Source organism: Pistacia vera, unplaced genomic scaffold (assembly GCF_008641045.1).
Source record: "Pistacia vera cultivar Batoury unplaced genomic scaffold, PisVer_v2 Contig447, whole genome shotgun sequence".
Classification (NCBI taxonomy): domain Eukaryota; kingdom Viridiplantae; phylum Streptophyta; class Magnoliopsida; order Sapindales; family Anacardiaceae; genus Pistacia; species Pistacia vera.
In genome coordinates, this window is record NW_022196276.1 from 275930 (window position 1) to 348018 (window position 72089).

A 72089-nucleotide genomic window follows, 5' to 3' on the forward strand; every position below is an offset into this window, starting at 1 on the left:
CCCATATTAGATTAAGCTCAATCTTAAATTCATCACAAATTTACAACGTAGCCAAGATATTTATGGCTTGACCCGTTTGATATCTATAAATCAAGAAAGCCAAGAACTGATCAAGAAAAACCAGTTTCAGCTGAACACCAACATACACTACATAAACCGGACGTCCCTCAACACGCGTGAATCCATAAAAACAATATACTCTAATCACAAGGCACCCACCTTGCTATGTCCAAGCAACTACTCAATCATTAAATTTAAATACAAGAAACCCACGAAAAAAGGGCTTCTGGGTATCAAAATTAACAAGAAAAATCAATCATTAACCACAAAATAACTCAAAATACATAAACTAAACCTTGAAAAATTGGTGGGTATCTCATGTAAATAACAAAACAAACAAACAAAGAATCCATTTGAATCAAGAGTCTGCTCACGGTGGGTTTGCTCACGATGGAGTCTGCTCATGGTGGAGTCTGCTCACGGTGGCGTGACTGGAGAGTGATCTGTGGACTATGAAGATCTCCAGATCGGAGCTTGGAGAGTGGAGTTTGCTCACGGTGGGACAATGGCATGACTGCCTGACTGGAGAGTGGAGTCTGCTGGAGTGCTGGGTGCTGGCAAACGACGAACATAGCTCACGGCGTGGATGGAGTAGCTCACGGTGACTGGATAGTGGAGTAACTGATGTCTGATGAAGATTGAAGAATGGAGTGGAGTATTGGAGTCAGCTCTGGTCAGTAGCTCACGGTGTGGAACTATGGATGAAGTAGCTCACAGTGTGGAAGACTGGAACTGGAACTCTGGAAGTGACGAAGTGTGGAGATTTCAGATTTGAAGGCGGAGAAAGACGAACTGTGAAGAGAAATAGAGAAGAGTGAATTTTTTTTTTTTTTTTTTTTTTTTTGCTTTTATATTTAGGGTAAAACTGGTTTAAAAACCAGTTTGAAATATTTTTCAAATCGAAAACCAAACCAATTTTTTGGTTTTTTGAATTTTGCAAACCGAAGCGGTTTTCGGTTCTTTTTCGGATCGGTTACCGGTTCGGTTTTCAGATTATTTATCCCACCCCTAGAGGAAATCACCTTCTTCGAAAAAGACGCAGTCCGATTGCATCATCCCTATGACGATGCTCTCGTCATCACGCCCCATATAGGGCGTTGCGACGTCCATAGAACGTTGGTGGATAACAGAAGCATTGTAAATGACGTGCAGGGGAAAAGGCACTCCACATGGCATTCCCAAACAGGCAATGACGATCAGCCAGATCGAACCATAACCTAATCTAGCAGATGATAACTTGGATCCTCGTATCCAAGAATGCCCTTTTAGTGGGCCAGTTGAGGATTTATCTGAAGTGTCAGTCGACCAGAGCGAGCCGAGCCGAGTCGAGTCGAGTGTTGAGGATTGGAAGCAATCTCAACCTCAGCTCGCCAGCTACTTGACCAACTTCCTCAGAGAAAACATCGATGTGTTCACATGGACACATGCTGACATGGTCGAGATAAGCCTGAATATCATTTGCCATGCTCTAAACATCGATAGTGAAGCCAGACCGATCCACCAAAAGAGAAGAGTAATGGATCTGGAGTGATATACTGTCTTGAAAATTGAGGTAGATAACCTCCTTTAAAATGGATCCATTCGGGAGGCGCTCTACCCGAGCTGGGTTATCAACCCGGTTCTGGTAAAGAAACACAATGGTAAATGGCGGACATGCATCGACTTCACTGACCACAACAAAGCATGTCCTAAAGACAGCTTCCCCCTACCAAGGATTAGTCAGCTCGTTGATGTCACCTCTGGGCACGAGCTGTTGAGTTTTATGGTCACCTACTCGGAATACAATCAAATTTTGATGTATGCACTAAACGAAGAGCATACCTCATTTATTACAGATCGGGGGCTGTATTGCTACAGGGTTATGCCCTTCGACCTAAAATATGCTAGAGCTACCTACCAGCGACTGATTAACTGGATGTTTTTCGAGCAGATCAGAAAGTTGATGGAAGTCTATGTTGATGACATGTTGGTCAAATCGCATGTCGCTTTAGATCACATAGCACATCTTGTTGAGATGTTCGGCATTCTCCGAAAGTACAGAATGAAGCTCAATCCTCTCAAATGCTAATTCGGAGTATCCTCAAGAAAGTTTCTAGAATACATGGTTAACCAGAAGGGAATAGAGATCAACCCCGAGAAAATCCAAGCTCTCCTTGACATGAAAAGCCCGACCAACCAAAAACAAGTTCAGAGTCTCAATGGGTGAATAGCGGCACTTAGTCGCTTCATATCGAGGGCAACAGATCACTGCTGTCCATTCTTCAATATACTTTGGGCCAATAAGAAGTTTGAGTGGACTCCCGACTGCGAACATGCATTCCAGAGCATTAAAGAGTACCTTGAAAAAGCCACCTCTTCTGTCCAAGCCTCTCCCGCAAGAAATTCTCCTTCTGTATCTGTCCGTCTCTCAGTATGCGGTCAGTGCAACTCTAATCTGATAGGAGGATAGGGTCCAATTGCCGGTATATTACGCAAGCAAGCGTCTGTTGGATGTCAAGATGCGGTATCCAGAGATGGAGTGATTGGCTTACGCCTTGCTGATCGCCTCCAAAAAGTTGCGACCTTACTTCCACGCCTACACAATCTACGTAATGACCAATTACCCACTTAAGCAAGTCCTCCAGAAGCATCGGGTAAATTGCTCAAGTGGGTCATGGAATTAAGTCAGTTCGATCTGAAATACAGACCGAAAGCAACCATCAAAGGGTAGGCTGTTGCATATTTCATCTCAGAATTCTCATATCATCCGATGAAGAAATCCGATCAGCAAGCCAGCAAAGTCACCCAGGAAACTATTCAGAACCTATCGACCTGGAGCCTCTATGTCGATGGGTCATCAAACAAGAAAATGGCTGGGGCATGCCTTCTCCTTCTAAGTCCCGAAGGGATTCACATTCATGACATTCTTCGTTTCAGGTTCAAAGCGACCAACAATGAGGCTGAGTATGAAGCTTTGCTCGCTGGATTGCAGTTGGCAAGAGAAATGGGGTCAATCGCGATCAACATCCACAATGACTCTATGTTGGTTGTCAACCGGATTTTGGGGGAGTATCAGGCTAAGGAAGAAAACATGATCGATTATCTGAAGAAAACTAAGGCCGTACTCAAGCCATTTAAGCACTTCACAATCACGCAGATCCCTAGAGACAACAATTCTGTCGCGGATGTCTTGGTAAAGATAGCCTCATCGCTGGACTCGGACGCACTAGAGAGCATTCCTGTTCTGTTCATAGAGGCCCCCAGTATCAGTTCGCCCGAACAGGCCGTGAACGTGACTGAGTCAGTCTCCTAGATGAACCTGATCATTCAGTATCTCTGAGATAGGACCTTGCCCAACGACAAGGTCGAGGCAAGAACCCTGTGAACTAGAGCTGCTCGTTATACACTTATCAGAGATCAGCTGTACAAGCGAGGGTTTAGCGCCCCTCTTCTCCGATGTGTAACTGATGAAGAAGCGAACTACATCATGAGGGAGATACATGAAGGAATCTGTGGTAATCACACGGCCGCACGATCCCTCGCCTATAAGGTTGTTCTTCAAGGGTATTATTGGCCCCTGATTTAAGAAGACACCTACAACTTTGTTAAGACGTGTGACAAGTACCAACGGTTTGCGAACATATCGTGAGCTCTTTCCCACCAGCTGATAACTATGTCTAGCCTCTGGCCATTCTCCATGTGGGGAATTATTTTCCATGTGGGGAATTGATCTCATCGGACCTATGCCAGTTGGTAAAGGGGGAGTCAAGTATGCGGTGGTCGCGATAGTCTATTTCACCAAGTAGGTCGAAGCAGAGTCATTGGCCGCGATCACCACCAAAAAGCTCAAGGACTTCGTCTTTAAAAACATTGTGTGCCACTATAGGATTCCTCATACCCTTATCTCTGACAATGGGAAGCAGTTTGATAACGAGGAATTCAAGCAGTTTTGCGATGAGCTGGGTATCCATAAGAAATTTGCCTTAGTCACAAGACCGCAAACAAATGGTCAGGTTGAAGCTGTCAACAAAACCATCAAACACACTCTGAAGGCCAAACTTGGCGCAGCCAAGGGGAATTGAGCCAACGACCTCCCTAAAGTCCTATAGGCATACAGGATAACTTCGAGAACCTCTACCTCAGAAACGCCCTTCTCATTAGCATATGGCTGCGAAGCAATGATCCCTGTGGAGGTAGGAACTAGTTCACTTCGAAGAGACCTGTTCAACGAAGCAGACAATGAAGCGCTCATACACGTAGGTCTGGATTTAGTCGAAGAGCATTGTAGCAAGGCTCAGCTAAGAATAGTAGCCTATTAGTAGTGCGCGAAAAGATTCTTCGACTCTAAGGTTAGAAGAAGAGACTTCCAGGCCGGTGACCTCGTTTTGAAGGAAGTCCTTTTTGGTATGCGAGAACCGAGTGCAAGAGTATTGGGACCGAATTAGGAAGGCCCATACCGCATCGTTAAAGTGATAAAATCGGGGACTTATCACATCAAAAGGCTAAATGGTTTCGAAGTACCACGAGCTTGGAATGCTGAGCATCTCCGACCATATTATCAGTAATTCCAAACCCATTTTTCCTTGTAAAGATTTTTGCTTTTCTCAAGCTTTGTAAATAATATAAGTTCTTTTGTAATCGCTTTTTCTACATGTATACAATTCTGTTCGCATAGATATTATTTGTACAAATGCTATTGTAAGCAGTTAGAATGCGACCTCATGTGTAACGTTTGTGGGGTATGAAAAATTATAAGTACTCACAAAAAATTTAGAAAGTGATGTATTTATTTATTATAAAAAAATAAAAAGTACAAAAAAAGGAGCATGGGAAGGGTAGTACAAAAGCAAAGGCAATCATTGGCCTTCATCCCAAAAGTCCTGGAGGCGCGACCTCAGTGTCCCTAGGCTGGTCGCCAACCACTTGGTCGACCGCGAGCTCCTCTGGGACATACTTCGGATGCTCTCTTGGGTCAGCTCCTCGGGCTGCCTCCTCTGCCTCCGTATCCTCAATCCGCACCATGGAGACAAGGATGTCCTAGTATTCATCTGGGAGGTCAGTCAGATTGATGGCAGGATTCTTCGGCCGTAAGGCATAGATGGACTGAATTGCCTATTCAGGAGCCCTCTTCTCGATCTCCAACTCTTGTCGCTGCATCTCTTCGCTCAGCGAAGCAACGCGACCCTGGTTGGATTGCAGTTCTGCCTCAAGCGTCCACCTCTGCTTTTCGATGGTTTCCCATAGTTTCATCTTTTTCTGTTCTGCTCGTAAGGCTCGCTCGGAGTTTGTTTGTAGCTCATTTTCTTTCTCGCCAGCCTCCTTGGTGAGCCTGGCTACCGTCCTTTGGAGCTCCTTTATTTCCTCTCCTCCTTTCTCCAACTCGGCCTTCAGATATTCCACCGTACGAAGAGCAGTATTCCTTTCATTCATGTACTAGTTCGCCGAAATGGTGGATAAGTCTTTCTCTGCTTTAGCGGCTTCTAAGTCCCGTTTAAGCCATGCATTCTCTTCTCTCAGCTCAACCAGCCCCTCAGCAGCTCCCAACTGAACCTTCTGCAGGGACAAGTGCATGGAGAGCAAGGCCTGTGAACTAAAAGAGTAAAAAGTTAGCTTCCTTTCTACTGAAAAGAGTAAGTGTAAAGTCCTCGTCAAGGACAGCTCGTTTTACTTGGCTCAGGTGCTGAAAGGACGTGGACATCAGGTCCACGAGGCTGGAGGCCACGAATTTCTTGAACGCCTCCACGAGCCCGCACTCTAGTAGGGTAAAAACCACTGGCTGCAGATGATCCAGAATTTGCCCCATCGAGTCCAGCACGGGTGTGCTTGTGTCCATGCCTGCAGCAAGTAGCGTCACGCCCACTGGTTCCTTGCCCGGTCTCCTCCCAGGATCCGTAGCCTTGCTCTGCATTGTTCGCGGCCCCCTCGGAGTAATGAAAATGCCAGTCGCGCCCTTGGAAGGCCCTCCTGAGCAGAACGCATAGTAAGGCTGCGACCTCTCGGGCTAAACGCCTAGGCCCTCCAGCTCAGACTCACTCTAACTCTTCGGCCTGAAGTTGTTTTCGCTTCTTGGACTTTTTGGCCATGGTCTTATGCTTCGGGTGAATAGTCGAAGGTTGGGGAACGCTTGCAGGTCAAGTCAGAGCACCCGCTGGTGTCCCTCCGACAGGGGGACCGCTGGGAGCCACTCTAGTCGGTCCGGTGACATTTACTTTGGGGAAGGTGAACTGCCTTGGTCGCGGTGACTTGGGCACTTTGGGAGGCATGGTCGCTGCATGCGAACATTGTTAGTAAAATAGTTTGCTGCATGCAAAGTTAAAAAAGGACAAGCTAAGGTTATCGTACTCACTCGGCATGGTGTCCAAGGTCGCCTCGGGATTGAAGAAACCGTATCTCCGCAAGTTCGCAGTTGTCACGAGCAGTCTTGCATCGCGACTCTCTTTGGGCAAAAAGTCAAAAGTAGTGATTCTGTCAGAATCCTCGAGAGCCGATAACCTGGTCGTCTTGTTAACTATGAAGAAACAAAAGCTCATTAGCGAAGACTAAAAGGACATTCACAAAATCAAAGAAAAGAGAACCTACTCGGCTCTTGAAATTGGCAAATGCCATCATATTGGAAGAAGAAAAACTTCGTCTCGTGTCCATGCCTATTGCAAGTAGTGTCACGCCCGCTGGTTCCTTGCCAGGTCTCCTCCCAGGATCCGCAGCCTTGCTCTGCCTTGTTCGCGGCCCCTTTGGGGTAATGGAAATGTCGGTCGCACCCTTGGAAGGCCCTCCCGAGCGGAACGCTTAGTAAGGCTGCGACCTCTCGGGCTGAATGCCCAGGCCCTCCAGCTCGGACTCTGACTCTGACTCTGACTCTAACTCTGACTCTGACTCTGACTCTAACTCTGACTCTTACTCTTCAGCCTGAAGTTGCTTTCGCTTCTTGGACTTTTTGGCCATGGTCTTATGCTTTGGGTGAATAATCGAAGGCTGGGGAACGCTTGCAAGTCAAGTCGGAGCACCCGCTGGTGTCCCTCCGAAGGGAGGATCGTTGGAAACCACTCCAACCGGTCCAATGACATTTACTCTGGGGAAGGTGAACTGCCTTGGTCGCGGTGACTTGGGCACTTTGGGAGGCATGGTCGCTGCATGCGAACATTGTTAGTAAAACAGTTCGCTGCATGCAAAGTTAAAAAAGGACAAGCTAAGGTTATGGTACTCACTCGGTATGCTCTCTAAGGTCACCTCGGGATTGAAGAAACCGTATCTCCGCAAGTTCTCGATTGTCACGAGCAGTCTTGCGTCGCGACTCTCTTTGGGCAAAAAGTCAAAAGTAGTGATTCTGTCAGGATCCTCGAGAGCTGATAACCTGGTCGTCTTGTTAACTGTGAAGAAACAAAAGCTCGTTAGCGAAGACTAAAAGGAAATTCGCAAAATCAAAGAAAAGAGAACCTACTCGGCTCCTGAAATTGGCAAATGCCATCATATCGAAAGAAGAAAAACTTCGTCTCGTATGCCCCAACATTGCTAGGGTAGCTATGTATTCCCATTTCGATTGTAGGTCGCTTTGAGAGATAGAAGGAACTCTTGTCCTTACTCTTCTTCAGGATGTACGAGCAACCGAGCTCTAGCGCAGTTAGCTCGCCCAAACCATTTTCGTCGCATGCGATATATATAGCCACGGCTATCATATACTCATTCGGCGTAAACTGTAGCGGTGCGATCCCGAAGTGTTTTAGGACCGACCTAACGAAAGGGTAGAAAGAGATCAACCCCCCGCTCTTAAAGATATTCTCGGAGATTGTAACCATTCTTTCTAGCGGATTCCGAGCTGTGTATGTTCTATGCTAGAAGACCTTTACGTTGAGGGCATATTGGTCTACCACTTTCTGAATCTCCTCGGCAGTGATTGCTGACAGAATCTCCTGAGAGGGGCCCATTGGAGCAACTTGCACCGGCGAACTGGTTCCCTCATCTGTCCTGGTCGTTAAAGGGTCCATTCTTCTGCGGTTTGAAAAAAGCGCCACGCATGAATCACTCAGTCATCGTATATTGTTTCGTACGATGACGTGGAGGAAAAAATAAATGCTTCCTCCCAAAAACCCTAAAAGAATCCTTGAGCCACCCCCAATGGCTCAAACCCTAGGAGAAAGCTTATTCTCCAGCCAACCACCAACAAACGATCATCGTTATTGCATGGCTATCATCAGAAAACAAAAAAGAAATAAAGTGGCAGAAAAAACATTCTTACCTCTTAAGTATGAAGATTGAACCTCCTACTCCGAGTGTCAAGCGCGTACCAGTTTGAAATACGGAAAACCAAGGCTCACAAAAGTTTCTTGCATTCTCTGAAGAAGTGAATATTGTGCAATTACCTGAGGTGAGCCTGAGGTTTTGTAGTGAAGGAAGTGGCGTTTGGTTTTCCCGAAGTCAAACGACATTTGAGCAGAAATCACTTCTCACCATTGATTGCGACCACGTGTCGCTAATCAGCGAAGAAGAGTGACTGTCAAGTTTCGAGAAAACCAAATCGTCATTCTTTTCCATTGAAACACTCAAGCGACGGCTCGTTTCCCTCCTCCACATTAAATGCGCTCACATCCACATTTAATGCTCTGATAGGGAATGTCGTTTCAGCATGACTCGCATTTAATGTGTATGGTTGAAACTTATTGCGCATATGACACGTTTGTCAGAGCAAAAGGTGCTTCATTTAATGTATCAACTGCAAAAGTGCAATGGATAACATCTGAAGAGGTCGTTACATTAAACACTCTTCTTTTTGTCAGTCGCGAAGTGAAGTGACTCTTTGCCCTCGTCGCATGTCAGTTGCGAAGCGACGTGACTTTGCTTTCAACAAGAAATTCACAAAGTATAATCAGGTTGTGGACTTCGGTCGAAGACCAGAATTCAGCAAGAAATTCGCAAAGTATAATCAGGTTGTGGACTTCAGTCGAAGACCAGAATCATCGTTATGGTACTGAGTAAGATCTAGAATAGGTCGCGGACCTTAAAGAAGATCATTTCAGGTCGCCTGCATAGGAATGTTTCTGTGGCTTCTTTGCAATAAGGTCAAATCAACCAGTGTCCATTCAATGCATCAAATCAAGGCATAATTGTGTAGTTCTCAAGGTTCGATCCTCAAACCTTAAAAACTAGGGGACTTCTGTTATGCCTGAAAAAGTAGGGCTAACGCCAAACCTTGTCAACATGGGTAGTCAGAGCTTAGGTAGGTTCTGCAACCGTTCAGACGCAGCCACGTCACATGATGACATGAGCGGCATGCTCCTGCCAGTGCAATGGGTATGCGCCAGAATGGCGAAAGGCTAGAATCGTTCCACGTGTCCAATCTTTACACAAGTTGAGGAAATCACTCAAGCAGATGAGCAACGGGACATAAAGAAGGATTTGCATGACAATCTAACCCACTCACAGATTCAGTAATCATTACCTCAATTCATCCCACTATAAGTAGAGGACTCCTCTTCCGTTTGTGGGATTAGCTAATTTGTCTCTGAAATAGCATACATTCTCTCTCTCTCTCTCTCTCTCTCTTGTATTCACTTGTATTCTCTAAGCTATAAATCAGCTCGCTGAACGTGACCTGATCTCATATATTAATACAATACCAGTGGACGTAGGATTCGCTTATTTAAGCATCCGAACCACTTTAAACATTGTTCTTTACTCTTTAATCAAATACCCCCCATATACACGTGTGTCTTCTGAGTCAGCTCAGCATTTCTCACGTGCGATTGGTTGGTGTCAAAATCACACATCAATACTCCTAAAAAAGGATTGAAAGCCCGCTTCTAGAGGTTATATTTCACAAAGAAATCAAATAATAAGCCAAACTTCAATTTTACTAAAAATAGCATGGGTAGGTAAATATGCATATTATTGTATATACATAGTTACATTATATATTACTCTCTCCGTTTCATAATAATAGTCGTTTTAAGGTTATGCACATTTTTTAATAAGAAAAATTTCTCTCTCCTCTTACTGACTGCTCCTTCTGAAATTGCAGGTGAAAAATTTTGGGTTTTCCTACTATATACAAATATGAAAGTATTATTAAATTTAATATCTATATATTATATCATTGTCTCTCTCCCACTCCATCTCTTATTGACTTCCATCTCTTTTTGGTCAAATGTCATTTATTTTGGAAAAAGATAATAGCCTTAAAATGTCTTTTATTGTGAAACAGAGGGAGTAATATTTAGCATTACAATTTAGTAATGTTAATTTAATTAATAATTAAATAAAAAAATAGCTTTTATGATTCACGCACATGACATGCCACAAATTTTTATAATGCCATAGTCATGGCTAGTATTATTTTTATAATTGTTATAAACTTATATTTCAATTACACATTTTTTGAATGAATTATGTGGAAATTAGAAGTAAGTTGAAATATTCATAAGGTAGTTGGGGAGATTTTTCCTTAATTATACATATCGTAAAAACGTTTAAAACAGAGAGACATTGTGTAAGATGAGCTTCCCATGAATTGCAAAAATTATATTTAATTCGATTTGGGCTTTAATTTATGAGAACTTCCAACCTCCCTTATCTTGGGCTTGGTTTGGCCCGTTTGATCAACTTGATCCAACTCTTTTTTCTTGGGCTTTTACCATTGGACCTCGTGGTTTTTTTAATTAAAACGTGAATAAATTTCAACGTAAACCCCGTCTAATTATTTGAAATTAGCTTTAAAACCTACCATTCTAATGCACCATATACGTCAACAAAAAGACAGAAAACAACGCCTACCAGTCTCCTCATGACGTGGAGCTAAAGGATTTTCATTATACCACGTGCACATACTGACGTGGAAAACTTTCTTTTCTCTGTTATTAAACAAACACACAGCTCCGTCACAAACTTCGTTACCACAGCCCTTCACCTAAGCCAAAATCACACAACAGTCACACGCTCATCAGGTACGACACAAAGCGTAAGTAAAGTTAACGGTCAGATCTCGTCTGTGACAAAACGAATCTCACAATTCCCGTGACAGCAGTCTATCAATTTTATAAGGAGACAAAACCTATTGAAATTACTAATTTGTATATTCCAATTTGCCAACCGCCCAAGCAAAAAACAGTTTACTTTCCGTTCGTCTTCGTCCAAACGAAGAAATTTTCCTTCCTCATTTACCCGGAAAATCTCGCACCTACTTTCCTGGGAAAATTTCAATCACAGGTACGAGCCTAAACGATATTGTTTTCGTTTCAGTTAATTAATGTCTCTGAAGTGATCGATTTATTTTGTTGTGTTTGATTTTGTTTTAATGTTTTGTGGTTTGATTGATTTGTTAGGGTTTTGGGTGCTTGATTTTGTTTGTTTTAGGTGCTGATTATTAATGTTTTGTGTGTTTGCGATTACTATGGATTTTAGTTTTGTTTTTGTATGTTTGATTGCGGAGGAAATCGAACATTCTGTGTTATTGTTAATTATTAGTGAAGTGCACCTCAATTAAGCCCAGTGCCTTTCACAAGTTCAGTTTAGTAAAGTTTCTTGTTTCTCAGTGTTTAAACTGAGCTGTGCTTCAACTTTCACTTGGTTTAATTTTTGTTTATACCAATTTTATGCTTTAAGTTAAAGATCGCATAAGTTTTAATTGAAACAATATTATTGTAGATTTATCTGGCAGAACTAGTGATTAAGCTAATCAATAAATATGATTTTCAGGATTATATTCTTTATATTCATTCCAGGATAAGGGTAAGATAACTACATTGTTCCAATTTTGTGCTAAACTTTTAAGAACAAAATCTTAAAATGCTTTTGAAATTAATAAATCTGCGCTCCTATATTTAACTGCATTGTTATAATTATGGCCTAATCTTCAAGTACAAAGTCATTAAATGCTTTCAAAATTGATAAGTCTGCATCCTATATGTATGAGTAATCTTTCTCTGGTAAAGCCTTTTTCTTTTTCCTTTGCACATTTTGGAGTTAGTTTTTTTTTTTTTTTTAAATTCTAAAGGTTAGATTGTTGAAAAGAAGTTTCCATTTAACGCCACATAGTTGGGATTTTGGTCCCAGTTTCTATCTAGGACACATACTAGGGTTTTCGCCAATTCACTATTGTTCTTGCTATAATTCTTCTGTGTTCACTTTGTCTATTCTCATCACAGGCCTCTGTCTCTGGGAGCAACCTATCACTCTTTTCTTCAAAGAACTTTCATGGGCATATGCAGTTCACAATAGTTTGACGATATTATTGTAATAGAAAAGAAGGCCAAGATATATATAATTTTATCCTTTGAAGTATTGTAATTTGAGGGGAGTTTTCTTCTTGACATTGATTTGAAGGAAGAAACAAAATTGAACAACAGAGAAAACATTAATTGTGTGAGCATTTTGGGAGGAAAATCCCCCATTTTTTCGCAATATGAAGTCTTAAATGAAGTAGTATCTAGCCTTGATCAAGCATATTGAAATATTGACAAATTTTTGGATCTGCTCAATGGGATGGATAGGTGTTTTATATTCTTTATTCTTTCTTCTTACTGTGGCCGAGTCATCAAGTAGATCATGGAAAATGTGGTTGCCAACTGTGGGTGCTGAGACAGAGTCAGCTGTAGCCATCAAATGGCCAATTTTCAGTGCAAGCATATTTGTTCTTGTTGCTCTTGTACTCTCCATGTATCTTATCTTCGAACATTTAGCTGCTTACAATCAGCCCGAGGTTCATGCTCATATTCCTTATCTTGAATTTTGAATTTCATTTTGTATAATATGATTACTGCTATGCTCTATATATGCTTTTTTTTTTTTTCCCTTGTAGTACTCTCCTGTTTCTTCTGTTGACAAAAATGTCCTAGTGTAATATCATATAACTTTAGTAGTTAATATTAATAGCATCTATGCTTTTCAATTAATTTATTGCTCATGATGATGTTTAATTTCAGGAGCAGAAGTTCTTGATTGGACTCATTCTGATGGTTCCAGTGTATGCTCTTGAATCGGTATGAAAAATAACTGTAATGTTCTGCATTGTGCCTGCATCTTTTTGCTAATTTATATTCTACTGATTTCTATGGAATTGCCTTCTTACTACAATGATTTTATAGCTTGCAATATTCAATCAAGTCATGTTTACCTAATCGTATGTTGAAATTGTAAACATTCTTTTGTTATTTGTTGCTGTTTATGCAGATAATCAATATGAAGTAAATGGTCAACCATTTATGTGCCGATATATGTTATTTTTAGATAAAAATAGATAATCATCAATGTTGCTATATTCCAACTTATGATCTTTATAGGTACACTTTGGGTGTTCAAGTGAATATGATGGGACCCCAGCAGACTCAATCAAAAAACACACACAGCACACCCAACAATCAAAGAACACACACGATAAACAGAAAAATGATCTACCTATTCCTGATTCTAACTGCCTTAATATACTAGTGACCTGTTCCCATATTCCCTCCACGCACAATCCTGCCACGTGCATTTCCTCTAACTGTATCCCACTGGCATAACAAACTTTTAGTAACAACCTTTAGTGTTTATTCACACTCGTCACACCCTCCTGCCCTTTGTGCCCCTTGTATTGATAAACCTTAGTAATAGGGGGCCTATCAGAATACTACATTGCTTTGGTGATCACAGGTTCTATACAAAAAATATTAGTCTGCAAATACTTTAATTTTGTTGTGTTAGTGCGGGATCGTTTTCTGTACTTTTATCAATTGTGTAAATAAATAACTCATTGCTTTGTTGACATCATGTCCCTACTAAAATATTGCTGTGCAAATGCTTCCATTTGTTGAGTCAATTAGGAATTGTTTTGTCTTTAATCAATAATGTGTATATCTTTATGGAATGTGATATGATGAAGGTGTCAACTTTTAGGGGAAATTATTGGATTATGGTAGAATTGTCATGCAATTTATTATCAATATACATTAATTCTGGTGGACTAATGGTTAAATTTTTTTTCTTTCTTGGGCAGTTTTTGTCACTATTGGATTCAAATGCTGCATTCAACTACGAAGTAATTCGAGACTGTTATGAAGCATTTGCATTGTACTGTTTTGAGAGATATTTGATTGCCTGCTTAGGTATAATGGGAGTAGCATGAAAATGTTGCATTGCTTGGTTTATATAACCTTTCTGAATTATAAATGTGTGATGTACTAACCAGTTTATAGAACTAAAATAAATAATACAAAATGGTAACTACCTCTGCTGGCAAACAAGACACAGAAACTTTGCACAGCAGATGGTTTAATTTATTTTTTATTCTTTATTTTATTTTATTTTTGTTTTTGTAAAAATTTTCTTGCATTATTTCCTACTTAAGTATGTCTCTCTTTCGATGTTATTCTATTTATCTATTTTCTGATGAATTTGTGATAGTCTTCTGCATGTTATAAAATTCTGCCTCTGATTTGACAAAAATAATGTTGCTTAAAGGTGGGGAGGAAAGTACAATTGAGTTCATGGAAAGTCAGACTATAATCACTTCCAGCACACCTCTTTTGGAAGATTCATATGCCTATGGAGTTGTAGAACATCCTTTCCCATTAAATTGCTTTCTAAAGAACTGGTCTCTTGGTCCTGAGTTCTATCATGCTGTAAAAATTGGCATCGTTCAATATGTATGTGTTGAACTATTTAATAGAAACTATTGGACCTGTCTTTTTAAACTTTTAAACTTTCATGGTCATTAAGCACTTACTTGAACATTTGTTTTCCAGATGATACTGAAGATGATCTGTGCAGTGCTAGCCATGATTCTTCAAACTTTTGGGGTTTATGGAGAAGGGAAATTTGAGTGGAGATATGGGTGAGTTGTCCTTGTTTACTCTTTCAGCATCTTAAATGCAACATTGTTTGACTATAATATTTTCTTACCATGCCTATGTTTAATTCTTTCATAGCATGGCTGTTCGTATTTAAATTGGTGTGTTTCTATTTGATATCTTTTATGTTGCTGGCCGATATGCTAATTCAGAAATTTGATATATAACAGAATAGCACTGCCACATCATTCACTATTAGCACTAGATACTATTGTTAATTATCATCATTGTTATCATGTGTTTATGACCTGAAAATCTGATTTACTTGCAGTTATCCATACTTGGCGGTTGTTCTTAATTTCAGTCAGACTTGGGCCTTGTATTGTCTTGTACAATTCTATTCTGTCATTAAAGACAAGTTGGAACCAATTAAACCATTGGCCAAGTTTCTGACATTCAAATCTATTGTATTCCTGACTTGGTGGCAAGGTGTTGCTGTTGCATTTCTTTTCTCAATAGGAGCTTTCAGAGGGTCTTTGGCTCAGGAATTGAAAACACGAATACAAGACTATATCATCTGCATTGAGGTAAGTAATTGTATCGGCATTTTTCATTATGTGCTTAGTAATTTAAAATTCGTTTAATTTAGGAAACTTCAACGGGCAATATGTTGGAGGTTCTTATATCAATTTGTTGAACAGATGGGTGTTGCAGCTATAGCGCATCTTTATGTCTTTCCAGCAGTACCTTACAAGCGTGGAGAAAGATGTGTCCGTAAGGTAGCTGTTATGTCTGACTATGCATCTTTAGGAACACCTCCAGATCCAGAGGAAGTTCAAGATTGTGAAAGATTTACAAGAATGCGCACTGCCCGACATGATGAGAAAGAAAAGCGCTTGAATTTTCCACAGAGTGTCCGTGATGTGGTCCTTGGTAGTGGTGAAATTGTAAGATAGTTAATATGCCACAAATTTAGTTACTGCAGTTGATTTTTTTTTTGCCAAATATGGACTCTTAACCTTCCCCCCTCCCCTTTTAGTTGTAGGCATTGTTTTTCTACTACTTTTCTGACTTACTTTCTCTATTTGTTCTTCTAGATAGTTGATGACATGAAGTTCACTGTTTCACACGTTGTTGAACCAGTTGAAAGGGGAATGGCAAAAATTAATAAAACCTTCCATCAGATATCTGAAAATGTGAAACTCCGTGAAGAACGAATGAGAAGCTCCAAGGATGACAGTTATCTTATCCCCTTAAATTCATGGACGAGAGAATTTTCTGAAGTTCATGATAAAGCTCTTGAAGGCAGTGTTAGTGACAGCGGTATGTCCAGTGGAAAGAGACCACATTACCAATCGAAAGCATCAAGAACTAAAACAGGCAGCTGATGTATATACTTTTTCTTCCTTTTTTTTTTTCTGCAAGTTAAATTCAGAAGGTGCTGCTAATCTTAATGCGATTTTTGGACAAGGCCTTACATTTGTAAGTATACGCAGAAAATCTGAATTCTTAATAATTCTTTCCTCACCTCTTCTTTTGCGATGTCTCTCCTCCCCGTTTTTAAGATGGAAGCTGTGGAGTTTTGATCATGTCTTGTTTCTAGGGTAAAGAACCTGGGGAAACAAAAATTGCTGCTTTCTAACCATGAAAATGTACAGAGAAGACTCAATTATACGGCCATTTATGGAATTTTATATGGTTTGCTGCAAAAAAGGGTACTTTACAGAAGTTTAAATTTTGAAAACAGATTATGACATTGGACTTATTTGCAATCATAACATTGTCATTGTAAAACCAAACATTTGTGCATGATGATAATTATTCGTTAGTTTTAACATTGAAAATGTGCAATTTTCAATTATATTCATTGGATATGCCCTTTAAAATTTGTTCGGGGAGGTGGGATTATATTTGTTGGCTGGAATGAATAGAATTAAGATATTTTTAATATGTTGCAGTTGGAAGGCATGAGCCGCCATGGGTTTTCATATTCTGCTTCCTATGCATTTTATTTCTCGATTGAGCTTGAAGTTTGACCTCTCAGGTTAGCTGTGAATGCTCATATCTTGGTCCGGTCTTGTTGGTCTTTGGTTGACAGAGCTTTCTTATTTAGTTTTTGTCTTAATATGTCTTGTTCTTTTCCCCTCTTTTGGAGATTAATTAGATTGTTTACATATACATGCATTTTATTCTTCTTTTCTTTGTAAAATAACTATAGTGAACAGTATGGTGTTATGGGTACACCTAACTATTGCAGTTTTTGCATGAATTTCACTTTGCTTGTGAGTTTTATTATTTTCCTGATTCTCATCTACAGTATCTGAAAAACACAGTTATGAAATGTTCTGTTGAAGTGTATAGATTGCTTCTTTCTAGCAATATAATTGTTGCCATTATGTTGTAGAGAATGGTATTGTTATCTGAAAGCACTTCTCAAATGCGAGCCTTATTGGAGTGCTGGAAGACGGTATAAATTATTGTTCTGTTTTTATTTTTTTATTTGTTTTCGTTGGAGCTGGAATTATGCTCTCCCTTTCTCCTTGTGACGTGTTGTGGATGGTTCAAAAGAATTCGATTTACTTTCCTCAATGGATTGAAGAAAGGAGATGTATTACCACAGTTAAATACTTTTGTCATTCCAATATCTACGTAATGTTTCATTAAGTTATATGCAACTGGTTTGCAAAACAACGTGATAAAGCTCTGAAGAGCAGAACGAGAATTTTGTGAATTTTCTTGAAAATTTGAGCCAAGCGATCAACTTTTAAGGAAGTTAAAGGGCCCTTTGGTTCACTTTTTTTCCTTATCCTATCCAATCCTATCTAATTACACCTTTGTTTTAATATTCAAAATTCTCTTCAAAATACAATAATAATATTAAAATACTATTCTAATATTTAGATTATTTTTAACCCTCTAGATTTGTTAATTTAACTAAACATTTCTAATAATAAAAGTTAAGAAATTGATAAAAACACCTTCACCCATCTACATTTGCCAGATTCTGGCCACCACTGCTAGAAGGTGGTCGGAATCTACCATAATGACGCACTACTGATTGGATATGGTCGGTAGTGTGTCGATCTGGCTTTTTTCGGCTATATCCACAATGGACCTGGCCAGAAAAAGTCAGATCTACGGCCACTAGATCTTGGCCGTTGACGATGATCATATCTTGGCCGTTAACGATGACCAAAAGATCTGGTCAGATTTGGTCTTTTCCGGTCATATCCATAGTGAATCTGATTGAAAAAGGCTAGATAGGTGCACTATTAGCCGGATCCAGTCAATAGTGCTCTATTACGCCAGATTTCAACTACCTTTCGGTGGTGGTGGCCAGAATCTGGCAAATGTAGGTGGGTGGGGTGTTTTTATCAATTTTTAAACTTTTTTTTGTTAAGGGTGTTTAGTTAAATTAACAAACCTAGGGGGTTAAAAAAACCAAGTGTGTTTTTTTAGTATTTTGGATAGTTATTTTAATATTTTTAGAGTTGGGTGGGAATAACGAGGTAAGATTTAAAAATTAATAGAAACACCCCTTAGGTTTGTTAAATAACTGAACACTCCTATAATAAAAACATTAAAAATTACCAAAACACTCCCACTCACCCATCAAATTCTGGCAGCCGGCCACCACCGCCAGAGGGTGGCCGGAGTCGTTGTATCTGCGCACGACTGGCTGGATCTGGTTGGTCATGCATTGAAATGACATTTTCCAGCCAAATCCACCAGAAAATGCCAAATATACGGCCAGATCTAGTCATCAATGATGGCCAAAGATATCGTCGTTGTTGATGACCAGCTACGGCAGCTATGGATTTGGCCTTTTCCAGCCAGATCCACGGTGGATCTGGCCGGAAAATGATAGATCGGCGCACTACCGGTCATATCCAGTAGGTAATGCACCATTATACCAGATTCTGGCCACCTTCTGACAGTGGTGGCCAAAATTTGGCAAATGTGGGTGGATGGGGGTGTTTTTGTCAATTTTTAAACTTTTTTTTAGTGATGTTTAGTTAAATTAATAAACTTAAGGGGTTTAAAAATAGTTGAAGAAAATATAATAGTATTTTTAGAATAGGGAAACAAACTAGTATTTTGGAAATAGTATAAATATAATAATTAAAAATATGAAAACAAACAGACCCTAAATATTTTCAAAAAATGCTCTTATAAAATATATAAAAAAACTTCTTATAATACTACTCAACTCAATTTTTTTTCAAAAGACTATTATAAAAACTCTCAAAATAGTGAACTAAATAGAGGCTATGTATATGAAATGGGGATGCATCCTTAATGATACATTTTTTTTGGAGTAATAGGTGTATAACATAAATTTTTATGGTAAAGATAATGGATGAGTTAAAATGAAAATAAGTGAAATAATTTAAAACAAATGATATAAACTTATGAAGCCAATTGGTTTTAGTTTGATAAATGTATTATTATCTGAAACAATAATTAAAGATATTATTGGTTTAATTTTTATTCTAATGGGATAAGTTAACAAAAATAATTTAAAATAAAAAAGATCATAATCATTCTATATTGTGAAATTTGTAAAATGAAATATGAGAAAAAAAAAAATCATAGGTTAGAATGGGAATACGAGATTAACAATTGAGGGCAGAAATGTCACCACAATGAGGAAAGTGTATTAGGGTTTTGCGGTTTGGCATGTCTCTTTAAGCCTTCATCCAATGGCGCCCCTATCTATAAATATGTAAACAGAGACATACTTTCCTCTACTTCTTATTTTGAATCTCATCAGTTCGTCTCCTCTCTTTTTAACGCTTTAGGTTTTTAATTGTTTTTATTAATGTATAAAAATGTGGGCAGTGATGAATTATTTGAGACAGTCATGCACCACTCTGAGTGACTAAGTGCTGATAACTATCTCACACCCATTTCACATCTGAGCCCTTCGATTTTCCCTCTTTATTTTTGATTTTTTTGATTTTTCCGAATGGTTTTGTTGTTAGTTTCAAACTAATTGAAAGAAAGAAGGAAGCCAAGTGATGGGATCTTCTTTATGAAGATCAAACCATGATGCGGACCGTACAGCTATTTTTGCTTCTGGGGATACTTTTTGGTTTCTGATGGTTCCTTCTTTTTTAACTTCAAAGTTCTCTAATTTCTTGCAGAATAATCGTACCCAAACTTTGAATCGAATCAATATTTACACATTTTTGAGTGATTATGCCACCATAAACCAGTGTGCTTCTCTGGTAACCTTGCGAAATGTGAACCCATTAATTGGGAATTCTATTGGAGCCTTTGCAGCTTAACAAATTAAAAAGTTTTTAGAATTATATTATATGTTCCTAAAGAAATTGAATAATTTCGTTTGGTTTAACTAATGTCGTCTGCTTTAATTTTTCCAGTACCAAAAGTGTGTTCGTATTTTGGTTCTGTGGACTTCAGAGTACTGTATTAAACAAGTTGTCTATGTTATATAAACTGTGATTAAAATTGATATGAAATTGATGGTGTTGAAGGCGTTGTGGGTTAAAATGGCTGCGACCTTTCCAAGATACCTTACCATCAATCTGCAGAAACCCTTACCCCAAATAATAGAGAGCACTAGAGAGTAACAAAACCCAATTTTAGAGGGGCAATCATATTGTTTACCGGTCCCAATGAATGGCCAACTAAAAAGAAACAAAATGCATATCATTTTCCTTTTCCTTCGGTGAAGCTGAATGAAACTCAACATTATATATTTATATTGGCTGGCGGCCGCCACCAGGCACTTAGCCACGCTCACACCTACTCAATTTTTGGGAAAAAAAAAAAAAAAGCCTTTATATATTATAGAATTTATAATTTTTACCCCACTTAAATTCATATTAATCTCATCAAAATTTGTATTAATTAAATCTTTTTTTCATTTTTTCTCTTGATTACTAAAAAATGTTTATTTATTTATTTTTGCTTAAATTTTTTTTCTTTTAGTTTTCTTAATTTATGAAAGATTATGAATTATGAGTTTTTATTGAGTTTATTAAACGGGTTTGAAATTGAAAGATTAAATTCCTAGATTTTGAGGTAGTTTTGATTTAATTTTATTTATGTTGAAGTATGTGTTAATTAATTGTTGTTTTAAGTTAGGTTCGATAAATTTTGGTTAGTTGTTGAGTTAATTTTGAATGGGTTTAAAGAATTAATGAAACCCTAAGTTGTAGAGATTTGAGGGTTTGATTTAATTTTAATATATTGGTTAACTGCTTGATATTTAGAGTTGAATTTGATGAGTTTTTATGGATTTATAAGTTGAATTTTATTGAGTTAGTAGAAGTTGTTTGAAAAGCACTCGTTATAAGATTTAAGTCTTATTTTTTTAGATTTTTTAATTGACAAGGATCATAAACTATAGAATTTTGTTGATTTTAATAAATTAGTTTGAAATTAGAAGGTTAAATTCTTAAATTTTGAATCCCCTCACACAAAGCCTTAGCTGCGTCCATGGCCGCCACCCTGGACTTATGCTAATTCAAACCTCGATAAATAAGTAATTGGACTACAATCGTATTGCTTGTGAAGTGCCATCATTAAAATATTATTTCCGTGTCAGATATTTTTGCATATATATCTATGTAACTGACCTCTCCTTTGCGAAACAAATTAAACTCAGACTCAACAATAATTGATCTTGCATACTCAGAATATGGCATCTTCTTCAAGTGTTGAGGGAGACAAGTATCGCTCTTACTTGTATGCAGAAGCAGTGAAAAATACCAAATGGAGGTTTGGTGCTCCTCCTAACTACGATGTTGTCAACAAGCTCTTCGAAGAAGGCAGAACCAAGGTTCTTCCTATGTCAATATACACAATTTAATACACTAGTTTTTTATTATTATTATTTTTTTCTGATTCTGCAAATTTGTTGGTGGAAGATATGGCCTCCTGGATCACTTGAGGAGAAGGTTCAAAACATTGTAAAGACATGGGAAATGGAGATGTTCCATAAATCAAATTTTGAAGACTACAAAACAGTTAATCCAAATAATTACACTTTCAGCCTCAATGGTAAGTATTTCCAAACTGTTTTAATCTACCTTCTCAACATCAAAGAGTAACCATTCGGTTTTTGTATTGTGCAGGAAGAAAAGCAATAACATTGGAAGAAAAAAGGAAGCTTGGAGGAGGGTACAACTCCTTTATGCAAACCTCCTTACCAGAGGAGTTCAGGTGCTACAATCCAGCTGAGGAAACTGCTGATTCATCTCATGTCGCCTTCACAACAGCATTTCCAAGAGGTTTTGCTCTGGAGATTGTCCAAGTCTATTCAGGTCCACCACAAATTATATACAAGTTCAGGCACTGGGGTTACAAGGAGGGTCCTTTCAAAGGCCATGCCCCCACTGGGGAATTGGTAGAACTCTTTGGAATTGCCATTTTCCAGGTACATTAATTATACTATCTTTACAATACATATTCTTTGGTTGTAAAATTTCCTAACACAATTTCCCTAATTTGTGCGTTGGAATAGATGGATGAAGAAATGAAGATTGTGAAGGTAGAGTTCTTTTTAGACCGCGGAGATTTGCTTGGAGGTCTTATGAAAGGTGCTCGATTGGATAGTGGCAATGAGGAAGTGGCTTTGAGCTGCCCTTTCTTGAAGAACACTGGCTGAGAAATTACTCCAACTAATTTTCTTTGTATGAATGAAATGAAACAAGAAAAAGGATCTTTCAGAATTTGTACTCCACCAAGCTGTATCAGTTGTCATATTGTTGAAAATAAAATTTGATCTTGCTGTTATTATAATTATTTTTCCTTTTGGGTAATGTTTTTGTTAAAAACACAAATAACTATAAAATGATCTCAATAAAAATATAATAATAATAAATTTGGCTTTCAAGGTTTCATGTCTGCCACAATCCTTTAATTTTTTTTTTATTTTAAATAATAATTTCTCGGTTCACAGGAAAGTTACTAACTCGCTTCCTAGTCATTAGGTGGCTACCATCAAATCGGGCGTATCTGGCCCGTACTATAATATAAGATAAAATATTCAACAGCAGACAAATATTTCAACTTCACTTATAGTAATTGGATTCAACGCCAAAATGAAATTAAAAAAAAAAAAAAAATCTACAAAATTAAAAAAAAAATTAAAAACATGCATGAACAATTAATGCTATGTATATATTCATATAGGTGTTTCCCATAAAAAAGATATAGCTGATTTATTAGGAAAAAAAAAACAGTAATTGTCAAGATGAAGATAATGTTTAATTTCTTTGTAAACTGTAATTGTAAATAAAAAAAAAAAAAAATTGATATCCATAAAGGAATATGATGAAAATGATTGAACGAGTGAAATTAGAAGCCAAAACTCATTAGTTGAAGAGGAATAATATAACAATTAAAACATATCACCCAACACTTCGTATGTACATCTAATAATCACTCTTTTTAAGATTATTGAATCTTATTTTTCTAATTATTTCTCTTTGTTTCAGCCAAATATCAATTATAAAAATATTCTTGAATTCTTCTAAGCACTCACAATTCCTTTACCAACAAGTTACATATAACCTTTCACAAAACCATAGAGCCAACTATGCTAATTAATTCAATATAAAAAATAAAGAGTAAACGACATATTGCCACCCAAGGTTTGACGAAATCTTAAGTGAGTACCACAGGTTCCATTTATTCCAGATTCCCACCCTTAAAGTGACGGAAGAACGTTTGATATAACGGTAAAGAGGTAAATTGGTCATTTTACATGGGCGGCGCACGTTAGCAGACCACCGCCTGTAACAGTCCTCCGGCGCACGTTAGCAGACCACCGTCGGTAAACTTTTTCGCTCTTTTTCCGGCGATTTTTCCACCCAAAATCACCCTTGTCACCACCATTTGACTCCTCCAATCCTCCCCTACAAAACCCCTAACGTTTCCAGCCACGGCAGCCAAGACATATCCACAATGACGCCATGCTTTATGTTTTTCTAAAATGGTCAACCCCATTTTGGTGGTGCTAGCCATAGTCTTGTGTTGGCATTGCGTAATTGCTAGCTTCTATTTCAACTGAACTTCCCTTCCAACTTCACTAAATTTCTATGACATGAATAACAATAATAAATACAATAAATGAATAAATATAATTAAGCCTCTCATGTTAGAGACAATTCTTTACAATTAAGAAATTAAATCGAAACTGATTGCTTTGGTTTTGGAGTTAAATGTATATATGTTTATTTTGAATTTTTAATATTATAATATAAAGCATGGCGTCATCGTGGATAAGTCTTTATCAACCATTTTTTATTAGTCCCAATTTGCAGGTTATTTAAATGTGACTTTAACCAAAAGTTATTAACATATGTCACAACCACACAAATTTAATAAAATCATAGCGTCATTGTGTAGTCTCTTATATAGAGTAATGCTACACTTACATCACTCTTTTACACAATTTTTATTATATTATGATGTGACATATATCACAATCACACAAATTTTTAATTATTTTGAATTTTTAATATTATAATAGAATTTGTGTGATTGTAGCATGTGCCACATCATGATGTTTACAAAATGGTGTAAAAAAATGGTGTAGGTATAGCATTACTCTATGTTATATTACTTATTAATTAAGACATAAATTTTAAAATAATTTTTATTTTTTAATATTAAAAGACTGAGGTAGATCAATGTTAAAAGTCTTTTTATATTAAAAAATAGATGATAACATCATTGCAAGTTATTTGATAGCATATACAATCATTAAATAAGAAATGAAGAATATATATATCCTCTTTTTTTCATTGACTTTACATTGCTCTCATTTTTAAAGGTCATTTGTGATTGCTTTCATTATAGTTTTATATTATATAATAAATTTTATGTAAATGGAGAATTACAGAGGTGTTTTTTTGAGCTCAGATCCTAAATGAAAACGTTTTAAAACTATGTAAACCCAGCCCATCAAGCCATGCTTGGTAATAGCAAAATTCTAGCCAGGCGTAGTCAATTTCTGGACCAGCCCATCCTAATTTACTCTCCTAGAGTTCCGACCTTCAAAGTTCTTTTCAGAATCCTAACTACAAAAAGTACAAATGACCATTTAAAATCAAAGTAAATTAAAGTCAACTCTGCCATTTCAATCCACTTAAAAAAAAAAAAACAAAAAAAAGAATATAATAATTCTTCAATTCTTATTTAATGACTTTACATGTTATCAAATAACCAGCAATGATGTTATCATCTGTTCTTCAACATTTTATTAAAGATTTTAATAAAATCGGTTTTTTAAGGTTACATCTACCTCAGTCTTTTTATATTAAAAAAGAAAAAAAATCATGTCTTTATTCATAAGTAATATAAATCAGAGAAAATTTTGCTGTCTGGCCATCTCAAGTTTCAATTTAAGAAAATGGTTTTGAAAATGTTTTTCATTTTTTTTTTAAATTTAGAGAAGAGGATGTGGCATAGTTAGAATTAATTAAACACGTAAAATAGGTTAAAATGAAAAGATTAAAACATATGTGGGCCAAATATAAATAATAAAAGTTTTTAAAATTTGAAATTTCTCAAAACAAGCCCCACTTATTCACCTTGCTTAATCGAAATTCATTAGGGCAAAAAGCGATTTCTTGAACCAAAGGGAGACTGCGATTTTTTCTGATCGAACCTACAAATTTGCACCCTAAAATCAATTTCTTGAACCCTAAACAGAATACAGTCGTGATTTTCGGTGATATAGTCGCAATTTCTGATCGATTTTTTGAACCCTAAAATCGATTTCTTGAACCCTAAACAGAATCTGTGTGATTTCCAACGATACAGTGCACATTTCCGATCGAAACTGCAAACTTTGACACCAAATTCAATCCAAAACCATGGCTGACACTCATAATGAGGAGGAAAACCCAACGCCACTTCGAATCCTAGATTCCGGTGGCGTAAGCAGTTCAATGGCTGCTTCGGTGGATCATCCGATTAGTGAAGGTGGTTCACAGGCAGAGGAGATGACGGCGGCACAAGAACAGAGGGAAGAATCGACACACGGTTCTGAAGACGAGGAGTCAGGCAAGAATCCAGGCCAAGAGGAGGAGTCCGGCGAGAATTCAGGCCAGGAGGAGTCGTCTGAGGATTCAGGCGACGAGGAGGAGGCTGGCAAAGAAAGGGTATGTATTTGTTTTGGGAATATTGCTTGCACTGTCGCTTAAGCGATCATTTGGCGATTAATCTCTTTTACTCATGATTGCACTCATGATCGCTTAAGCAATACAAATGATTGCTTAAGCGATCTTAGATCTGGGCAGATTATTCTGTTTACTCTTAGTCGCTTAAGCGATTTCAGATCGCTTAAGCAATCTTGCACGAGGCAGAGTAAAGATCTCTTAAGTGATCCGAAATCGCTTAAGCGACTACAGTGGTAATTTTTTGTTGCTAATATTTTTTTTATTAGTTATTTTGGTTTATTTTTGTTGCTGACATTTTGTTTATATCGATTGTGTAGATTGTGCGGACCGTAAACTGTAGAGACTACGAGTTGGAGCTTATAAGTAAGAAGGTACCCTACTTCCCTACAAGGGTGACGGTGAGGTCGAGTTGGGATGTTTTTGACAGAATAAGGGACATTTTAGCTGGAATGAGGCATGGTGCAAGAGATTTCCATCGCACTTGTTTCGGTCAGTTTTTAAGAATCGGAACAAATTGGAAAAAAAGACATTTTGGAGGCAGGGAGTAGAGGTGGAAAAGCAACCCGCCGGCCCGGCCCGACCCACAATGGGTTGCAGTTAATGGCGGGTCAGTCCTGACTCGCCCGATAACATTGGAGGTCGGGTTAGGCCCGCCAATGTTAGGGAATTGGCTGGCCCAACCCGGACCGCCAACCTTAACCCGCCGGGTTAGGCCGCGGGTTGGGCCTAGTTAACTCGCTTTTTTTTTTTTTTTTTTTTTAAATTTGTTTAAGTTTAAATGTTTAATTAACTTTCAAATGAATAATTAACAATTATAAATGAATAAATGTAATTGTTTTTAGTTAATTGTTAATTTCTTTTCAAATATCAATAATTAAATTAAATTAATTTTTTTTTGTAACATTCCAAATATAATTCAATTTTAATACATTAAAATGTAATATAAGAATAATAAATTATTCATTTATTAAAAAATAAAATAAGAAATTACAATAATTTGCCTCGTTAAAAACCTCACCAAGAAAAACCCAATAGGACAAAAACTTGGTAAGGAAAAAAGAGTGCAATAATTGAAATTAATTTACAAGTTACAATTTACAAAATAACTAATTTGGGGTTCACTATGACCTCCCTCATCCGTTATCTCTATTACAAAATTGAAATGATTCTATTAAAGTATCGTCGACAACCTCGTATTGACCTTGATGGCGCGACCATTCCCAATCTCGAAGACATTGAGGACTTCAATCATTTGTGGTGAAAGTTTAGTCCTCCTTTCATTTAAAATTCTCTCCACTTGCACTAAATGTTTGTTGGATGAGACGGTGGAGAAGGAACAGCGAAAACATCCAAGGCAAGTCTTGATAATACCGGAAAAATACATTTTCTGGCTCTCCAATTGTCTAAGAGATCAATGTGGCTCTCTGTTGTGGATCTACTGGTAACATTTCAGGGGTTCCCAAATATTGTTGAAGCTCATTACTCTGCGACTGCATGGAAGAAATACATTGTGTTGTTGTGGTGGAGCTTTTGAAAAGGAGGTTGTGCTTCAGATTCGGGTCCTCTTCGGCCTATTCAGTGCACCCAAGAGTAAAAGTCTTCATTTGTTTTTTTTTTGATGCAGCTTCCTTGGATGTTTCGCCTCTTTGCGGGTTCCCATACCTGTTTTTATATTGGAAATATGCTTCGAAAAGTCTATTTTTACCTCTCCTATTTGATTGGCATATACTTCGGTTTGTAAATTTTCACAAATTGTCAAAACCATTTTCTAACCTGCTAATTTAATTCTAGTATCAAATATAGACCTAAACATAAAGAAATGAAGGGTTCCCAATATTTTAATTTTTTTTTTCCATGTTTATTGGTGTATTTAAAATTACATTGTCTTTGTTTTATAAATAACGGAAATTTTTATAATTGTATGTATTACCAATGGACTAGTAGGATAATACACACCAGAAAGTTGTAAGTGGATTGGTAAAAAGTTCTAAGAAAAGAATGAAATTTTAGCTATTTGCCAATCATTTTCTACCAAATAATGAGGACCTCTATTATTTGCTACAAAATAACTAATTATATTAGCATAAGGTAAACATGAATCAAGCATTAAATAAACCATATTCATCTAACAGGCATGTCTAATGCAAAAGTTCTAGGAGACATATTTGATTTTATACAAGTGTCTTGAAATTCAACATTTCTTTATTACTACTAGTAATCTAAGCTAAACAATCTCTAATTCTATAAATTTCTTAATTATTTTCATACCACTTTTCACAATTAAATTAAAACATGGCATGCACAACGTTGGTAAAAAACTTCAAATTGTTATATAAAGGATAATTACTTTGAAAATAATCTATAGCTTACTATTAAAACTTGCATTATCTAAGTTAAACTTATCACTTTACTAACAACATATAATCTTCAAAAACTTCAACAATTTTATTATAAATTTGTTCACCACTATGATCAACATCCATAATCTAAATCTATAAAGATTATTTAATTTACATTCATTATCAAAATAATGACTAATCACACAAATATAATCTTGTTTAGCTCTACCACTCCAATATCGGCAGTTAGAGCCACACTAAATGACAAGTATGTATTTTATTTTTTAATTCTAATTTCATTTTTTTAAACAATTTTATTAAACATTTCTAGTTGCAGTTTTAGAATAACTTTAAATCTTGGAAAAAATGAATTTTGAACAAATCTTTCAAAATATTTATCTTCAGCCATATTAATAGGTTGATCAGTTGCAGCAATATATAAAGCTAACTGTTCCCTATATACATCAGAATTATAAACGTCAATTAATACCCATATTAGTTATTTGAGTTTGATTGCTTTCTCTATTTCCATGTTGATTAATATGTTTATTAGCATGCCTTTTTAAAATACTAGTACCATTACCTGAATCAGCTTTATAAATATTTTCACAGTATTTGCATCTCGCTTTCTTGACTTGAATGCCATTTTCTGTCTCGTAAAACTTGTCAAAATGTGCCCAAACGTTTGATGTGTGTTTGTCTTCGCTTTCAACGGCATTTGATGATCCCGTCTTAGTTTGAGATGAAGTTGGATGAGCACGATGATTACGAGGACGACTTCTAGAACCACCGGGAGCTGTTGGAATCGGAGGCATATTTTGAGGTGTATCAGATTTTAAGAATGGGAAACGGGACTATTTGAATCTCCTCCTGCATTTATGTTAGTAAAATCAGCGGGACTAGGACTAGGATAGTAGTTTCCTTCATCATTGTAATTGATGGGAGAGAAATATCTATCCATTATAGTTGAAAAAAAAAATTGATGTAGAAGAAATAAAAATTAAAGAAAGAGAATTGGAATATGGAAATTGGAATTTGGAAAATTGGAAATATGAATTAAAAATTGCAAAAACTAATAAAAATTAAAATACGAGCAAATTGATAACAAAGAGATTAAGAGAATAAATGAATAATTGAGAGATTAGAGATTAGAGAATATGAGAGAATGAGAGAATTTGAGTTGTGAGAAAAATGTGAGAGTTTAGGGCCAATTTATAGGAAAAAATGATAAAAAAGACCCTTCCAACGGCTATATTTCAAGGGTAAAGGGGTAATTTGAAAAATTAAATAAAATTTTTTATTTTTTTTTAAATTTTTTTCGTCCAACCTGCCGGGTTGGCTGTTGCAACCCGACGAGTTGGCGGGTCTCTTTCAAAAGAGACAAAACAACAACCTGCCGGGTTGCGGGTTGCCATTTTGCAACCCAGCCCGCCTGGGTGTTGCTGTCGGGTTAGGGTCAACCCGGACCGCCAAGATCCCGCTTCATTACAGGCCGGGTTAGGGTTGACCCGCCTAACCTGGCCCAAATGTTCCACCTCTAGCAAGGAGTGCATTATATGTTACTGCACTCAGTAAAATGCAATAAAAAAAAAAAATGTGGTTCGTGGTGGATGGAAAGCCACTACGGTTTGGGATGATGGAGTATGCCTTGGTGACGGGCTTAGGATGCGGGGAAGTGCCAGATAAGGCAGAAGCAGACGCAATAAGGACGAGTCCGGGAGCCATACGGTTTCGTAAGAAGGTTTTACAGGGGGCAAAGTCTATTACAAGACACGTTTCAGAGGAGAGGCTAGAAACAGTTCGGTTTAATGATGGAGAGAAGATAAAAGTGTGCTTGCTATTGTTTTTACATTCGATCTTATTGGCTGGTGAACCGTCAATAGGCTGAAAAAACCAGACTTGGCATTAAAGCAGGCCTAATGGGTTGGGCAAGATAAACAAAGCTCGTACAATTTGTTTGGTTTTCCATGGGCAATGCAGGTAAATATTAATAGTTTTCTGTTATATTTTTTATAATATATGTGTTTGAATTATGATATGAACTATTTTTTTACAATGTAGGCTTGGATGTATGAGGCCATCCCTGTCTTCGCTCAGGCTGGGGGGAGGAGCAACAGTTTGGATGTACATCAGCAATTTCCTAGGATGTTGCGGTGGCATGTCGAGAGGTGTACCCATTGGGACTACGACCAAATAGCCATTAAGATTGAAGCGGCTAGGGTAAGATTAAAGGATTAAACTTTTGAATATGCAGTTGCTTTAAAATGTTGCTTCAATATGATTGATTTTGTTTCTTATTGCAAGGAGTCGTCTGTCCCTTTCTCACCGCTACTGGGGATGAAGCAGAAGAGGACTATGTCACATCTTTCAAAGCACTGGAGGATGAAAGGGATGAACGGATAGACTGCCTGATGCAAGACCTAAAAGGGGTAATGCATGTGACGACAGTTGCAGGGCCACTGCTTGACAACGTGGTTGATGCCGAGGATGATGAAGCTCCAATCAGCGGGAGGCCCAAGGATGAGGATGAGAAGAGGGAAGAAGAGGTTCGTATGCCTCAGCAAACAAATACAACAAGTACCGCTTTGCCGAGACATCGGCGTCAGGAGAATGAGGTGGTTGACCTCATAAACGGTCTGTTTGAGAGTTTTACAACAACCGTTTATGACAGGTTTGACAAGATGGAAGAGCTCATGAAAAGGGTGGAGCAAAAAGTGGATAAGCTGGCAGAGAAAGTTGGTACAGTGGAGGAGAAAGTTGGTACAATGGAGGAGGAAGTTGGTGGAGAATTAAAGGCGGTTGAAGTGCAAACCAGGCTGAAAAGAGAGAGCCAAAAGAGCAAGTTTATGAAATCGCCTTACATGGTAGTGACACAGGTAAAGAAGAAGAAAATTAAGAAATAAATGGAGGAAGAACCAGAAATGGAGGAGGTTGAGGAGGTTGGTGGAGGAGGTGGGGCGGTGATAATGGAGGAGGACGAGGTGAGAGGCGAAGGAAGCGGGGATGTAAAAATGGAGGAAGGGGGAGGATGTGGGCAAGTGAAAATGGACTCAAATGTCGATTCGTATAGGCCAATAGAGGAAAAGAAAAAACTCTTCTATGCCTATTACAATGGATCAGGAAGTAATGCCCATATAAAGTGTAAGACAGGGGATTATCCCTGGGAATGGTTTGAGAAGTTGTTGACGATGGGCACGTGGCTTGAGGACTCGGTGAGTTATTTTCGCTTAATTTTCCTTATTTTTGCCTATGTTTTCCACACTTATCTTGTTGTTTTTATTTGATGTAGCACATCGATGAGATATTAGCACTGATGAGGCTATGACAGACTACTGATGGTGATCTATTGTATCCCGACTGTTTCATCACCGATGTGACGTTTGACCAAACACTTGTTTCAGCATATCGCACTTTAATTAAAAATGTCGTTGCTAGTGGTGCAGCAAAATGATCAAAGCGAAAAAGATTGGCCTCAGGCCCCCACTATAGTTGGACTGCATCCCTGATGATTTTCATTTTGATGACATGATTATATAGTACATACGGGGAGATCGGCCCAAATATGGCCACAGTTGGGCCTTTGTTAAAAGAGTGTACTACATCATCCTCGTCAAACAGATGCACTGGATAGCAGTCGTTGCGCATCTAGAGGAGGGGTTGTTGAAGATCCTTGACTGCAACCCAACTATTTGTCGAGAGAAGCAGTTGGAGGTCGAGTTGGAGCCACTGTCCAGGTTGTTCCCGTGGCTGTTGCGTGACAGCGGGATGTTTGGGCACTTGGGTGATCAAGTACTAATTGGAAAGTGGCCAATTAAGCGCTCTACCACAGTTGAGGCTAATGGTTAGCTTATCCAAATATTTCGATATTTGCTGCATCCCATGCCTATTTTTTATTTTGTGTTTCGATAAACATGTTACATTGATGTCTCTTATATTTTGATTTATGATGAATTAGATTGATATAAATTACTTAATTTTGCGATACAAATTCTTTTCAAATTTGGGAGGGAAATGAGTGATGTACAAATGTTTCCCAATCACAGTCATTTCAAAATTAATTAACTTAAAAGAATGGTATGGTACCAAACAATTACATATATGACCGACCACATATATCTCTTAAACGACCAAGACTTTTCCAGATATGATCGCTTAAGCGATCTCAAATCGCTTAAGCAACCAAGAGTCTATTACGAAGCATCGCTTAAGCGATTACCCATCTAGGCAGATGTTCATTTTGCCCTGGAAAATATCGCTTAAGCGATCCCAAATCGCTTAAGCAACAAAGACTCTTTTTGGAAGAATCGCTTAAGTGATACATAAGATCGCTTAAGCGATCATAGATCTGGGCAGATATTCATTCTGCCTCGGACAAGATCACTTAAGCGATCTCAAATCGCTTAAGTGACCAAGAGTCTTTTACGAAAATTGCTTAAGCGATATAAATGGATTGCTTAAGCGATCATAGATCTGGGCAGATTCATTCTGCCTTGGCCAAGATCGCTTAAGCAATCTCAAATCGCTTAAGCGATCAAGAGTCTTTTACGAAAATCGCTTAAGCGATACAAATGGATCGCTTAAGCGATCATAGATCTGGGCAGATTCATTCTGCCTTGGCCAAGATCGCTTAAGCGATCAAGAGTCTTTTACGAAAATCGCTTAAGCGATACAAATGGATAGCTTAAGCGATTTTCGATCTGGGCATCTGCCGTGGACTAGATCGCTTAAACGACTAGGAGTAAAAGCAAAGAATCGCTTAAGCGATACAGACAGATCGCTTAATCGACCAGAGTAAAAGCAAAGAATCGCTTAAGCGTACAGACGGATCTCTTAACCGAATGTGTAAATACAGAGGATCGCTTAAGTGATCCTATGTATTCGGATATTATTTATTGTATTTCAGAGCATCGGTTAAGTGATTAACGCTATGCTAAACATATAGGGTTTACGATTCGTTCAGTGGACTATGACCGTTATTATATTTATATTAAACATATAGTTCTTTTACGTAAATATGAAACATGTAAGGTGTAGAATATTTAAGTCTATGCTAAACATATAGGGTTTACGATTCGTTCAGTGGACTATGACCGTTATTATATTTATATTAAACATATAATTCTTTTACGTCAGTATGAAACATATAAGGTGTAGAATGTTTACGTTTATACTAAACGTATAGGGTTTACGATTCATTCAGTGGACTATGACCGTTATTATATTTATATTAAACATATAGTTCTTTTACATCAGTATGAAACATATAAGGTGTAGAATGTTTACGTCTATGCTAAACATATGGGGTTTACGATTCGTTTAGTGCACTATGACCGTTATTATATTTATATTAAACATATAGTTCTTTTACGTCAGTATAAGGTGTAGAATGTTTACGTCTATGCTAAACATATGAGGTTTATGATTCGTTCAGTGGACTATGACCATTATTATATTTATATTAAACATATAGTTCTTTTATGTCAGTATGAAACATATAAGGTGTAGACCATGGAATCTTAGTGAACATATGTTCTTCTTCTTTGTTCAGAACATAAAGGGTGCGTTTGGTTGAATATTCCTATAAATATTACAAATCCTATTCCCAAAATATTTCTTTGTTTAATTATTTAGGAAATATTAGTATTTTTTAAATAAATTTTAGACCCATTAAGTGAATTAATTTCATTAATACCACCTGAAAAAATTAAAAATTAACAAAAACACCCCCACCCACCCAACTTCCCAGATTTTGGCTACCACCAACGATTACAAACGATCGAAAATGGCCGGTAATTCACAAATGTGACTTTTTCTAACCAGATCCACTGTGGATCTAGCCGGAAAAGGCCACATTTGGCCGTCATCGACTTTCAAAGAAATGACCAACGTTGACAGTCAACGATAGCCAAATCTTGGGCATCGTTGACCGAAAACGACGGCCAAATCTGGTCGTGATCTGGCCTTTTTTGGCCACATACATGGTCGATCTGGCCGAAAAAGGCCATATTGACGCCCTATCCGCCTGATCCGACCGTTGTGCATTGTAACGCCCTTTCTCGTTAGGATTTCGGCAGTGGTGGCTGGAATCTGGCACCCTGGGTAGGTGGGGGTGTATTTGTTAAATTTTAAATTTTTTCGTTGGTCGATTAAGCGATCGTACTAAAAGGAACTTCGTTTTGATTAAGCGATTATGTGATTGGCAGAATCAAATCTGCCCAGGTGCATGATCGCTTAAGCGATCCGAGATATCGCTTAAGCGATTCTTGTCTTTTTGTCTTGGTCGATTAAGCGATCGTGGATTGCTTAAGCGATCATGTGATTGGCAGAATCAATATCTGCCCAGGTGCACGATCGCTTAAACGATCTGTGATATCGCTTAAGTGATCCTATTTGAAAAACCCTTTGTCGCTTAAGCGATATACTTAGTCGCTTAAGCAATCATGGGCAATATATACTTTTCCAGCCTTTCTCCTGAATTTTGACAAACTAAAATTACCAACACGTATTAATTCCATACTTTCTCCTCAATTTGACAACCTAATTCAAAACTAAAATCAACAACAAATATTTAGGCCATGTAACAAGAAATATAAAGAATGATTTATTAAAGGTAACAATAAAATTTAAAACATCAATAATTGAAAATAATAACTCATCAATGGTTGGCCTTCGCAACTCCCTAAATTTCATCCTTCTTCGAACCTAATTTTCTGGATCTGCATGTGATTACTTCTGGTAACTGCTTCTCTTGTGGCCAGATTGCTTGCAAATTGAGCACTTATTCATCTTCCGGGGAACCTCAGAGGCAGATGGAATACGCTTAACTCTTTTTCTCCCATTTACTGTCTTCTTGAATGGCAGATGGATGATAATGTCAGCCAACTCTAGCGACCCTACCTACTGCTCTTCTGGAGGCACTGGATATATTGTTTATGAATAAGCTAGCATGTAGTGATCTGCCACATAGAGAGGGGAGCAAAGTTCCATGTAAATTCTTGAACCAAAATCCGGCTTTCGTTGGTGTTTCAGTGCTGCTAGTGCATGAGGACAAGGTAAACGTTGAATGTCAAGCACTTTACAGCTGCAAGCTGTTAACTGGGGCATCCGGACCACAGTCTCGCACAGTAAACTCTTGAGCATTAGGAGGATAGGCAAACAGTGCATTTGACAGTTCCATACGTTCTCGCAATAATTTTTTAGCTGACAGAACAAGGGTTGTAGTAAAATTATCTGACTCCATACGACGCTCATGGAACTACTGTGACAATGTCCTCTGGATTGTATAAAAAGTACAACTATTGGAAACTCTCTTTCTATTAACAACTTCGAATTTATGGACTCCGCTATATTCTTGGTCATGACATCAAACCTTCTTCCAGGAAAGTAAGCTCTACTCCATCGCTTGAAACCAACATCATGCTCAAGATACTTAGCAACTCTATCATCTTTGATTCGGATTTGCTAGAAGTGCTCCTCGAACTCATCAACCCGATAAGCTTTTGTTGCCATGTAGTATGTCTAAAAGAGGCCAGCACACTTAGACTTTTGTTTTATGTTCTCACCAAGATGCCTTATATAGAATCCATGATGTGTTTGGCGGTAAATAGTGGCAATCCCCTTTTTTATATAGTTATGCCTATCGGATATTATGCACAACTCATCATTGTCAGACACTATCGTACGTAATTGTTGAAGAAACCAAGTCCACGACTCGTCATTCTCAGAGTCAACCATACACCATGCAACAGGATATGTGTGATTCTCGCTGTCCTGTGTAATGGCCACCAACAATGTACCTCCATACTTTCCCATCAGAAAGCAACCATCAACAGCCAACACCTTTCTCATGTTTACAAAACCCTTTATAGCAGAACCGTAAGCAACAAAAAAATATCTAAACATCATATTCCTGTCCCACTTCAAAGCCGTCTTACTACCTTGGTTTGTCAACTCAAGCATATAACGGTACGCTTCTAATACTGCGTACCCGTGCGTTGACGTGCCTCTCACAAAATCTTGTGCATGGTGTCTCCCTTTCTAGCATTTTAGTAACTAATAGCACATCCCAACTCTGTGCACACAAGTCTCTGAATGTCTTTAGGAGATGGACCTTTCCCTTCAACGAACCGACTTTTGACAAATTGTCCAATAACATCAGCGGACGCTTATCGATGCTCACCTGAAATATGTCCCAAACCACATGTGTGCTCACGGGTATATGTGCTAAGAATAAATTTTTCTGACTCCCCCAACCTTCTACAATAAACCCACCACCTCCACTTTCAGTCACGACATACAACCGTCACAGCTAATGAATTTGACTTTTTGGTGATGAACTCGAAATTACCTCTCACGGCAACAAGTTTTAGCTTCCTCACCACTTCCTCTTTGTTGTCAAATAAATACCCTATGCGCAACTCTGATCCATCCTTAAAAACATGAGCTGATTCACTACTACCTCCAGTTGCCCCCTCTGAACCTGCATAAACGACCATAGTGTTCTCTTCCTCACAATCTACGACTTCTGCATAATCTGTATTTAAAGGAATCTCTACATATGTGGGAACATCTACAAGGTCCTCTTCCTCAACATTTTCATTCTGGCCCCCATCACTAACCTCTTCTACAGTGTCCTCCTCACCACCTTATTCACCATCTACTCTTGAATTTTCAACTAACAAATCAATGGCCTCGTAGTTCAAATTAAAACCAGACTAATCTCTGCCTACTTCCTCGTTATCCCCTTCCTTTGAACCAACTTCCAACGGTTTTTCTACAAAAGAAACCCTTAAAATCGGCCTCGAACCATTATCGACCACATCAATCATTTATAACTTCACACTTTCATCCGACTTTAATATAGCTGGAGGTACCTTATAATGTTCAGGAACTCTGCTTAAAACATACTTCACAACTATATCACTACGCGAGCAACTCAAATTGCCTCTTCTAATTATTTCATCAATCAACTCATCAAAACTAACCTCTGTGCTCACAGCAATTGGTATAACTTCTTTGCTCTTCCCAATCCACTTTCAACTACTTTCTTCCTCCACCCACTCACCAAAATATTCAACACCCAAAACAACTTGTCTCATGTGTAATAATAGCCAACTACCTGTAATGCAAGAAAAAAAATATATTCTTAAATGCTGTACTAAGGGTTCAAATATTTTAAAAAGAATCTGCACAGTCGCTTATATAGTCTGGTGTATCGCTTAAGCGATCATGGTTATTTATACTGGATCACTTAAGCGATACACTTGATCGCTTAAACAATCCAGTATAAATAACCATGATCGCTTAAGCCATCTTATGCCATTTACTGATCGCTTAAGCGATCTGCTCCTATACACCAGACTTTTAGCAGATCGCTTAAGCGATCTTATGCCACATACCTGATATTACCAGACGTACCAGATCGCTTAAGCGATCCATCATACCTAGAACACATTTTCAGTTATCTCCATCTACAATCGATCCATCATACCAAGAACACATACCCAGAACAAATTTTCAACATATTTTACTCCTTTCAACTTCTATTACATCAAACATAGCCCAACAACCTAAGCAACTAAATCAAATCATAACCCAAACCCAATCCATGCTAAATCAAAATCATAACCCAGATCTTTGTAAATCGAAATATGAAATCGAAAGGGAGATACACATACCTGGACGAAATGTCAGGAGGAGGAGGAGGAGAGGAAGGATCTATGTTGGAGAAGATGTTAATGGCGAAGGAATGCGTTAACGTGGCGGGAGGAAGAAGAAGAAGGTGTTTGGGTTTATTTGCAAGAATTTCAACTCTTTGGGGACATATTATAATTTTTAAAAGATTACAAAATTACTCATTAATCCTAATTAACCCCTAATCATATTTAATCAAGCTTAATAAAAAATAAGGCTATTTAGTTGACATTTACAAACTACATAGCCTTTTAATTAAATTTTAACTCCAAATGTCTTTTTAATAAACTGCCCCATATAACTCATAGGCTATATCTATACATTAAAGTCTTAAGTAATATAACATATGGGCTATAGCTATACACTAAAGTCTAAATGACGTAGAACGTCTAACAGATGAATTCTTGGAGAGAGCCGAGTGTCAAAAGCCAAAACATGGGTGTGCCAACTTAAAACAATTATAACTTTTGATCCGGGAGGAGTTGCCTATAAGATATCAACGAAAAACTCGTTTTAGTCCGACGACATGGAACGTGGTTTCCCGATTAGAGGTCGTTTTCGAGACCAAAATCCACTGTTTGGCTTGTTTCAAGCCGTTTAAAAGTTTTCCGCACATTTTTCCTATTTTCTTATTTTATAATTAGTCAACAATGAGAAATTCCTTTTAAATTAATTTTTGAGTTTAATTATGATTTTATTTTCTTGTTTAGTTAGGAATTTTGTTAGGATTGAATGTCACCACCCTATATAAACATATTTTTCATTTTTTGTAGATATAGAAGGATTTTCAGATTTTCCTTCAAACTTTAGGAATTAAGTTTATATGATTAAGACTTGTTCATCAACCTTAAAGACATAATCAGGTAATAGTCTTGTTTCTACGCTAACTCACTGTGCCACTACACCTAAAACCAAAGCAATCGGCTTCAATTTAAACTCTGAATTGTAAAGGATTTTATCAAATCTATTCATTATTCTTTATGCGAGGCTTGAATTTATTCATTAATTATTTATTATTGTTAACCATGAAAACTTGGCTGATTTTAGGATTTGTTTGCGTTATAATTCTTATTGATTATATATTTACAAAGTATATATATGTCACAGAAAATTATGATATTTAGGAATTAGTTAGGATATTTAGCTAAGTAGAAGGGAAGTTCAATCGAAAAAGAAGATAGCTAGCAAGTAAAAATGAAATTAAGAATAGCACCACCAAGAGTGGGAATTGATAAGACCATTTTAGAAAAATGTAAAGCTTGGTGTCATTATCCATCTTCCATTCCACCATTTTTTATTAAACGCCTAGTTGCAGGTTATTTAAAGGTAACTTTGGCTAAAAGTTATTGCTTGGAATTGGGAGTTTTGGGATTTTAATTTGTAAGTTCGTCGAGATAAGTGATATCAGAGTTTGAGGAGTGTTGTATACTCCTTCCTTAATTGATAAAAGATCATGTTGAGGAGTTTTGGGATTTGTTTTCAAAATAATTTGGGACATTATAATTCATCATCAACCAATATTATCCAAATGTTGACTTGGTTCATTTGTGTGATACTCAAGCTACCTTATTCTACTAAGTAAAAAAGTCTACTGCATTTTGCCTATATAAAGAACTCTCTGTCACACAAAATATTCACTCTACTCCATTAATCTTAAACTTGCAAATATAGAAACTTAAGAAGATGGCAGCTTTAGTAGTTGAGGGAGACAGATATCGTTCTCTCCTACATGGAGAAGAAGAGAAGAATACCAAATGGAGATTTGGTACCCTTCCTAACTACAATACTGTCAACAAACTCTTTGAAGAAGGCAGAACTAAGGTCTCTTTTACGTTCTCTTTCATATAAATTCTATATATGTTTATATTTATTCTCTACTTTAAATATTTTTGATTTTTTATTACTATAGAGATCACCAATCTAACTTGTTTATATATTCTGCACGGAAGGTATGGCCTGCTGGATCACTTGAAGAAAAGGTGCAGAACCTTGCCAAGTCATGGGAAATGGAAATGATCCATAAGACTCGTATTGAAGACTTCAAGACAATTGATACAAACAAGTTTACTTTCAGCCTCAATGGTATATATAATTATTTACACCAAATAATAAACACTTAAGCAACAATTCAAAAATGAATTAGTTTTTGCCATGTACTTAAGTATCTATATAATATGTGAACATGTACATGTTGATCATGATTTACAGGAAGGAAAGCTCAAACTATTGAAGAAATAAGTAAGCTTGATGGAGGGTATGGCCTAAATTGGCAAACTTCCCTGCCAAAGGAGTTAAGGGTGTACAACCCAATTGATGATGAAACTGCAGCTTCATATATGAAGACTTTCTCAACAACATTCCCAAGAGGATTTGCTATGGAGGTTCTCCAAGTTTATAGTGGCCCTCCAGTTATTGCTTACAAGTTCAGGCACTGGGGTTTCATGGACGGTCCTTTTAGAGGGCATGCCGCTACTGGGGAGATGGTAGAGCTCTTTGGCATGGCCATGTTTGAGGTATATTTATATCGTCTCTGCTAAAATTGACTATCGTAATTTAAGTTCTTCTTGTATAATATATATAATAATAATACTATAAGTTACTAAAAAAAATGTATTCTTTTTCAATGTGAAACAGGTGGATGAAGATATGAAAATTGTGAAGGTGGAGTTCTTTTACGATCGTGGAGAATTGCTTGCTGGTCTCCTCAAAGGTGCGAAAATAGATGGATCATATTCATCTAAAGAAGCAGCAGCACCCTTAAGCTGCCCTGTTCTCAGGAACAATTAATAATGGCTGGCTGATATTGCCATGCCAACTTTCATAGTACAAAAATAAATAAAGGAAATCTCAACTTAACTGTGCTCAAGGCATGTGTTAAAGTGAATTTTATGATCCACAATCTTACAAGAAGATACAATTTACAGTGGATGACGTGTTAAAAGCTGTAAAGTTTTATCCTTTTGTAAACTTGTGATACTACATAATTCCTTTAATATGTGTTTAGAGAACATATGTTAAGAGAACCTGTAAAATAATAAAATGTTTAATTAATCCTAATAAGATAAATAGAGAAAGGGAGTGACTATATAAATAATTGCGCTCATAGTGGGCACCTGGGTATGCAGTTTGAGAGATCCCTGTTCATCTGTAGTCAATATTCAACCTGTAGCAGCTAAGTGATTTGCCTTTAATTTTCTTTTATATTAAAATTGTCATGCAGCTGTTTTAATGTATAATTATGTGTATAATGAATTTAAGTTTAACTAATTTACATGTCATTCTGTCTTAATCTATGGGTGCTTCACTTCCAAATTCAAGGCTATCATATTCATCGTCACTTAAGCCCTCAAACAACCATGGCCTTAACCCTTAAACGGCAATATACAGTATATAGAAAACATTCTTATCAGATCTTTTAAAAATTTTAAATAATTATTTATACATTTAATTTAGTGTTACACTAAACAAATGATAGTATTAATTTAATCTGATCCAATTCTATTCAATTTACTCTAATCCAATATGAAAAAATTAATCTATCCTAAATAACGGATAGGGTTAAGTAATAAATTACTAAGTAAAGACAAACACTTTGAAAATGAACACTAAAAGTACTAATTTCAGTATTCCGAGTAATCCTCCTACTCTACCCACCATTTCTGTGAAACTCTTGGAAAGAAATTATTCGTTTTGGAGATCACAGATTCTGCCGGCACTCACCTCACATGGAATTGAAGTATTCGTGATTGGAGAAAGGATGTGTCCGTCGATGTTTATTCTTGAAAAATCAGACGATCTTGGACAGACAATCAAGAAACCAAATCCAGATTATTTTGCATGGAAGAAGATTGATCAGTTTTTGGTAAGTTGGCTCTACTCTACAATTTCAGAGTCAATTTTTCGTCATGTAGCTAAATGTGTTACTGCTTATGAGATTTGGAATACTCTTGAGTTACATTTTCAATCTGCCTCTAAAACTAGAACCCTACACCTCCGAAATTTGTCACAAACAACCAAGAAATATGCTAGCACTGTGAATGATTATGTGTTGCGAATGAAAGAACTAGGAGATGAGTTAATTGCTAGTGGTGTCAATTTAACTGATGAAGAGCTTCTGTTGTCTATGTTGGATGGCCTTGGGCCTGAATATGATGCGGTAGTGGCCAATTTAGGCTCAACCAGTAGTCAAACCACATTGCAGGAGGCACAATTTTTACTTCACAAACATGAAATTAGGTTAGAAAGACAACATACATCCTTTACCAATGTTCATGAGGCTCTTGTGGTTTCAAAACAAGGTCTGAATGAGTCCAATTCAGCACCTCAGGTTATTAAATCCTCACACATTTGATGTCACTAACTGCAGACCTTATACAGAAACCTCTCACTCACACTCACAGTCCCAACAATCCTTTCTCAATATTCCTCACTACACTCATTAGAATCATCTAGCTAGTTCACAACAAAATCAGTTTTCTAATACTAATTTGGGGTTTCCTAGACCTGAGTTTAGTCTCATGCAACACCCACAACAGTCAGCTCCAGGGGATGGTTTTATGCCATATAATCAGTATCAGGCTTATAATTCTCAGTTGGTACGTAGTAAAGGCAAAGGCAAACGTTATTTTAGACCAAGGCTGATTTGTCAAGTGTGTGGTAAAGGAGGACATTCAGCATTACAGTGTTACCACAGGTTTGATCATGAGTATCAGGGGTTTGTAAATTCTGGATCAGGATATAATACTGGAATTGGATATAGTACTGGAAGTTTTAATAATGCTAGACAAACTGGTCACAATGTTGGACAGTGTACTCGTTTTAGCAATACCAATAGTCCACAAACTTACTTCATTGATGCTCAATCCCATGAGTCACCACAAGCTCTCCTAGCAACTAAAGGTGTACCAAGTCAGTTTAATACTGTCCTATATAACTCAGTGGAGACAAATCCACCAATTAATTCTCAAGTTGGATACTCTGGAGGTTATGCTTTTATTCCACAAAGTGTCCCCAATTATGGGCATCTTCAACAGCCTCAGTATGGCCACTCTTCAGTCCCTGATGGAGAACAACAGCTTAATTCATCCTCTTTTTGCACAGCAATGGCTACTACTTAGACTGTGAAAGATTAGACATGGTATGTGCATTCTGGAGCCACAAACCACATGACTTCTAATCTAAAGAATATGGTGATCCAAGACAATTACCACGGTGGAGCTACTATTCCAGTGGGGAATGGTTAAACAGTTCCAGTTTCACACACAAGTGTGTCTTTTCTAAATTCAAACACTATCTCTAAAGTTTTATTTCTCAAGAATATGTTGTGTGTTCCTAACATTGCAAAGAATTTACTAAGCATATCTCAAATTACAAAAGACAATGGTGTGATTGTTGAATTTCATTCTGACCATTGTCTTGTAAAGGATAAGTGGACCAGTGAGATATTGCTTCAAAGATCCCTAAAGGATGGTCTCTATCAGTTGCAAGTTTCTTTGCCTACTGTTGGGCAATTTCTTTCTCTCCTGCCACTTCAATTTCTAGTTCAAATGGAATAAATTCTACTTTCAGCTCTACTATTGATACCTGTTGTTTAAATAAAACTTTTGTTTCCCAGAAATCTGATGTATCTCTTAGTTTGACAAAACTGTGGCATGCTCGATTAGGGCATCCACAAGTCAAAACTCTTAAGAATGTGATGAATAAAGTTCATGTAACTGGTGTTTTTGATAATAACATTTTCTGTGAATCATGCCAATTTGGCAAGTTGTCTCAAATCTCTTTTCCCAAGTCTGGTTCTATAACCAGCAAACCTCTTGAGTTAGTCTATTCTGATATGTGGGGTCCTTCACCTGTGAGCTCCTCTAAAGGCTTCAAATATTACATGTTGCTTGTAGATGATTATAATAGGCATATGTGGATATATCCCTTAAAATTCAAGTTGAAAGCCTTTCAAGTTTTTTCCTATTTTCATAAGTTTGCCGAGAAACAATTAGATACAAAGCTTAAGTTTTTGCAAACAGATTGGGGGGGGGGGGGGGGGGGGGGGGGAGAGAGTTTAGATCTTTTACTGGATATTTACAGGAGCATGGTATTGGTTTTAGGCATCCTTGCCCTTACCTACACCAACAAAATGGTAGGGTAGAATGGAGACACGAAATCATCACTGAGTTTGGTCTAACCTTATTGGCACATGCTGGTATGCCATTATGTCTCTGGTGGCAAGCCTTTAGTACAGCAGTTTTTATTGTAAACAGACTGCCTTCATTTGTCTTAGAGGATGTTCCACCTTATCAGAAGTTGTATAACAGGGAACCTGAGTATACTGCCTTGAAAGTGTTTGGATGTTGTTGTTATCCCTTTATAAGACCCTACCAAAAACATAACTTATCCTACCATACTGAGCAGTGTATTTTTCTTGGATATAGCTCAGCTCATAAAGGGTATAAGTGCCTCTCCTCTACAGGTAAAATTTACATAGTAAAGCAAGCTAAGTTCAATGAAGAGGAATTTCCTTACAAGACTGGTTTTAAGTGTTTTCTGTTTAAATATTTGGATAGTGCATAATCAAATCTCTATTCTAATATTGAAGGTTTACATTCATCCTGGGATTTATCTCACTGTTTGAACTCCAATATTAGAATGGGAATGAATTCTGATGCTAATGTTATAGATTCCTCTCGGTCCTGTCATGTTTCTGATGCTTTGCCTACAGCTCACACAACTACAAAAGTGTGTTCTGATTCACCAGTTTATTCTCCTGATGCAACAAACTTAGTTCAAGGTACCTTAGATTCTGGTTTAGCTAAAGGTTCATTAATAAGTAATCATACTTCAGATTCTGGTTTAGCTATATAAAGGTTCATTAGTGAGTAATCATACTTCAGATTCTGGTCTAGCTAAAGATTCATTGGTGAGTAATCATAATTCAGGTTGTGGTTTAGCTAAAGATTCATTGGTGAGTGATAATACTTCAGATTCTGGTTTAGCTAAAGGTTCATTAGTGAGTGATCAGGCTGCATCTTCTGGAATTCAGTTAGAAATAGTTCTTCCTATTCAACAGCACAAACCTATCACCAATAACCACCCAATGCTTACAAGATCAAAGTCTCAGTCTCAACATTCAATAGGACATGCTTATATTACAAATTTGTCTATTTTAGCAGAACCAAAAACTGCTGCAGAAGCAGTCATAATTCTTGAATGGAAAACGGCTATGAATGAGGAGTTTGATGCACTATTGAGGAACAAAACCTGGGAACTAGTACCCCTTACTTCATACATGAATGTAGTAGGCTATAAGTGGGTTTTTAAGACCAAATTGAAACCTGATGGCACCCTTCAAAAGTATAAGGCAAGGTTAGTTGCCAAGGGGTTTCAACAGACCCTTGGATTAGATTACTTTGACATGTTTTCACCAGTAATTAAACCAGTAACTATCAGAATCATGCTTTCTCTTGCTATCCATAACAATTGGGAAATTCAGCAAATAGACATCAATAACACATTTTTAAATGGAGAGCTTACAGAGACAGTGTTTATGATGCAACCTGAGGGTTTTGCTGATCAGCATTACCCTAAACATGTATGTAAACTACATAAGGGTCTCTATGGCCTCAAACAAGCCCCAAGGGCCTGGTTTGACAAATTAAAAACTGCTCTTATTGATTGGGGTTTTCAAGGCAGTGTTTCTGATACAAGTTTGTTCTTCTTTAGGGAAGGAACTAAGGTAATCTACCTATTGGTGTATGTAGATGATATTCTAATTACTGGGAATGATTCTATCTTGATTGATCAGATTGTTATAGACTTGAACAGTATGTTTGCTCTAAAAACTCTAGGTGCCCTTAACTATTTCTTGGGCTTTGAGGTTCATAGAAATGAAGAAGGCCTATTGCTTACTCAAGCCAAATATGCTCAGGACTTGTTGAGCAAAGCTGGTCTCTCTGATTGTAAACCCTGTTTCACTCCTATGGCCACGGGAACCAGACTCATGAAAGAAGACAGTGCCTTTTTTGATCAACCTTCTCTTTACAGGAGCCTTGTAGGAAGATTGCAGTATTTAACATTATCCAGACCTGACTTAGCCTTTGCTGTCAATCGGCTAAGTCAGTTTCTTCAATATCCTGCTATGCACCATTAGACTGCATGCAAAAGAGTCCTAAGATATATTAAAGGTACGATGCAGCATGGTTTATTATTTACAAAAAATTAGCAACTTACTTTAGAAAGGTATGCAGATGCAGATTGGGCAAGTGATGTAGGTGATAGGAGATCTACAACAGGTTACAGTATTTTTCTTGGTGGAAATATGATCCAATGGTGCTCTAGAAAACAAAAGGTGGTTGCTTTATCCTCCACCGAGGTAGAGTATAGAGCCCTTAGTCAGGCAGCAACATAGTTAGTTTGGATCCAAAACTTGTTTCAAGAACTTGGCCTACAAATCAACAATGTTCCTATTCTATGGTGTGATAACATGAGTGCTGGTGTATTGTCATCAAATCCTGTTTTTCACGCAAGAACAAAGCACATCGAAATTGATGTGCATTATGTGAGAGAGCTAGCAGTTGATAAAGGGTTATCTGTCCAATATGTATCCTCAAGAGTACCAAATTGCTGATGTTTTAACTAAAGCACTTGCTACAACTAGATTTCTGATGCTTAAAGAGAAGTTGATTGTGTTTCCCTCAATATCAAAGGTTGAGACAACTAACTAAAGAGTTCTTTTGATCTGTGCCAAAATGTCTACAAAGCTCCTTATCAGTAGGCTACATCAGTGCAGTAGTATTATTGTTGGTCTTGCAGTAGTGTTATTGTTGTTCTTGTAGTCTTGAATGTAAGTAGAGAACTTTAAAAGAATGTGTAGTATAGTGTAGTGTTACTGGTGTGCAGTGCAGTTTTGAAAAGAATGTGTAGTGCAGTGTTGGTGATTATTGATAAGTGTTGTATGGTGCAGTGTTACTGATGTGAGTATAGTGTAGTGTTATTGATGTGAATATAGTGTAGTGTTACTGGTGTGCAGTGCAGTTTTGAATGTAAGTGGAGGAGGTTAAAAAGAATGTGTAATACAGTGTTGATGTTACTGGTAAGTGTAGTATAGTGCAGTGTTACTGGTGTGCAAGTTGGTGATTATTGATAAGCGTTGTATAGTGCAGTGTTACTGATATGAGTATAGTGCAGTGTTATTGATGTGAGTATAGTGCAGTGTTACTGATGTGAATATAGTGCAATGTTACTGGTGTGGAATGCAGCTTTGTTTATGCAACTTTGTTATTGGTTGTTTTGGTATGAGTAGTGGAGTTTTGTTTAAGGGGAGATGTTGAGAAGAATGTGTATAATGGGATCTGGATCTGTTTGTAATCTGTACAAGTTTGCATTTTAGTAGATCTTGGTGTATTTTGTAATCTTTACAAACAAGGATGTCTCCTCTGTAATTTTGTAAAAGAACACAGCTAATACACTGCGTTTTTTGTAATAAGGGCAATATAAATTAGCCCGCACTGTTTCTGTTTTGTCAGTTAGTAAAAATCAAGCTTCCAGAAACATATTCACTTTACTCTTTAGCTCGTTCTTGCTTCATTTTCTTGCTCTTCGTTTCTTCAGTAGTTCTAAAATCCTTCACAATCCAAATCGCTCCAATTTTGATGGTTTCAATAATTTAATTGGATTGGACTGGATTTTGATAATCCAATTGAGTTGTTAAATTTGCTAAGTAAATCCAATTTATAAAACCAATCCAATCCAAGTATCTAACTTTATAAATAAAATAAAATAAGTCTAAGTCAACTAAGTAAATATCTAAATTTAAATTGTATTTGACTTTAAAAGAATATGGTTGTATATTAATCTTTTCAAACTTTTATTTTATTTTTGCCAAATGAATTTAAAAAAAAAAAAAAAAAAACAAAGAGCCTAGAGTCAATTCCGTCATTTGCCATCTAGCGAAGTAATAAGTGTTGGAATCATATCTACAACATGGATTTAGTCCATTTTATTATGATAAATTTATTGAATGTTGTTATTTATGCCCCATCAAACCTCTTTCCAGTTCCAGGCCCCGAATTTAGTAAAATTTATTAAATAAATTATGTTCACAATTGAATTCTAAAATTTTCCCTATCTTCTTCCTCTATTATTATTTTTAACCAGTAATGGTTATACAAATCTATGAAATATATGGAATTCTAAATAATATTTGATACAACCATAAAAGGCATAAACAAAATCTTAATCTACAAGACAACAAAATAGTTTCGTCATATCATTTTGTCATCTCATCAATTTACTCAAACGTCACAGTAGGCGATTATCTAGATCAAAATCTTTTGTTTTTACTTGTTTGGAGATTATATTTTTTTCCAATTAAATTACTTTTTGTTAAATGACTAAAAACATTTTATACGTTTGGAAATTATGTATAATCTCTCCATTAACTATGTTGGCTAACAATTTCCCTTCGATAATTCATAAATTTAAAAAGTGACAATAATTATAATATAATTATAAGAGCATTTCTAATGATGCTCTTTATTTTAAAAAGCATATTTTACATAAATAAAAAATATCTTAATTAATTTTTAAATATAAAAATAAAATTTGTATTCAAATCTAATGAACTCTTTAAATTAGATTTAATAAATAAGAGATAAACTTAATAGGAGAGAGAATTAATAATAAAATACATAAAAACTTGTAATTTATTAAATAAAATTTGGATAGAGAGTGAAATTTGACTCTTTACATGTAGAGAGTCAAACATGTTAAACAATCCAAAGAAAATAATAAAAAGAGGAGGCTAGGGTTTCATTGATATTGCACAATTCAATTGAATACAAAAAGTATGATTTAACCTAAATACAAAGAGATATATATAGGCTAAACAAAGGAAATAATGAAAAGACAAATCTACCCTTAATAAACAATAAAACAAAATAACCCATATTTCTTAACAAAACACACTATTTAATTTATATTTAAAGAATAAAGAGTCTATTATAAAGAGTTTGTGTCATATAAAGAGTCAAACCCACTCTTTAATTTAATTTAAACTCTTATTTTTTATGGACAAGTGTCATATAAAAAGTCATTTGGAGATACTTTAAGGGGTGTATAAATTATTTGTAGCCTAAATGTGATTTTATTATTTNTTGCATTGTTCTTCACCTCCATGGAAAAAACCAAAACATTTGAATTTCAGCCCCTTCTTGTGCACCGATAACTCAGTTTGGAGGAATAGAGGTTAAAGTGGCCTGTGTTTGCTCTTGGTGTGCACCAAAAACCTTCTTTGGATAAGATCGTCCCTGACAATGTTCAGGATCTCTAGGCCAAATGTATACACCACAATTCAAATGGGTATTTTAAGAGCACAACGAAACAAACCCCGACCCAAAATGCTTAGTATATGATTTTTTACGATTTTCCAAATTTTTAATCTTAAAAAATCATTAAAAAGAATCCGCTCTTGCGAATTGCTTCCTTTTTTTGCGTTAGATTCCTTGCATTGTTCTTCACCTCTATGCAAAAAACCAAAACATTTGAATTTCAGCCCCTTCTTGTGCACCAATAACTCAGTTTGGGGGAATAGAGGTTAAAGTGGCCTGTGTTTGCCCTTGGTGTGCACTAAAAATCTTCTTTGGAAAAGATCGTCCCCCACAATGTTCAGGATCTCCAGACCAAATATATACACCACAATTCAAATGGACATTTCTGGAGCACAACAAAATAAACCCCAACCCAAAATGCTTAGTATATAATTTTTTACGATATTTCAATTATTTTATTTCAAAAAATCATTAAAAAAATCCGCTGATGCAAATTGCTTCTTTTTTTTATCATTTGGTTCCTTGCATTTTTCTGTGAAAAAAACCAGATAAAAAGGCAACCTTAAAAAAGATCATCCCAGTGTGTAGCAAAAAGAAGGTTTTTGGTGCACACCAAGTGTATACACCACAATTCAAATGGGGATTTTAGGAGCACAACAAAATAAATCCTGACACAAAATGCTTAGTATATAATTTTTTATAATTTTCTAAAATTTTAATCTTCAAAAAATTATGAAAAAAAAAAATCTGCTTGTGTGAATTGCTTTTTTTTTTTTTTTGGCGTCAGATTCCTTGCATTGTCCTTCACCACCATGCAAAAAACCAAAACTTTTCAATTTCAGCCCCTTCCTGTGCACCGAAAACCCAGTTTGGGGGAATGGAGGTTAATGTGGGCTGTGTTTGCCCTTGGTGTGCAGAAAAAACCTTCATTTGAAAAGATCGTCCCCCACAAAGTTCAGGATCTCCCAACCAAATTTGTACACCACAATTCAAATGGGCATTTTTGGGGCACAGCATAAGAAACCCTAACAAAAAATGCTTAGTATATGATTTTTTACGATTTTTCAACGTTGTAATCATAAAAAAATCATTAAAAAAAATCCGCTCCTACAAATTGATTCCTTTTTTTTTTTTTTTTTTTTTTTGCATTTTTCTACACCACCATGAAAAAAACCCGATCAAAAGAACAGCCATCGAAAAGATCGTCCCTTGGTGCGCATGCCCCTGGTGTGCAACGAAAAGATGGTTTTTGGTGCACACCAAGTGTACACACCACTATTCAAATGGGGATTTCAGGAGCACATAAAACAAACCCTGACTCAAAATGCTTATTATATGATTGTTTACAATTTTCCAAAGTTTTCATCTTCAAAAAATCATTAAAAAAAATCCGCTCCTGCGAATTGCATTCTTTTTTTTGCATTAGATTCCTTGCATTTTTCTTCACCACCTTCCAAAAAACTAAAACTTTTGAATTTCAACCCCTTCCTATGCACTGAAAACCCAGTTTTGGGGAATGGAGGTTAATGTGGGCTATGTTTGCCCTTGGTGTGCAGCAAAAACCTTGTTTTGAAAAGGTCATCCCCAACAAAGTTCAGGATCTCCCGACCAAATGTATACACCACAATTCAATTTGGCATTTTTGGAGAACTGCAAAATAGACCCCCGACCCAAAATACCTAGTATATGAATTTTCACGATTTTTCAAAGTTTTAATCTTCAAAAAATCATTAAAAAAAACCCGCTCCTGCAAAATGCTTCATTCTCTTTGTGTTTGGTTCCTCGCATTTTTCTCCACTACCGTGAAAAGACCAGATCAAAAGGACAACCTTTGAAAAGATCGTCCCTTGGTGTGCATGCCCCCGGTGTGTAGCAAAAAGAAGGTTTTTGGTGTACACCAAGTGTATACACCACAATTCAAATGGAGATTTTAGAAGCACAACAAAATAAACCCCGACCCAAAATGCTTAGTATATGATTTTTTAAGATTTTCCAAAGTTTTAATCTTTGAAAAATCATTAAGAAAAATCCGCTCGTGCGAATTTCTTCCTCTTCGTTGCATTAGATTCGTTGCATTTTTCTTCACCACCATGCAAAAAACCAAAACTTTTGAATTTCAGCCCCTTCCTGTGCGCTGAAAACCCAGTTTGGAGGAATGAAGGTTAATGTGGGCTATGTTTGCCCTTGGTGTACACCAAAAACCTTCTTTTGAAAAGATCGTCCCCCACAGAGTTCAAGATCCCCTGACCAAATGTATACACCACAATTCAAATTGGCATTTTTGGAGAATAGCAAAACAAATCCCAACCCAAAATGCTTAGTATGAGATTTTTTACGATTTTCCAAAGTTTTAATCTTCAAAAAATCATTAAAAACAAATGCGCTCCCGTAAATTGCTTCCTTTTTTCAGCGTTTGGTTCCTTGCAATTTTCTCCACCACCATGAAAAAACCAGATCAAAAGGATAACCTTCGAAAAGATCTTCCCTTGGTGCGAACGCCCCGGTGTGTAGCAAAAAGAAGGTTTTTGGTGCACACCAAGTGTATACACCACAATTCAAATGGGGATTTTAGAAGCACAACAAAATAAATGCTGACCCAAAATTCTTGGGATATGATTTTTTACAGTTTTCCTATGTTTTAATCATCGAAAAATCATTAAAAAAATCCGCTCGTGCGAATTGCTTCCCACTATTTTTTTTTTTTTTTTTTTTTTTTTTTTTTTTCCTCCTTGAAAAAAACCAAAACTTTTGAATTTCAACCCCTTGTTGTGCACTGAAAACCCAGTTTAGGGAAATGGAGGTTAATGTGGGTTGTGTTTGCCCTTGGTGTGCACCAAAAACCTTCTTTTGAAAAGATTGTCCCATGCAAAGTTTAGGATCTCCCAACCGAATGTGTACACCACAATTCAAATGGGCATTTTTGGAGCACAGCAAAACAAACCCCTAACCAAAATGCTTAGTATATGATTTTTTTACGATTTTCCAAAGTTTTAATATTCAAAAAATCATTAAAAAAAATGCCTCCTATAAATTGCTTCCTTTTTTTGTGTGTTTGGTTCCTTGCATTTTTCTCCACCACCATGAAAAAATAAAATCAAGAGGAGAACCTTCGAAAAGATCGTTCGTTGGTGAGAACCCTATTATCATAAATGTTGGCCATTCTAGAAACGTCTGTAACCCCAGTGTTATTTTGACCAAGGACACAGATAATACAATAAGGCTGTCGTAGCATTAAACAACCCTGTCGAATGGCAGTGACTAATCTCATAGTCAAGGTTTTTTGCCGACAATCTGGTGCAACGCATGGGTGCTTGCTAGAGACAAGTTCACTTGACAGACCCACTAGAGGATTCCATATAGATGGTAACCCCAGTGTCTATGGAATAAATCCTCTAACGGATGGTGGTGCATGTGATCCTTAGACTTGAGATCACCAGAGCGCCTTGTGCACCAATTGGTGTAGTTTGACACTAGCCCAACGTAATTCTATTTAGAGCTATCAATATGATAGTGATTGGCTACATTGAGAAGTGTATCGAGACTATGGTGGATCGACAAAGGATTCATCACTCCTGGGTACGGGAGAAGTTATCTCACTAGGTAATTCAGTAAATGACAATAACACTAAATTTGTGGCCACAGTGGGATTGAGTTGATGTTCAATCCAATTTATTATTCCGATCATTGGTCCATTAACTGAATACAAATATGTCGAGGATATCTGAGGTTGACACTATTTCTATACCTCAGTCTCGATGAGATAACAGATGATGAAAGGATTGGATTACACGGTAACCATACCGTTGATAGGCTGTAGTTTTGCTAAATCCAAAATATCAAGTGGCCATGATGCCTTAGTAGGGGCCAATCTTGGTCTGTGTGTAGTGAGACGATTGATTGGTGTTAATCGCTATACTACACACTGCCGATATGATGAGGAGCCCACGGGTCAGACACTTAGAAGATAATTTACGAATCAATTTGTGAGAAAGATATTTTCGTCTTTCAGGACAAAATGATATTTTGGTAATCTCACAGTGCAAATAAATTTGCTGAGGTTGTTGCCTGTATTTAATTTTAATTTCAAAATTAAATTAGAGAGATTATATTTAAATATATCTCTGTATATATTTAAATGAATTATTGTTATTAATTAAATGTTAATATATTATTATATATTAATTGATTTTAATTATAATAATAATTAATAAATTAAAATACCATAAAGGGGGTGTTTGGTTGCAAAGGTGAACTAGGGTTGGAGCCCAAGGCTATTCCTAAGTGGAATAGGGTTTTAATTGTTGCACTATATAAGTGCAACTTAAAATTAACACATTGGGAGATTCATTCATTCATTGAAAAATTAAAACCCCAGCCAACCTTTTACTCTCTCTCTCTCTCTCTCACGTTTCACTCTTGAGTGAAAAAGAGAAAAATTTCCTTTTCTTCTTCTTGATTCTTGAAGCCGTTTGATTGTTCCAGCAAAACAATCAAGGGTTCTACAGACTGTCTTCGTGTTGATTACCATGAGTGCGGTCCTATTTTGGATCGATCAGTGAAGAATCATGTGAACAATGTCGGTGAACATTAGCCAGTGAACAGTGTTCGTGTCCGAATTCAGAGACATTCAGAGGAGCCTCCAAACGTGAGTAAGTATTCTAAATCCTTGTATGGATTTATCATACTTTTGTAATGAAAAAGGTTTTAAATATTATAATTAGTTCCCAGATTTGGGATTAAAGCATACGATCGGTTTTATTTGTTTTTAAAAACTTTGTTTTTCTGCTGCGTAAGCCCGATCACATGCTAACAGCCCTAACCCTAAATGCTTAGCATATGATTTTTTACGATTGTCCAAATTTTTAATCTTCAAAAACTCATTAAAAAAAATCAACTTTTGCAAATTGCTTCCCCTTTTTTGTGTTTCGTTCATTGCATTTTTCTCAACCACCATGAAAAAAACCTGATCAAAAGGACAACCTTCCAAAAGGTCGTCCCTTGGTGCGCACGCCCTTGGTGTGCAGCAAAAAGAAGGTTTTTGTTGCACACCAAGTGTATACACCACAATTCAAATGGGGATTTTAGGATCACATCAAAAAAAACCCCGACCCAAAATGCTTAGTATATGATTTTTTATGATTTTCCAAAGATTTAATCTTCAAAAAAACTTTAAAAAAATCCGCTTCTGCAAATTGCCTCCTTTTTTTTTTTTTTTTTTTTTTTTGCGTTTGGTTCCTTGCATTTTTGTCCACCACCATGAAAAAAACCAGATCAAAAGGACAACCTTCGAAAAGATCGTCCCTTGGTGTGCACGTCTTCGGTGAGAAGCAAAAAGAAGGTTTTTGGTAGACACCAAGGGTATACACACTAAGTGTATACACTACAATTCAAATGGATTTTAGGAGTAGAACAAAACAAACCCTTACCTAAAATGCTTAGTATATGATTTTTTACGATTTTCCAAAGTTTTAATCTGAAAATAATCATTAAAAAAAAATCTGCACCTACGAAATACTTCCTTTTTTTTGCGTTTGGTTCCTTGCATTTTTCTCCACCACCATGAAAAAAACCAGATCAAAAGGACAACCTTCCAAAAGATCGTCCTTTGGTGAGCACGACCCCGGTGTGTAGCAAAAGAAGGTTTTTGGTGCACAGCAAAGGCATGCACCACAATTCAAATGGGCATTTTTGGAGACAAACAAAACAAACCCCAACCCAAAATGCTTAGTATATGATTTTTTTACGATTTTCCAAGGTTTTAATCATAAAAAAATCGTTAGAAGGAATTCGCTCTTGCGACTTGTATCCTTTTATTTGCGTTAGGTTCCTTGCATTTTTCTTCACCTCCATGAAAAAAACCAAAACTTTTGAATTTCAGCCCCTTCCTGTGCACCTAAAACCCAATTTGGGGGAATGGAGGTTAATGTAGGTTGTGTTTGCCCTTGGTGTGCACCAAAAACCTTCTTTTGAAAAGATCGTCCCCCACAAAGTTTAGGATCTCTTAACCAAATGTATACACCACAATTCAAATGGGGATTTTAGGAGCAAAACAAAACAAACCCCGACCCAAAATGATTAGTATATGATTTTTTTACGATTTTCCAATGTTTTAATCTTCAAAAAATCATTAAAACAAATCCGCTCGTGCGAGTTGCATATTTATTTTTGTGTTAGATTCCTTGCATTTTTCATCACCGCCATGAAAAAAACCAAAAGTTTTGAATTTCAGCTCCCTCTTGTGCACCTAAAACCCAATTTGGGGGAATAGAGGTTAACGTGGGCTGTGTTTGCCCTTGGTGTGCACCAAAAACCTTCTTTTGAAAAGGTCGTCCCCCACAAAGTTCAGGATCTCTTAACCAAATGTATACACCACAATTCAAATGGGGATTTTCAGAGCAAAACAAAACAAAGCCCGACCCAAAATGATAAGTATATGATTTTTTTACGATTTTCCAACGTTTTAATCTTAAAAAATTATTAAAACAAATCCGCTCGTGCGAGTTGCATCCTTATTTTTGTGTTAGATTCCTTGCATTTTTGTAACAACTACTGTAAACTAGTACAATGCATGCATAATAACAATAGAAAATGGGCCCAGAACTTTACTTTTTTATTATAAGTAATAAGTCTTTTATACATAAAGAGCATCAATTACAGAAAGCCATTTTAAAAGACAAAAACAGGGGAAACAGTGTAGCTATTGCTCCTCGCTTGCCGACACCCCTCTGACTGCATCATCACCTAGATCCTGCATCCACAAAGGAAAATAACGGGGTGAGCACAAAGTAATGCTCAGTAAGTAAACCCTCTATCTGTTTATCCCCGTATGTATTTCTCTTAATTCTTTCCTTACACTACTTCTGTTTTCTGTTTCTACTAAAGGCCATGGCCTCATCTTATCGGAGGTACGACCGGATGGCGTTCACACAACACCATCTCACTCTTCATGACTGTCGGGTGGAGTTCACAAAGCACCAACCCGTTCTTAGTGACTACCGAGTGGGGATCACAAAGCACCTACCCGGTTTTCGTAACTATCGGGTGGAGACCACAAAGCACCTATCCATTCCTCATCACTGTCGGGTGATGATCACAAAGCATCAACCCACTTCTAATAAATGTTGGGTGATGATCACAAAGCATCAATCCCTTTCTAATTACTAACCGGGTGATGATCACAAAGCATCCACCCGTTTCTAATAACTATCGGGTGATGATCACAAAGCATCAAACCCATTTCTAATAGCTATTCGGGTGATGATCACAAAGCATCGACCCATTTCTAATACTCTTCTCATTCACTCTACTCTAGCACTTCTCATTCTCTCTACCCTTAGAGTAGTTGCATCCACAAAGTTCTCTACTCATAGAGCAAGTGCATACACAAAGTTTTCTACTCTTTCTTAGGTCACTTCTCACACAAAGTTTTCTACTCTTTCTTAGGTCACTTCCCAATGCACAATTAACGCTTATGGATGGTTCATCTCCACTAATGCACTTATGAAATGCCAACATGCAATGTTGCAAGAATTAAGGTTCACTACTCATACTCAAACCTCTATAGGCATTTCATCAAACAACTCAACTGCATAATAAACCTCTACTATAACAATAATTCTATGTCTTTCTCTAACCATCCAAAATGGGGAGAAACTCCCTCACATAACCATAAATCGTGCCAAAGAAAGACACTTCCAAAAAGGATTTCTCAATATCCTTCAATTCCATCTCAAACTACCCTTCCAACCCATAACTCACTTCTTATATTTGATATGTATAAACAATCACAAGGCACTAGTAATCTCCATTTAAGACTCAATAACATGGCATATAACATGTATATAACATACATACATGATTGCTATTCAAAACCCTAATCAAGAAAATTCTCAAATCTCAACTTGGGTTAGGATTTACTTACCTTGTTATGGAGAGATTTCACTGGCTCTTCCTTTCACTTGGTTTGCTTGACTTTTTCTCTACTCTTTAAACAAATGAACAAAAACCCTCAATATTCAATATACTCAAACATTCACAAAGCTTCACAACCAAAGCAAGAATCCTTACCTTAGGATGCCTTAGATTGATTTTCTACCCCAAGTCACTCCAAAAGCCCTTTAAAACTCCTTGAACAAAAGAAAGAGAAATTGAAAGGAAGCAAGAGAGGAGAGTGGCGATGGAGAAGAAGAATGAAGGGTTTGCAAAGACTTAATTCCTTTTAATGAACTTTATACACAAGCATTCCCATTTTGCCCTTACTCTTCTTTGGGAATTCCATCTATATCCTTTGATTCATTACAAACACACCCCCATAACAACATATTCTCCATGAAAATTCCTTACATTTTACTCCCCACTTTTCCTGCTAATTAGGGGTAGAATGGTCAAATTACCCTTAGGGAAGAAAATATCTAAAACTTACAAACATTTTGGTTGGCCCGTGGCTTCAACACCTCTTCGCCGCGGCAAAGATTCTTCTTCGCCCCGGCGAAGCATGGAATACTGAACTTCTTCTATTTCAACCAATTTCAGGGCAAGTATTCAACACACCACTCAAACAAAGGTTAACCAAACAATAATACTAATAAACCAACTTAAATAAGAGCAAAAGAAGAAACGTTAGCTACGTACCTTAAGTCGGGCGTTACAATTTTTCTTCACCTCCATGAAAAAAACCAAAAGTTTTGAATTTCAGCTCCTTCTTGTGCACCTAAAACCCAATTTGGGGGAATGGAGGTTAACGTGGGTTGTGTTTGCCGTTGGTGTGCACCAAAAACCTTCTTTTGAAAAGATCGTCCCCCACAAAGTTCAAGATCTCTTAACCAAATGTATACACCACAATTCAAATGGGGATTTTAGGAGCAAAAGAAAACAAACCCCGACCCAAAATGATTAGTATATGATTTTTTTTACGATTTTCCAACGTTTTAATCTTCAAAAAATCATTAAAACAAATCCGCTCGTGGGAGTTGCATCCTTATTTTTGTGTTAGATTCCTTGCATTTTTCTTCACCTCCATGAAAAAAACCAAAAGTTTTGAATTTCAGCTCCTTCTTGTGCACCTAAAACCCAATTTGAGGGAATGGAGGTTAATGTGGGCTGTGTTTGCCCCTTGGTGTGCACCAAAAACCTTCTTTTGAAAAGATCATCCCCCACAAAGTTCAGGATCTCTTAACAAAATGTATACACCACAATTCAAATGGGGATTTTCGGAGCACAACAAAATAAACCCGGACCCAAAATGCTTAGTATAATTTTTTTTTATGATTTTCCAAAATTTTAATCTTCAAAAAAACATTAAAAAAAAATCCGCTTGTGCAAATTGCTTCCTTTTTTTTTTGCATTTTTCCCCACCACCATGAAAAAAACAAGATAAAAAAGGCAACCTTCAAAAAGATCGTCCCAGTGTGTAGCAGAAAGAAGGTTTTGGTGCACACCAAGTGTATGCACCACAATTCAAAAGGGGATTTTAGGAGCACAACAAAACAAACCGCAACCCAAAATGCTTAGTATATGATTTTTTTACTATTTTCCAAAGTTTTAATCTTAAAAAAGTCATCAATAAAAATCCGCTCGTGCGAGTTGCATCCTTTTTCTGCGTTAGGTTCCTTGCATTTTTCTTCACCTCCATGAAAAAAAACCAAAACTTTCGAATTTTAGCCCCTTCCTGGGCACCTAAAGCCCAGTTTCGGGGAATGAAGGTTAATGTGGGTTGTGTTTGCACTTGGTGCGCACCAAAAACCTTCTTTTGAAAAGATCGTCCCCCACGAAGTTCTAGATCTCCCGACCAAATGTTTACAGTACATTTCAAATGGGCATTTTTGGAGCATAGCAAAATAAACCCCCGACCTAGAATGCATAGTATATGATTTTTTATGTTTATCCAAAGTTTTAATCTTCAAAAAATCATTAAAAAAAATTAGCTTCCACAAATTGCTTCCTTTTTTTGCGTTTGGTTCCTTGCATTTTTCTCCACTACCATGAAAAAACTAGATCAAAAAGGCAACCTTCAAAAAGATTGTCTTAGTGTGTAGCAAAAAGAAGGTTTTTGGTGCACACCGAGGGCGTGCATACCAAGTCTATACACCACAATTCAAATGGGGATTTTAGGAGCACAACAAAATAAACCCCAACACAAAATGCTTAGTATATAATTTTTTACGATTTTCCAATGTTTTAATATTCAAAAAATCATTAAAAAAAATTTGCTCGCGCGAATTGCTTTTTTTTTTTTTTTTTTTTTTTGCGTTAGATTCCTTGCACTGTTTTCACCACCATGCAAAAAACCAAAACATTTGAATTTCAACCCCTTCTTGCGCACCCATAACCCTGTTTGGGGGAATAGGGGTTAAAGTGGCCTGTGTTTGCCCTTGGTGTGCACTAAAAATCTTCTTTTGAAAAGATCGTCCCCGACAATGTTTAGGATCTCCGGACCAAATGTATGCACCATAATTCAAATGGGAATTTTAAGAGCACAACAAAACAAACCACGACCCAAAATGCTTAGTATATGATTTTTTTTTTTTTTTTTACGATTTTCCAAAGTTTTAATCTTCAAAAAATCATTAATAAAAATTCGCTCGTGCGAGTTGCATCCTTTTTTCTGCATTAGGTTCCTTGCATTTTTCTTCACCTCCATGAAAAAAACCAAAACTTTCGAATTTCAACCCCTTCTTATGCACCTAAAACCCAGTTTGGGGGAATGAAGGTTAATCTGGGCTGTGTTTGCTCTCGATGTGCACTAAAAACCTTCTTTTGAAAAGATCGTCCCCTATAATGTTCTGGATCTTCCAACCAAATGTATATAGTACAATTCAAATGGGCATTTTTGGAGCATAGCAAAATAAACCCCGACCCAAAATGCATTGTATATGATTTTTTACGATTTTCCAAAGTTTTAATCTTAAAAAAATCATTAAAAAAAATCCGCTTCTGCAAATTGCTTCCTTTTTTTTTTTTTTTTTTTTTTTTTTTTGCCGTTTGGTTCCTTGCATTTTTTTCCACCACCATGAAAAAAACAAGATCAAAAAGGCAACCTTCAAAAAGATTGTATCAGTGTGTAGCAAAAAGAAGGTTTTTGGTGCACACCAAGTGTATACCCCACAATTCAAATGGGGATTTTAGGAGCACAACCAAAAAACCCCAACACAAAATGCTTAGTATATAATTTTTTACGATTTTTCAATGTTTTAATCTTCAAAAAATCATTAAAAAAAATCTGCTCGTGCGAATTGCTTTCTTTTTTGTTGCGTTAGATTCGTTGCACTATTCTTCACCACCATGCAAAAAACCAAAACATTTGAATTTCAGCCCCTTCTTGTGCATTGAAAACCCAGTTTAGGGGAATAGGGGTTAAAGTGGCCTATGTTTGCCCTTGGCGTGCACCAAAAAGCTTCTTTTGCAAAGATCGTCCACCACAATATTTAGGATCTCTAGACCAAATATATACACCACGATTCAATTGGGCATTTTTGGACCACAACAAAAGAAACCCCTTCCCAAAATGCTTAGTATATAATTTTTTAAGATATTCCAATTTCTTTATCTTCAAAAAATCATTAAAAAGTCCGCTGATGTGAATTGCTTCTTTTTTTTATCGTTTGGTTCCTTGAATTTTTCTCCACCACCATGAAAAAAACCAGAGAAAAGGGACAACCTTCGAAAAGATCGTTCCTTGGTGCGTACGCCCCCAGTGTGCAGCAAAAAGAAGGATTTTGGTATACACCAAGTGCATGTATGCCAAGTGTATACACCACAATTAAAATGGGGATTTTAAGAGCATAATGAAACAAACCCCAACGCAAAATGCTTATTATATGATTTTTTACGATTTCAAAAGCTTTAATCTTAAAAAAATCATTAAAAAGAATCCGCTCTTGCGAATTGCGTCCTTTTTCTTGCACTAGATTCCTTGCATTTTTCTTTGCCACCATACAAAAAAAACAAAACTTTTTAATTTCAGCCCCTTCCTGTGCACCGAAAACCCAGTTTTGGGGAATGGAGGTTAATATGGGTTGTGTTTGCCCTTGGTGTGCCCAAAAAACCTTCATTTGAAAAGATCGTCCCCCATAAAGTTTAGGATCTCCCGACCAAATGTGTACACCATGATTCAAATGGGCATTTTTACGGCACAAGATAACAAACCCCGATCCAAAAGGCTTAGTATATGATTTTTTACGATTTGCCAAAGTTTTAATCTTCAAAAAATCATTAAAAAAACACCAACCCAAAATGCGTCGTATATGAATTTTCATGATTTTTCAAAGTTTTAATCTTTAAAAAAAAAAAAAATCATTAAAAAAAACCCGCTCCTGCGAAATGCTTCCTTCTTTTTGTGTTTGGTTCCTCGTATTTTTTTCCACCACCGTGAAAAAACCATACCAAAAAGACAACCTTCGAAAAGATCGTCCCTTGGCACGCACGCCCCTGGTGTGCAGCAAAAAGGGGGTTTTTGGTGCACACCAAGTGTATACACTAAAATTTAAATGGGGATTTTAGGAGCACAACAAACCAACCCCGACTGAAAATGATTAGTATATGATTTTTTATGATTTTCCAAAGTTTTAATCTTCAAAAAATCATTAAAAACCAAAAATTTCAAATTTAAGCCCTTTCCTACACACCGAAAACCTAGTTTAGGGGAATGGATATTAATGTGGGCTGTGTTTGCCATTGGTGTGCACCAAAAACCTTCTTTTGAAAAGATCGTCCCCCAAAAGTTCAAGATCTCCTGACCAAATGTATACACCACAATTCAAACGGGCATTTTCGAAGCATAGCAAAAAAAACCCCAACCCGAAATGCTTTGTATATGATTTTTTATGATTTTCCAAAGTTTTAATCTTCAAAAAATCATTAAAAAAATCCGCTCCTCTGAATTGCTTTTTTTTTTTTTTTTTTTTTTTTTTTTTTTTTTTTTTTTTTTTTTTTTTTTTTTTTTTTTNTTTGAAAAGATCGTCCCCCAAAAGTTCAAGATCTCCTGACCAAATGTATACACCACAATTCAAACGGGCATTTTCGAAGCATAGCAAAAAAAACCCCACCCAAAAATGCTTTGATGTGATTTTTTTACGATTTTCCAAAGTTTTAATCTTAAAAAAACCGTTAAAAAAAAGGGCTTGTGCTAATTGCTTCCTTCTTTTTTTGCATTATTCCTTGCATTTTTCTCCACCACCATGGAGAAAACTAGAACAAAAGGACAACCTTCAAAAAGATTGTCCCTTGGTGCGCACGCCCCCGGTGTGCTACAAAAAGAAGGTTTTTGGTGCACGCCAAGGGCTTGAACACCGAGTGTATACACCACAATTCAAATGGGGATTTTAGGAGCATAACAAAACAAACCCCAACCCAAAATGCTTAGTATATGATTTTTTATGATTTTTCAAAGTTTTAATCTTCAAAAATTATTAAGAAAGATCCGCTCATGTGAATTGCTTTTTTTTTTTTTTTTTAATGTTATTCCTTGCATTTTTCTGCACCACCATGGAGAAAACTAGAACAAAAGGACAACCTTCAAAAAGATTTTCCCTTGGTGTGCACAAAAAGAAGGTTTTTGGTGCACGCCAAGGGCTTGAACATTGAGTGTATACACCACAATTCAAATGGGGATTTTAGGAGCACAACAAAACAAACGCCGACCGAAAATGCTTAGTATATGATTTTTTACGATTTTCCAAACTTTTAATCTTCAAAAAATCATTAAGAAAAACCCGCTCGTGCGAATTTCTTCCTTTTCTTTGCGTGAGATTCCTTGCATTTTTCTTCACCACCATGCAAAAAACCAAAACTTTCGAATTTCAGCCCTTTCCTATGCACCAAAAACCCAATTTGGAGGAATGGAGGTTAATGTGGGCTATGTTTGCCCTTGGTGTGCACCAAAAACCTTCTTTTGAAAAGTTCGTCCCCCACAACGTTCAAGATCTCCCGACCAAATGTATACACCACAATTCAAATGGGTGTTTTTGGAGAACAGCAAAATAAACCCCGACCCAAAATGCTTAGTATATGATTTTTTACGATTTTCCAAAGTTTTAATCTTCAAAAAATCATTAAAAAGAATGCACTCCCATATATTGCTTCCTTGTTTCTGCGTTTGGTTCCTGGCAATTTTCTCCACCACCATGAAAAAACCAGATCAAAAGGACAACCTTCGAAAAGATCGTCCCTTGTTGAGAAGAATGTGTAATGAGGATTTTTATTAGTTGTTTTGGTATGTGTAGTGGAGTTTTGTTTAAGGGGAGATGTTGAGAAGAATGTGTATAATGGGATCTGGATCTGTCTGTAATCTGTACAAGTTTACAATTTAGTAGATCTTGGTGTATTTTGCAATCTTTACAAACAAGGATGTTTCTTCTACAATTTTGTAAATGAACAGCTAATACACTGCGTTTTGTAATAAGGGCAATATAAATTAGCCCGCACTGTTTCTATTTTTAGGCAGTTAGTAAAAATCAAGTTTCCAGAAACATATTGACTTTACTCTTTAGCTCGTTCTTGCTTTTATTTTCTTGTTCTTCGTTTCTTCAGTAATTCTAAAATTCTTTATGGTATCAGAGCCCTAGACACACGTCTATGGTGACTCCTTGCTTTGACTCAGAAAATTCTCACTCAAAATCAGTGAAAATGAACACTAAAAAGTACTAATTTCAGTATTCCAAGTAATCCTCTTACTCTACCTACCATTTCTGTGAAACTCCTAGAAAGAAATGATTCGTTTTGGAGATCACAGATTCTGCCGGCACTTACCTCACATGGAATTGAAGTATTCATGACTGGAGAAAGGATGTGTCCACCGATGTTTATTCTTGAAAAGTCAGACGATCTTGGATAGACAATCAAGAAACCAAATCCAGATTACTTTGCATGGAAGAAGATTGATCAGTTTTTGGTAAGTTGGCTCTACTCTACAATTTCAAAGACAATGTTTCGTCATGTAGCTAAATTTGTTACTGCTTATGAGATTTGGAATACTCTTGAGTTACATTTTCAATCTGCCTCTAAAGCTAGAACCCTACACCTTCGAAATTTGTTACAAATTACCAACAAAGATGCTAGCACTATGAATGAATATGTGTTGCAAATGATAGAACTAGGAGATGAGTTAATTGCTAGTGGTGTCAATTTAACTGATGAAGAGCTTCTGTTGTATATCTTGGATGGCCTTGGGCCTAAATATGATGCGGTAGTGGCTAATTTAGTCTTAACCAGTAGTCAAACCACACTACAGGAGGCACAATTTTTTACTTCACAAACATGAAATTAGGTTAGAAAGACAACATACATCCTTTACCAATTTTCATGAGGCTCTTGTGGTTTCAAAACAAGGTCTGAATGAGTCCAATTCAACACCTTAGGTTATTAATCCTCACGCATTTGATGTCACTAACTCCAGACCTTATACACAAACCTCTCACCCACATTCACAGTCGCAACAATCCTTTCTCAATATTCCTCACTACACTCATCGGAATCATCTAGCTAGTTCACAATAAAATCAGTTTTCTAATACTAATTTGGGGTTTCCTAGACGTGAGTTTAGCCTCATACAACACCCATAACAGTTAGCTCCAGGGGATGGTTTTATGCCATATAATCAGTATCAGGTTTATAATTATTAGTTGGTACGTAGTAGAGGCAGATGTTATTTTAGACCAAGGCTGATTTGTCAAGTGTGTGGTAAAGGAGGACATTCGACATTACAGTGTTACCACATATTTGATCATAAGTATTAGGGGTTTGTAAATTCTAGATTAGGATATAATACTGGAATTTGATATAGTACTGGAAGCTTTAATAATGCTGGACAGGCTGCTCACAATGTTGGACAGGGTACTCATTTTAGCAATATCAATAGTCCACAAACTTCCTTGATTGATGCTCAATCCCATGAGTCACCACAAGCTCTACTAGCAACTAGAGGTGTACCAAGTCAGTTTAATACCAATTTTACTCCTATCCCATATAACTCAGCAGAGACAAATCCATCAATTAATTCTCAAGTTGGATACTCTGGAGGTTATGCTTCTATTCCACAAAGTGTCCCTAATTCTTGGCATCTTCAACAGTTTCAGTATGGCCACTCTTCATTCCCTGATGGAGAACGTCATAACTTACAACAGCAGCTTAATTCATCCTCTTTTGGCACATCAATGGCTACTCCTCAGACTGTGAAAGATCAAACATGGTATGTGGATTTTGAAGCCACAAACCACATGACTTCTGATCTAAAGAATATGGTGATCCAAGACAATTACCACGGTGGAGCTACTGTTCAAGTGAGGAATGGTCAAACAGTTCAAATTTCACACACAGGTGTGTCTTTTTCTAAACTTAAACACTACCTCTAGAATTTTAATTCTCAAGAATATGTTGTGTGTTCCTAACATTGCAAAGAATTTACTAAGCATATCTCAAATTACAAAAGACAATGGCGTGATCGTTGAATTTCATTTTGACCATTGTCTTGTAAAGGATAAGTGGACCAGTGAGATATTGCTTCAAGGATCCCTAAAGGATGGTCTCTATCAGCTGCAAGTTTCTTTGCCTACTACTGAGCAAGTTTCTTTCTCTCCTACCACTTCCATTTCTAGTTCAAATGCAATAAATTCTACTTTCAGCTCTATTATTGATAGCTGCAGTTTAAATAAAACTTTTGTTTCACAGAAATCTGATGTACCTCTTAGTTTGACTAAACTGTGGCATACTCGATTAGGGCATCCACAAGTCAAAACTCTTAAGAATGTGATGAATAAAGTTCATATAACTGGTGTTTTTGACAACAACATTTTTTGTGAATCTCGCCAATTTGCAAGTTGTCTCAAGTCTCTTTTCCTAAGTCTGGTTCTATAACCACAAAACCTCTTGAGTTGGTCTATTTTGATCTGTGGGGTCCTGCACCCGTGAGCTCCTCTGAAGGCTTCAAATATTACATGTTGCTTGTAGATGATTATAGTAGGCATATGTGGATATATCCCTTAAAATTTAAGTCAGAAGCTTTTCAAGTTTTTACCTGTTTTCATAAGTTTGCTGAGAAACAATTAGATGCCAAGCTTAAGTGTTTGCAAATAGATTTGGGTTGGGGGGGGGGGGGGGGGGGGGGAGAAGGGAGGGGGAGAGAGAGAGAGAGTTTAGATCTTACTGGATATTTACAAGAGCATGGTATTGGTTTTAGGCATCCTTGTCCTTACCTACACCAACAAAATGGTAGGGTAGCATGAAGACACAGAATCATCACTGAGTTTGGTCTAACTTTATTGGCACTGCTGGTATGCCATTTAGTATCTGGTGGCAAGCCTTTAGTAATAGTTTTTATTAGGGGTGTTCAAAAGAACCGGTTGGAACCGGAACCGGCGGGTACCCTGGGTTTGGTTCGGTTCCTACCCAGAACCAATCGTCAATGGGTAGGTTCGGTTCCAATTTTGGAACCGTTACTGTACGGTTCCGGTTCCGGTTCCTATAGTTAGGAAACCAGAACAGGAAACCGGAACCAGGAACCGAGACTAATATAAAATAAAATTAAATATTAGGGGGGTTAATAAAAACTTTTGTAGAAAAAGTAATGTGAATACATTTATATTTATATTTCATAACATTTAAAGTAAGTTGGTTTGACTTTTGAGAATCTACCTTTACAAAGTAATGGAGTTTGTCATTTTGAATTTATAATTTGTAATTTTATTTTTGTAAACAACTGCCAGGTGGGGGGGTATTTGTAAGTTTTTAAGGGTTTTTTTGCCATTTTAAAAACTTTTGGGGGGTCATGGTAATTTTACAGGGTACCCAGAACCGGAACCGGAACCGGAACCGTTGTTACATGTTCTGGTTCTGGGTACCTAGGAACCGGAACCGTCGGTTCCGGTTCTGGTTCCAAATTTCAAGGAACCGTCAGTTCCGGTTCCTTCAAAAAGTGTAGGGTACCCGGAACCGAACACCCCTAGTTTTTATTGTAAACAGACTGCCTTCATCTGTCTTAGAGGATGTTTCACCTTATCAGAAGTTGTATAACAGGGAACCTGAGTATACTGCCTTGAAAGTGTTTGGATGTTGTTGTTATCCCTTTATAAGACCCTACCAAAAACATAAGTTATCCTACCATACTGAGCAGTGTATTTTTCTTGGATATAGCTTAGCTCATAAAGGATATAAGTGCCTCTCCTCTACAAGTAAAATTTACATAGTAAAGCAAGCTAAGTTTAATGAAGAGGAATTTCCTTACAAGACTAGTTTTAAGTGTTTTCTATTTAAAGATTTGGATAGTGCAGAATCAAATCTCTATTCTAATATTGAAGGTTTACATTCATCCTGGGATTTATCTCACTACTTGAACTCCAATATTAGAATGGGAATCAATTCTGATGTTGATGTTATAGATTCCTCTCGGTCCTGTCCTGTCCTGTCTTGTTTCTGATACTTTGCCTACAACTCACATAACTACAAGAGTGTATTTTGATTCACCAGTTTATTCTCTTGATGTAACAAGCTTAGTTCAAGGTACCTCAGATTCTGGTTTTGCTCAAGGTATCTCAGATTTACCTCAAGGTGTTTCGGATTCTGGTTTAGCTAAAGGTTCATTAGTGAGTAATCATACTTCAGATTTTGGTTTAGCTAAAGGTTCATTAGTGAGTAATCATAATTCAGATTCTGGTTTAGCTAAAGATTCATTAGTGAGTGATCATACTTCAGATTCTGGTTTAGCTAAAGGTTCATTAGTGAGTGATCAGGTTGCATCTTTTAGAATTCAGTTAGAAATAGTTTTTCCTATTCAACAGCACAAACCTGTCACCAATAACCACCCAATGATTGCAAGATCAAAGTCTCAGTCTCAACATTCGATAGGATAGGCTTATATTACAAATCTGTCTATTTTACCAGAACCAAAAACTATTGCAGAAGCAGTCATAATTCCTGAATGGAAAACAGCTATGAATGAGGAGTTTGATGCACTATTGAGGAACAAAACCTGGGAACTAGTACCCCTTACTTCAGACATGAATGTAGTAGGCTGTAAGTGGGTTTTTAAGACCAAATTGAAACCTGATGGCACCCTTCAAAAGTATAAGGCAAGGTTAGTTGCCAAGGGGTTTCAGCAAACCCTTGGATTAGATTACTTTGACACTTTTTCACCAGTAATTAAACCAGCAACTATCAGAATCATGCTTTCTCTTGCTATCCATAACAGTTGGGAAATTCAGCAAATAGACATCAACAATGCATTTTAAATGGGAAGCTTACAGAGACAATGTTTATGATGCAACCTGAGGGTTTTACTGATCAGCATTACCCTAAACATGTATGTAAACTTCGTAAGGTTCTCTATGGCCTCAAACAAGCCCAAGGGCCTGGTTTGACAAATTAAAAACTACCCTTATTGATTAGGGTTTTTAGGGCAGTGTTTCTGATACAAGTTTGTTCTTCTTTAAGGAAGGAACTAAAGTAATCTACCTATTGGTGATTGTAGATGATATTCTAATTACTGGGAATGATTCTATCTTGATTGATAAGATTGTTACAAACTTGAACAGTAGGTTTGCTCTAAGAACTCTAGGTGCACTTAACTATTTCTTGGGCTTTGAGATTCATAGAAATGAAGAAGGTCTATTGCTTACTCAAGCCAAATATGCTCAAGACTTGTTGAGTAAAGCTGGTCTCTCTGGTTGTAAACCCTGTTTCGCTCCTATGGCTACGGGAACTAGACTCATTAAAGAAGACAATGCCTTTTTTTATCAGCCTTCTCTTTATAGGAGCCTTGTAGGAGGACTACAATATTTAACATTATCCAGACCTGATTTAGCCTTTGCTGTCAATCGACTAAGTCGGTTTCTTCAATATCCTACTATGAATCACTGGACTGCATGCAAAAGAGTCCTCAAATATATTAAAGGTACAATGCAGCATGGTTTATTGTTTACCAAAAATCAACAGCTTACTTTAGAAGGGTATGCAGATGCAGATTGAGTAAGTGATGTAGGTGACAGGAGATCTACAACAGGTTACAATATTTTTCTTAGTGGAAATCTGATCCAATGGTGCTCTAGAAAACAGAGGGTGGTTACTTTATCCTCCACTGAGGCAGAGTATAGAGCCCTTAGTCAGGCAACAATAGAGTTAGTTTGGATCCAAAACTTGTTTCAAGAACTTGGCTTACAAATCAACAATGTTCCTATTCTATGGTGTGATAACATGAGTGCTGGTGCATTGTCATCAAATCCTGTTTTTCATGCAAGAACAAAGCACATCGAAATTGATGTGCATTATGTGAGAGAGCTAGCAGTTGACAAAAGGTTATCTGTCCAATATGTATCCTCAGAGTACCAAATTGCTGATGTTCTAACAAAAGCACTTGCTACAACTAGATTTCTGATTCTTAAAGAGAAGTTGAATGTGTTTCCCTCAATATCAAAGGTTGAGACAACTAACTGAAGAGTTATTTTGATCTGTGTCAAAATGTCTATAGAGCTGCTTGGAAGTAGGCTGCATTAGTGCAGTAATGTTATTGTTGTTCTTGCAGTTTTGAATGTAAATGGAGAAGTTTAAAAAGAATGTGTAGTGTAGTGTTGGTGTTACCGGTAAGTATAGTATAGTGCAGTGTTACTGGTGTGCAGTGCAGTCTTGAATATAAGTGGAGAAGTTTAAAAAAAATGTGTAGTGCAGTGTTGGTGCTATTGGTAAGTGTAGTATAGTGCAGTGTTACTGGTGTGCAGTGCAGTTTTGAATGTAAGTGGAGAAGTTGAAAAAGAATGTGTAGTGTAGTGTTGGTGTTACTGGTAAGTGTAGTATAGTGTAGTGTTACTGATGTGAGTATAATGCAGTGTTACTGGTGTGGAATGCAGCTTTGTTTAAGGGGAGATGTTGAGACTAATACGCATGAGGATTGTTATTGGTTGTTTTGGTATGTGTAGTGGAGTTTTGTTTAAGGGGAGATGTTGAGTAGAATGTGTAATGAGGATTGTTATTGGTTGTTTTGGTAAGTGTAGTGGAGTTTTGTTTAAGGGGACATGTTGACAAGAATGTGTATAATGGGATCTGGATCTATCTGTAATCTGTACAAGTTTACAATTTAGTTGATCCTAGTGTATTTTGTAATCTTTACAAACAAGGATGTTTCTTCTGCAATTTTGTAAAAGAATAGCTAATATGCTGTGTTTTGTAATAAGGGCAATATAAATTAGCCCGCACTGTTTCTGTTTTTAGTTAGTTAGTAAAAATCAAGCTTCCAGAAACATATTCACTTTACTCTTTAGCTCGTTCTTGCTTTTATTTTCTTGTTCTTTGTTTCTTTAGTAATTCTAAAATTCTTCAGGCATGCATGCCCCCGGTGTGTAGCAAAAACAAGGTTTTTGGTGCACACCAAGTGTATACACCACAATTCAAATTGGGATTTCAGAAGCAAAACAAAATAAACCCCGACCCAAAATGCTTAGTATATGATTTTTTACGATTTTTCAAATTTTTAATCTTCAAAAAATCATTAAGAAAAATCTGCTCGTGCGAATTTTGTCCTCTTCTTTGCGTTAGATTCGTTGCATTTTTCTTCAGCACCATGCAAAAAAACCAAAACTTTTGAATTTCTGCCCCTTCCTGTGCGCTGAAAACCTAGTTTGGAGGAATAGAGGTTGATGTGGGCTATGTTTTCCCTTGGTGTGCACCAAAAATCTTCTTTTGAAAAGATCTTCCCCCACAGAGTTCAAGATCCCCTGACCAAATGAATACACCACAATTCAAATGGGCATTTTTGGAGAACAGAAAAACGAACCCCAACCCAAAATGTTTAGTATATGATTTTTTACGATTTTCCAAAGTTTTAATCTTAAAAAATCATTAAAAAAAAATGCGCTCCCCTAAATTGCTTCCTTTTTTCTGTCTTTGGTTCCTTGCAATTTTCTCCACCACCATGAAAAAACCAGATCAAAAGGACAACCTTTGAAAAGATCGTCCCTTGGTGCGCACGCCCCCAGTGTGTAGCAAAAAAAAGGTTTTTGGTGCACACCAAGTGTATACACCACACTTCAAATGGGGATTTTAAACACACAACAAAATAAATGCCGACCCAAAATGCTTGGGATATGATTTTTTACGATTTTCCAAAGTTTTAATCTTAAAAAAATCATTAAAAAAATCCGCTCATGCGAATTGCTTCCTTTTTTTTTTTTTTTTTTTTTTTTTGTGCGTTAGATTCCTTGCATTTTTCTTCACCACCTTGAAAAAAACCAAAACTTTTGAATTTCAGCCCCTTTTTGTGCACTGAAAACCTAGTTTGGGGGAATGGAGGTTAATGTGGGTTGTGTTTGCCCTTAGTGTGCACCAAAAACCTTCTTTTGAAAAGATCGTCCCTTGTAAAGTTTAGGATCTCCCAACCAAATGTGTAAATGGTCATTTTTGGAGCACAGCAAAACAAACCCCTACCCAAAATGCTTAGTATATGATTTTTTACGATTTTCCAAAGTTTTAAAATTCAAAAAATCATTAAAAAAAAAATGCGCTCCTATAAATTGCTTCCTTTTTTTGTGTTTGGTTCCTTGCATTTTTCTCCACCACCATTAAAAAAATGAAATCAATAGGACAAGCTTCGAAACGATCGTCCCTTCGAAAAGATCGTCCCTTGGTGAGAACCCTATTATCATATATGTTAGCCATTCTAGAAACGTCTGTAGCCCTAGTGTTATTTTGACCAAGGACACAGATAATACGATAAGGCTACCGTAGCGTTGACCGACCCTGTCGAATGGTAGTGACTGATCTCACAGTCAAGGTTTTTTGCCGACAATCTGGGGCAACGCATAGGTG

The 72089-nt window shown here is 36.8% G+C and overlaps 3 protein-coding genes and 1 non-coding gene across 4 annotated transcripts; all 4 read left to right on the forward strand.

The window, feature by feature from the left end:
- Nucleotides 1-11089: 11089 nt before the first annotated feature.
- Nucleotides 11090-16703, forward strand: LOC116144554 (protein LAZ1 homolog 1). The gene is made up of 9 exons (XM_031429998.1): nucleotides 11090-11235; nucleotides 12174-12727; nucleotides 12951-13007; nucleotides 14003-14111; nucleotides 14467-14651; nucleotides 14751-14839; nucleotides 15127-15382; nucleotides 15497-15742; nucleotides 15893-16703. The coding sequence occupies exons 2-9, from the start codon at nucleotides 12506-12508 to the stop codon at nucleotides 16181-16183; spliced, it is 1455 nt and encodes a 484-aa protein (XP_031285858.1). The 5' UTR covers nucleotides 11090-11235; nucleotides 12174-12505; the 3' UTR covers nucleotides 16184-16703.
- A 2928-nt stretch (nucleotides 16704-19631) lies between these two features.
- Nucleotides 19632-19721, forward strand: LOC116144565. Its single transcript, XR_004130274.1, has one exon. It is a non-coding gene; the product is annotated as a small nucleolar RNA Z221/R21b (small nucleolar RNA).
- Nucleotides 19722-21359: 1638 nt separating this feature from the next.
- On the forward strand, nucleotides 21360-22551 carry LOC116144563 (pathogen-related protein-like). The gene is made up of 4 exons (XM_031430010.1): nucleotides 21360-21606; nucleotides 21695-21827; nucleotides 21902-22203; nucleotides 22291-22551. Exons 1-4 carry the CDS (start codon nucleotides 21466-21468, stop codon nucleotides 22432-22434), a joined length of 720 nt encoding a protein of 239 aa, XP_031285870.1. The 5' UTR covers nucleotides 21360-21465; the 3' UTR covers nucleotides 22435-22551.
- A 17059-nt stretch (nucleotides 22552-39610) lies between these two features.
- LOC116144559 (pathogen-related protein-like) lies at nucleotides 39611-41053 on the forward strand. The gene is made up of 4 exons (XM_031430003.1): nucleotides 39611-39810; nucleotides 39939-40071; nucleotides 40198-40502; nucleotides 40624-41053. Exons 1-4 carry the CDS (start codon nucleotides 39673-39675, stop codon nucleotides 40774-40776), a joined length of 729 nt encoding a protein of 242 aa, XP_031285863.1. The 5' UTR covers nucleotides 39611-39672; the 3' UTR covers nucleotides 40777-41053.
- The last annotated feature ends 31036 nt before the right edge of the window (nucleotides 41054-72089 follow it).

What these genes read in the sequence shown, in the direction of transcription:
- LOC116144559 (XM_031430003.1), top strand. Translation starts at nt 39,673, where the DNA reads ATGGCAGCTTTAGTAGTTGAGGGAGACAGATATCGTTCTCTCCTACAT. An exon ending in GTTTACTTTCAGCCTCAATG is followed by an intron (nt 40,072 to 40,197) that starts GTATATATAATT and finishes CATGATTTACAG; the next exon opens with GAAGGAAAGCTCAAACTATT. An exon ending in TTGGCATGGCCATGTTTGAG is followed by an intron (nt 40,503 to 40,623) that starts GTATATTTATAT and finishes AATGTGAAACAG; the next exon opens with GTGGATGAAGATATGAAAAT.
- LOC116144554 (XM_031429998.1), top strand. Translation starts at nt 12,506, where the DNA reads ATGGGATGGATAGGTGTTTTATATTCTTTATTCTTTCTTCTTACTGTG. An exon ending in CAGTGTATGCTCTTGAATCG is followed by an intron (nt 13,008 to 14,002) that starts GTATGAAAAATA and finishes TTTCTTGGGCAG; the next exon opens with TTTTTGTCACTATTGGATTC. An exon ending in AAATTGGCATCGTTCAATAT is followed by an intron (nt 14,652 to 14,750) that starts GTATGTGTTGAA and finishes TTTGTTTTCCAG; the next exon opens with ATGATACTGAAGATGATCTG.
- LOC116144563 (XM_031430010.1), top strand. Translation starts at nt 21,466, where the DNA reads ATGGCATCTTCTTCAAGTGTTGAGGGAGACAAGTATCGCTCTTACTTG. An exon ending in TCGAAGAAGGCAGAACCAAG is followed by an intron (nt 21,607 to 21,694) that starts GTTCTTCCTATG and finishes TGTTGGTGGAAG; the next exon opens with ATATGGCCTCCTGGATCACT. An exon ending in TTACACTTTCAGCCTCAATG is followed by an intron (nt 21,828 to 21,901) that starts GTAAGTATTTCC and finishes TGTATTGTGCAG; the next exon opens with GAAGAAAAGCAATAACATTG.